Genomic DNA, 72089 nt, shown 5'->3' with positions numbered 1-72089 from the left:
TGCACTCACAGGGAAAAATGCAGAGTCATGTAACAAAATAAACTAATTTAACAAATAAAGTCTTGTGTTACGAAATTAACTATGAATTTCAAAAAAAATACAGTTTCAACAAAGCTGACAAAATGAAATATTACAGAAGGCCTAATTCACATCATAAATATGTTTGAATTTATAAGAAAACAGAAAGCAGATATATGAGATTGAGATGGTAGACTTTCATCCCTGAGCTCAGCTACAGAAACTAACTACCACAGGATCTGACCAACTCTCATTATATACCTGCATTGAAATAGCCCAGCCAATCACATGTGAGAAGACTGACAGGTAAGATGACTCACCACAGCAAAAATAACTCACAATGACAAAAGCATAGTGTTCTGAGAGACTTTCCATTGGGAAACAAATACAATACAAGGATATCAGATAAGGTGCTGAATTGGAAGACTAATGAGAAGCATTCCAAATGTCTTTGTCAAACAAACTGAAACATTAATCTTATCAAAGCAAAGCATTCAAATCCCAAACTAGACAGTCATCATTCCATCTCTTTATTTGAAGCAGGATGTTCACGTGAGAGCTCCCTGATGGGAGGGTTGTGTGTTGAGAGAGTGAGGCACCATGTTTAGTGACTAATATCTCAGCAAAGTACTGAGGGCTCGAAGACTGATGACTTAGAGCCTTGGGGCAGGAGCGGCTTTCTGTGGTTAGAGGTGTGAGGCTGTAAGGATCCGACAGCGGTGGGTAATCTGCCTTTACCATCGGTCCTATTAGCCAATGTACAATCATTGGATAATAAAATAGATGAGCTACGAGCACGTATATCCTACCAACGGGACATTAAAAACTGTAATATCTTATGTTTCACCGACTCATCGCTGAACAACGACATGAATAACATACAGCTGGCAGGTTTTACACATTTTCGGCAGGATAGAACAGCAGCCTCTGGTAAGACAAGGGGTGGCGGTCTATGTATATTTGTAAACAATAGCTGCTGCACAAAATCTAAGGAAGCCTTGAGGTTTTCCTCGCCTGAGGTAGAGTATCTCATGATAAGCTGTAGACCACACTATTTACCAAGAGAGTTTTCATCTATATTCTTCGTAGCTGTCTATTTACCACCACAAACCGATGCTGGCACTAAGACCACACTCAATGAGCTGTATACGGCCATAAGCAAACAGGAAAACGTTCATCCAGAGGCGGCACTCCTAGTGGCCGGGAAATTGAATGCAGGGAAACTTAAATTGTTTTACCTCATTTCTACCAGCATGTTAAATGTGCAACCAGAGGGAAAAAACTCTAGACCACCTTTACTCCACACACAGAGCTCTCACAAACTCTCCCTCGCCCTCCATTTGGTAAATCTGACCATAATTCTATCCTCCTGATTCCTGCTTACAAGAAAAAACTAAAGCAGGAAGCACCAGTGACTCGGTCAATGAAAAAGTGGTCAGCAGATGGTAAGCTACAGGCTTGTTTTGCTAACATAGACTGGAATATGTTCCGGGATTCTTCCGATGGCATCTGAGAAGTACACCACATCAGTCACGGGCTTCATCAATAAGTGCATCAATGACGTCATCCCCACAGTGACTGTACGTACATACCCCAACCAGAAGCAATGGATTACAGAACACATCCACACTGAGCTAAAGGGTAGAGCGGCTGTTTTCAAGGAGCGGGATTCTAACCCAGAAGCTTATAATAAATCCCGCTATGCCCTCAGACGAACAATCAAACAGGCAAAGCGTCAATACATGACTAAGATTGAATCATACCACACCGGCTCTGACACTCGTCGAATGTGGCAAGGCTTGTAAACTACAACAGACTACAAAGGGAAGCACAGCCACGAACTGCCCAGTGATACGAGCCTACCAGACGAGCTAAATTACTTCTATACTCGCTTTGAGTCAAGTAACTCTGAAACATGCATGAGAGCATTAGCTGTTCCGGACGACTGTGTGATCACGCTTTCCGTAGCCGACGAGAGTAAGACCTTTAAACAGGTCAACATTCACAAGGCCGCAGGGCCAGACGGATTACCAGGACGTGTACTTCGAGCATGTCCTGACCAACTGGGAAGTTTCTTCACTGACATTTTCAACCTGTCCCTGACTGAGTCTGTAATACCAACATGTTTCAAGCAGACCACCATAGTCCCTGTGACCAAGAGCACTAAGGTAACCTGCCTAAATTTCTACCGACCTGTAGCACTCATGTCTGTAGCCATGAAGTGCATTGAAAGGCTGGTCATTGCTCACATCAACACCATTATCCCAGAAACCCTAGACCCACTCCAATTTGCATACCGCCCCAACAGATCCACAGATGATGCAATAGCCTATTGCACTCCACACTGCTCTTTCCCACCAGGACAAAAGGAATACCTATGTGAGAATGCTATTCATTGACTACAGCTCAGCGTTCAACACTATAGTGCCCTCAAAGCTCATCACTAAGCTAAAGATCCTGGGACTAAACACCTCCCTCTGCAACTGGATCCTGGACTTCCTGACGGGCCGCCCCCCCAGGTAGTAAGGGTGGATAACAACACATCCGCCATGCTGATCCTCAACATGGGGTCCCCTCAGGGGTGCATGCTCAGTCCCCTCCTGTACTCCCTGTTCAATCATGACTGCATGGCCAGGCCTTTAGGGAGGGGGTCAGAGACCTGGTCGTGTGGTGCCAGGACAAAAACCTCTCCCTCAACGTGATCAAGACAAAGGAGATGATTGTGGACTACAGGAAAATGAGGACCGAGCACGCCTCCATTCTCATCAACGGTGCTGTAGTGGAGCAGGTTGAGAGCTTCAAGTTCCTTAGTGTCCACATCACCAACAAACTATCATGGTCCAAACACACCAAGACAGTTGTGAAGAGGGCACGACAAAGCCTATTCCCCCTAAGGAGACTGAAAAGATTTGTCAATGGTCCTCAGATCCTCAAAAAGACAGCTGCACCATCGAGAGCAGCCTGACTGGTTGCAACACTTCCTGGTATGGCAACTGCTCAGCCTCCAACCGCAAGGCACTATAGAGGGTAGTGCGTACGGCCCAGTACATCACTGGAGCCAAGCTCCCTGCCATCCAGGACCTCTATATTAGGTGGTGTCAGAGGAAGGCCCTAAAAATTGTTAAAGACTCCAGCCACCCTAGTCATAGACTGTTCTCGCTGCTACCAAATGGCAAGCGGTACCGGACTGCCAAGTCTAGGTCCAAAAGGCTTCTTGACAGCTTCTACCCCCAAGCCATAAGACTCCTGAACACCAAATCAAATGGCTACCCAGACAATTTGCATTGCCCCCCTCTTTTATGCTGCTGCTACTCTCATTTTATAATATATGCACAGTCACTTTAACTCTACCTACATGTACATATTACATCAATTACATTTACATTACATTTACATTTAAGTCATTTAGCAGACGCTCTTATCCAGAGCGACTTACAAATTAGTGCATTCACCTTATGATATCCAGTGGAACAACCACTTTACAATAGTGCATCTAAATCTTTTAAGGGGGGGGGTTAGAAGGATTACTTTATCCTCCCAGGTTTTCCAAATTTCAAATCAAATCAAATTTATTTTTATATAGCCCTTCGTACATCAGCTGATATTCTCAAAGTGCTTACGAAACCCAGCCTAAAACCCCAAACAGCAAGCAAAGCATTAAGAAGCACGGTGGCTAAAAATCCCCTGGAAAAACTCCCTAGAAAGGCCAAAAACCTAGGAAGAAACCTAGAGAGGAACCAGCCTAAGAAGGGTGGCCAGTCCTCTTCTGGCTGAAGCCTGGATACCAGGATGGTCACCATGTCAAAAAATGTTAAAATGTTCATAAATGACCAGCATGGTCAAATAATAATAATCATAGTAGTTGTCGAGGGTGCAACAAGCACGTCCGGTGAACAGGTCAGGGTTCCATAGCCGCAGGCAGACAGTTGAAACTGGCGCAGAACAGTTGAAACTGAGCCGCCGCAGGTGCGGCGGCACGTGTCCTGAGGCTGGTCCTAGCTCAGGTCCTCCGAGAGAAAGACAGAAAGAGAGAAAGAGAGAATTAGAGAGAGCATATTTAAATACACACAGGACACCGGATAAGACAAGAGAAATACTCCAGATGTAACAGACTGACCCTAGCCCCCGACACATAAACTACTGCAGCATAAATACTGGAGGCTGAGACAGGAGGGATCAGAAGACACTGTGGCCCCATCCGATGATACCCCGGACAGGGCCAAACAGGCAGGATATAACCCCACCCACTTTGCCAAAGCACAGCCCCCACACCACTAGAGGGATGTCTCCAACCACCAACTTACCGTCCTAAGACAAGGCCGAGTATAGCCCACAACGATCTCCGCCATGGCACAACCCAAGGGGGGGCGCCAACCCAGACAGGAAGACCACGTCAGTGACTCAACCCACTCAAGTGACGCACCCCTCCCATGGACGGCATGGAAGAACACCAGTAGGCCAGTGACTCAGCCTCTGTAAAAGGGTTAGAGGCAGAGAATCCCAGTGGAAAGAGGGGAACCGGCAAGGCAGAGACAGCAAGGGCGGTTCGTTGCTCCAGCCTTTCCGTTCACCTTCACACTCCTGGGCCAGACTATACTTAATCATAGGACCTACTGAAGAGATAAGTCTTCAGTAAAGACTTAAAGGTTGAGACTGAGTCTGCGTCTCTCACATTGTTAGGCAGACCATTCCATAAAAATGGAGCTCTATAGGAGAAAGCCCTACCTCCAGCCGTTTGCTTAGAAATTCTAGGGACAATTAGGAGGCCTGCGTCTTGTGACCGTAGCGTACGTGTAGGTATGTACGGCAGGACCAAATCGGAAAGATAGGTAGGAGCAAGCCCATGTAATGCTTTGTAGGTTAGCAGTAAAACCTTGAAATCAGCCCTTGCCTTAACAGGAAGCCAGTGTAGGGAGGCTAACACTGGAGTAATATGATCAAATTTTTGGTTCTAGTCAGGATTCTAGCAGCCGTATTTAGCACTAACTGAAGTTTATTTAGTGCTTTATCCGGTAGCCGGAAAGTAGAGCATTGCAGTAGTCCAGCCTAGAAGTAACAAAAGCATGGATTAATTTTTCGCGTCATTTTTGGACAGAAAATTTCTGATTTTTGCAATGTTACGTAGATGGAAAAAGCTGTCCTTGAAACAGTCTTGATATGTTCTTCAAAAGAGAGATCAGGGTCCAGAGTAACGCCGAGGTCCTTCACAGTTTTATTTGAGACGACTGTACAACCATTCAGATTAATTGTCAGATTCAACAGAAGATCTCTTTGTTTCTTGGGACCTAGAACAAGCATCTCTGTTTTGTCCGAGTTTAAAAGTAGAAAGTTTGCAGCCATCCACTTCTTTATGTCTGAAACACAGGCTTCTAGCGAGGGCAATTTTGGGGCTTCACCATGTTTCATTGAAATGTACAGCTGTGTGTCGTCTGCATAGCAGTGAAATTTAACATTATGTTTTCGAATGACATCCCCAAGAGGTAAAATATATAGTGAAAACAATAGTGGTCCTAAAACGGAACCTTGAGGAACACCGAAATTTACAATTGATTTGTCAGAGGACAAACCATTCACAGAGACAAACTGATATCTTTCCGACAGATAAGATCTAAACCAGGCCAGAACTTGTCCATGTAGACCAATTTGGGTTTCCAATCTCTCCAAAAGAATGTGGTGATCGATGGTATTCCTTAAAGAGGTGGGGTTTCAGGTGTCTCCGGAAGGTGGTGATTGACTCCGCTGTCCTGGCGTCGTGAGGGAGCTTGTTCCACCATTGGGGTGCCAGAGCAGCGAACAGTTTTGACTGGGCTGAGCGAGAACTGTGCTTCCTCAGAGGTAGGGGGGCCAGCAGGCCAGAGGTGGATGAACGCAGTGCCCTTTTTTGGGTGTAGGGCCTGATCAGAGCCTGAAGGTATGGAGGTGCCGTTCCCTTCACGGCTCCGTAGGCAATCACCATGGTCTTGTAGCGGATGCGAGCTTCAACTGGAAGCCAGTGGAGAGAGCGGAGGAGCGGGGTGACGTGAGAGAACTTGGGAAGGTTTGGGAATTACCTCGACTAACCGGTGCCCCTGCACATCGACTCTGTACCAGTACCCCCTGTATATAGCCTCGCTATTCTTATTTTACTGCTGCTCTTTAATAACTTGTTATTTTTAATTTATTTTCTACTTATACATTTTTTACTTAACACTTATTTTTCTTAAAACTGCATTGTTGGTTAAGGGCTTGTAAGTAAGCACTTCACTGTAAGGTGAAACCAGTTGTATTCAGCGCATGTGACAAATACAATTTGATTTGATTTGGACATATCAACAGCTTTAGCAGAGGAGAAGGGTGAGGTTAGGGGCCCTAACGAGAGCTTACTACAATGCCATTGCATGAATGACTTGTCCTGCAGAAATGTTGAAAATCCTGCACGAACATGACAATTCCTGCAGGAATCCTGCAGGACCGAAACCTTCAGGAATTGTCATGTTTGTGCAGACTTTTCAACAGCATCAGGGACTTTTCCTGCAGGATTTTGTCAAGCCTACAGGATTCCTGCCGGACACTTGCACAATTCCTTCACAAAAGGTTGAATTCATGCAGGATTCCTCCAGGACTTTTTTGAAAGGGCATGCTCAACCAAGACAGCAATCTGGAAGTTAAAGTGATTTTGAAGTTGATTAGTTTCCCACATTGCCATGTGAAATAATCTGATTTAAAATGAAATAATATGCTCTGGCAAATATTTGTGTACTTGCCATTGTAACCTACAACGTTATCCCAGTTTGATATGCTGCTTGGAAAAGCACATATCTCGCAGCTGATTTTACCAGTAGCCTGGAATCACTGGTTATTACTTCTAAACAAAATACATTTGGGGGAGGGGGGATTCTAATATGGCTACACTGTTGTTTGGTTTATTGTTTGAACAGTAGCTGAGATTACATTTGTTTATCAATGCAAAAGTAGCTACTTTGATGCATAGCATATAGACTATAGATCAGATCAAGAAACCAAGCAAGCTTCATTGCCTACACCGCACTGCCCCCACGTCTACGGAAGGGACAATAAGACGCATTAAAATGTTAATGTGGCATGGGAGTAGGGAGTATGAGTAGGGAGTATGTTGACTGTCGGAGCGCACTACAAGGAGCCGCCCCTTTTGTGAAGAAAAACAACATTGCTACACTGTGCTCTGTCATGTTGTTTGCATATTCTGTGTAGACCCCATTTATGGGCCAATTCAGGCGTAGGAAATGTATGCCTTCGCTATGCACTTCTCAGTAGTTGATATTCAGACTTACCTTATTCCGTTGCTTAACAGACTTTGTAAGGCGTGGTTCCTTTGCACATGCTGAATACATTTAATTCAACTGCTGAAAACCCTCCAACTTGCTGGCCAACAGATTTCCTCCTGGAGTTTTCATTCAATAGGGGTTTCAGTTTATTTATCTAAAGCCAACCATATAAATTTGGTGTACCTTTAATTGGAAGTTTCTTGACAGACTCACTAGAATATATGGAGAGAACAGTTCAGAATATTAGTGATACATTTTTAAAAAAACATGTAAATACATGCATACTCGTCTCCTTTTCAGCACCAATTGGTAGATAAAAAGAATACTCTGATCTTCTATATTATTTAGGGTTAGGAAAGTATTTGTGAATAAAAAAAAACGGGTTTGGAGAGCCTTTACACATCAAAATACAGTGCCTTCAGAAGGTTTCACACCCCTTGACTTTTTTCACATTTGGTTGTGTTCCAGTTTGAATTTAAAATGGATTTTAATGGATTTTTGGTCACTGGCCTACACACAATTCCCTATAATGTCAAAGTGGAATTATGCTTTTCAATTTTATTTCTAATTAATACAAAATTAGAAGCTGGGTATGCCATCTGTAAATACAAATAAAATAGTTAAATTACAAGCCTTGTTGGTTAAGCCACAGAAAATGTCAGCAACCTTCCCACTAGCCATGATTGGCTGAGATAATGAGTGGGCTGGACATGCTGAGAGATGGGTTCGGATTGGTCTGCCATATAGAAGGCTTCTGTCTATTTGAGCTCATCAGTCTGTGTTGGTAATCCTATCAAACGTGGATAAAAAAATGGATTGTGTAGTGGAGCTGCATAAGTGTTGCTCTCCATTTTGTGGAGGATGAAGTTTTGAAATCAGTGGAATTTGAGTATGCTAAAGAGATGGAGAAAACACCTGTCTCTGGATTACATTTTCAAACTAAGGGCAACCGTGGTATGGCATTCCAGACAGGGAGGCGTGTTCATCGTGCATGATGATGAATCCAGGTAAGATAGTCTAGCGTTAGCTAGCTGCATTTTCAGATATTACACGTTTCTAATTTTGACAAAGTTTTTTATTTTCAAGCTAAAGTGTACTGTTAGCTCGTGGCTCTCCAGCTGACGTTATTAGTCGTATCCCAGAGCCGTATTCATGCAGGGCAGTAATGACATGATTTGGCACTGTGCTCATTGCTGTTTAACTAGCTGGCTGGCTCGTTAGCTAACGTTATGTTAGTTTCACACCCATTTTACTTGTTTGTGCACCCCTCCACTTCTTGCAACATTTTATCACTAAACACTTATCTGACAGGATTCTTACAACATGGCATCAACAGTTATTTTTTTCTGTCCAATTTATTTATATATTTTTATTTATTTATTTAATTTAACCTTTATTTAATTAGGTAAGTCAGTTAAGTTTCAATAATTATTTACAATGACAGCCTACACTGGCCAATTGTCTGCCACCCTATGGGACTCCCAATCACAGCCAGTTGTAATACAGCCTGTAATTGAACCAGGGTGTCTGTAGTGATGCCTCTTGCACTGAGATGCAGTGCTTTAGACCACTGCGCCACTCAGACTAAATAAGGACTGAAAATGCATTTTGGTTTCTGCAGTTGCCTAAATAAAACGGTTCAACTAAAACCATTAAACTAAAAATATTTATCATTATCAAAACTCGAATCTTAACTCTAATCCTAATCCTAACCCTAGGGCAAGCTGTTTCATTTTTGTTGGTTTGTTGATAGTATGCATCTATTGACAATCTGTAGGGGACTATCTAATTAAAATGAGACCAAAAAGCTTTCTTTTTTTAATTCAACCCACCTCTGCTGTTTTCGGACTTGTACAACTCGATATGCAGACTAGACCAGACAGTATTTATTTGTCATCTCTCACAACGTGACACACAGTTTCCATGACCCTCCAGATGTGGTTGTCCTCCTTGGTCACACTGCGAAGAGCTCAGAGTCGTGCCAAAGCCCCTTTCCTGGAAACAGCTGCTATCAGAGAAAAGGGCAAGGCAATAAAAGAGCGAGGTGCATGTAAGTATTTGTTCTAGGTCAGTATTACCAGAAGCGCATGGTTTCTCTTCCTCATCTCCTGGGACATGGGGATTCTTCAACCTGAGTCACTGACACTCACAGCCTGTGGTGTCTGTCTTTCTTATCGGCTCACTTTACAGTTTTTGTCTGGTGATTTTTCATTTAATACAGTATCAGTCACACAGTGTGTTAAATACAGCCCATTCCACATCTCCATGGTTTAGGTTTAGGTTAATTTGAAGATCTTGGTACATATGGGGGCAGCAGGTAGCCTAGTGGTTAGAGTGTTGGGCCAGTAACCAAAAGGTTGCTAGATTGAATCCCTGAGCTGACAAGGTCAAAATCTGTTGCTCTGCCCCTGAACAAGGCAGTTAACCCCCTGTTCCTAGGCCGTCATTGTAAATAAGAATTTGTTCTTAACTGACTTGCCTAGTTAAATAAAGTAAAAAATATGCAGAAACATACATAAAATGCAATGTCATACAATATATACTGAACAAAAATATAAACTCAACATGCAACAATTTATAAGATTTTACTGAGTTACAGTTCAAATAAAGAAAAGGCCCTAGTCTATAGATTTCACATTACAGATACCTTAAAAAAAGGTAGGGGCGTGGACTAGAAATCCAGTCAGTATCTGGTGTGACCTTATGCAGCGCGACATGTCTCCTTTGCATAGAGTTGGCTGTTGATTGTGGCCTGTGGAATGTTGTCCAATTCCTCTTCAATGGCTTTAGGAAGTTGCTGGATATTGGCGGGAACTGAAACACGCTGTCGTACACGTCAATCCAGAGCATCCCAAACATGCTCAAGGGGTGACATGTCTGATGAGTATGCAGGCCATGAAAGAACTTGAACATTCTCATCTTCCAGGAATTGTGTACAGGTCCTTGCGACATGGGGCCGTGCATTATCATGCTGAAACATGGATCTCGTCAGCGTATCTCTGAGCATTCAATTTGCCGTCGATAAAATGCAATTGTGTTCGTTGTCTGTAGCTTATGCCTCCTGCCCATAGCATAACCCCACCCCCACCATGGGGCACTTTGTTCACAACGTTGACATCAGCAGATTGCTCGCCCACACCACCCCATGTACGTGGTCTGCGGTTGTGAGGCCGGTTGGATGTACTGCTACATTTTCTAAAACAATGTTGGAGGCGGTTTATGGTAGAAAAATTGACATTACATTTTCTGGCAACAGCTCTGGTGGACATTCCTACAGTCAGCACGCCAATTGCACTCTCCCTCACAACTTCAGACATCTGTGGCATTAAAGGCAATGCCACCAAATACTAGTTGAGTTTATGTAAACTTCTGACCCACTGGGAATTTGATGAAAGAAGTAAAAGCTGAAATAAATCACTCTCTACTATTATTCTGACATTTCACATTCTTAAAATAAAGTGGTGATCCTAACTGACCTAAGACGGGGATTTTTTACTAGGATTAAATGTCAGGAATTGTGAAAAACTGATTTTAAACATATTTGGCAAAGGTGTATGTAGACTTCTGATTTCAACTGTAGGTAGTAGATCCTGGTTTGAACCTTTTTTAGAATGTACCTGATGTGTTCATCCCAGGTCAGGCCAGTTGACACCATTACACCCAGTCGACTGAAGGACTCCACACGCTCAACTGGATGGGCGTTTAGAGTAACCGCTGCTGGAAAGGCCTTGTCAGTAGACCTGAAGCAGATAACCATATCCTTGGTCTTCTTTTCCTTCATTTACAGGCAGTTGTTTTTTCCTCACAAGTTCAAGTTTGTTTATTCGTCATATACACATTATATACATTGGGTAAACAGTGCAATGAAATGCTTACTTGGCGTTTCACCTCTCGACAATGCAACAACAATACGAAAAGTAAGTAAGCGAATAAAAGAGTAATACAAACATAAAAAGCTCAATGAATAAACATTTGATAAAAATATAAGAAAAAGGAAATACAAGAAGGCACTCAAACAAATTGAAGTAGGATATTTAATACATGTGCCAGGTATTGTCACTGCATTGACTGCTGCTTGTGTTTGGCCAGGTAGCTTGCCATTGCACAACTCAGTGAATGTAAGGTCATCAGCGTACATAACAGGGTGAATGCTGCCTTAGGAGGCTGGAGTCTAGGGTGTTCGTGCATAGCACAAACAGTAGGGGAGAGAGCCCTCCACCATGGGGAACTCCAGCTGGGACTGGCTGTGGGTTAGAAAGTTATGTTTTCCACCTCACCCTTCACTTGCGGTTTTCTAGGTTGCTCTTGATAGTAAGCCATTGTGAGCGGGACACCTCATGCTCTTGATAGTACACCATTGTGAGCGGGACACTTCATGCTCTTGATAGTAACCCATTGTGAGCGGGACACCTCATGCTCTTGATAGTAAACCATTGTGAGCGGGAGACCTCATGCTCTTGATAGTAACCCATTGTGAGCGGGACACCTCATGCTCTTGATAGTAAACAATTGTGTCCGGGACACCTCATGCTCTTGATAGTAAACCATTGTGTCCGGGACACCTCATGCTCTGCTAGATTGAGTAGGAGCTAGCCATGGTCTAGTGTCAAATGCTCTGGTAAAGTCTGTAAAGGTTACATGAACATCCTGCTTTTGCACTTTGTTTGTTGTAAGGTTTGGTTCAGTTCGGTTCACCTTAGGTCAAAAGTTCAGGAGGATTTAAGATGGGATTTTAGTTGCCTAATGTAAGTAACATTTGATGTATTTGTTTTGAAGATGCACTTCGATTCCAAAACCTGTGGTGTAAATTACTGCAATAACCACAGATGTTATAATCTTAGGTTTAAACAAACCCTTAGTGCACTCTATGCAGATTACCAATGTTTCAGTACTTGTTTCTCTGGTAGTGATTCAAGGTCTGGTGAAACATAGCACGAGGGGAATACTGACAGGGTAACCACTCATAGTGAATCACTGAGAATCACAACCTGTTTGTTCAGTCACAGAACACAACTCAGGATTATAGTGAGGAACAACCTATCATTACCGCATGACACTAGTGGTACATACATAGTATAAAATGGAAATTAAATTACATTTTGGTGTGTTCTCTCTGTTGAGCTGTTATTTCATTGAAAGCGTTCTACTACATTTACTGTATAATTAAATACTCTGTAGTTTTAAGTGTCACTGAGCTCTTGACCACCGGATGTGGTTGCAGTGGGTCCTACTCATCTGGATTCTACACAACTTAACACAAAATGGATCCAAACCTGTCAAATGCATTGTGCCACAAAAAAAGATTTATTTTACTGTACGCTTTTGTTGAGTGTAATGGATACAGAACCGGTTACTTATGCACAGTTACATGCACACAATAATATGATTATTGTGAATAGTAAGATTAATATAATAGCTTGTTTAAAATGCTTACATGCTTTGCAAGAATAATGAGTTCCCTAATAGGGTCTTTCTATGAACTAGGGTACCAGTGAGCATTTATTGTAGTGGACTTTTTTTATGTGAATACATTAAGATATAAAGGGGGGACATAGATACATTCAACATAATTCATGAGTTGAATCAATACCTATGTTTAAACCCTTTCACTTTCTTGGAGTCTTCACAGATTTGGCAAAAATTGTGTGACATAAAACACTACAATTCTTTTCTTACATTCATGATACTCTTGTTTGTTGTTAGATCATATATTAAGCATTTAATAATTGAATTACACATTGACCTTGAGCCTGTGACATTCCTGGATATTGCTGTTGGATTCTTTTTTGTATGGCGATCTCAGAAGTGTACTGTAACCTTGTAACATTTCGTATCTCCCATTCAGTACCCATTATGAGGTAGCTACAACCTAGCCTATGAATGAAAGTTTACAACAGGTCGAGAAAAAAATTGAGTTATCAAGGAGACAGACAGTGACACATTCAATACCGCCTTGTACACTCTTGTCTGCATCTAGCTGATCAAGGGTGTTATCATTTGTCCATCAGTTGCAAACTAGAGTTTCTATTGGACAATTCAGGTATGTTTATCCCTGTTCCATTTGCTTCCGTTTAAGAAACATTTTTCAACGGAATTGGCGGAATGAATACACCCCTGATCACACGCAAACAGAGTTCACTTTCATAGCAGCCACATACAAACAGAATGATCAATTTGCTCGTTGTATAATTCCTTATCGCATCTATGTGCTCTTCCTCTCACCTTTTCCCTTCGCTTGTGGACTTCAGCTGTCCGTGACATGGCTAAAAAAACTTTCCAAGCCAAACCTTCATATCATAACCACTAACCGCTACAAACAGCCTACATCGTTGTCACCATATTAGCTAACGTCCTAGTCAACATAGCTACTAGAAGTAATGCATTATTAAACCTGCTACAATCATGCAGTACAGTGTACAGTCAGCAAGCAGTTTGGCAGTTACACCGGCAGGCTCCGGTGGCAATACATTTATAAAACCAAAGCTTACCTTGACTTGGAAGAGTTCCAGTGTTGGATAGCCATAGACAGCTAGCTAATATAGCATCCCTCTCAGTTTGAGCTGGTTGTTTGAGTAGGCTAAACTAGCTAGCTGCATTCGCTAGTCAAGTGAAAGTGAAAAACAATACAACAAAACATAGCTCTCTCTCTCTCTCTGTCACGTCCTGACTCTTGTAAGAGGTCATTTTCCATAGTAGAGTGGTCAGGGCGTGACAGGTGGGTGGTTTTGGTTTTCTGTTTCTATGTGGGGTTTTCTAGATTTCTATTTCTATGTTTTGTTTTCTATGTTTTGGCCAGGTATGGTTTCCAATCAGAGGCAGCTGTCTATTGTTGTCTCTGATTGGAAGCCATACTTAGGCAGCCTGTTTTTCATGTGTGGGTGTGGGTAGTTGTTTTCTGTTTTGTCAAGTGTACCTTACGGAACTGTTGTCGGTCATTTGTTGTTTTGTTGAAGTGTTTTTTCATTAAAGAAAAGAATGAGCACTATACACGCTGCGCCTTGGTCTCCTTTAGACGACCCATGTTACACTCTCTCTCTCTCTCTCGCTCTTGGTCTCTTGTTTCTCCTTCATTTTTAAAGAAATAATTTGTTCAAACTGTTCAACTTTTGCCTTTCTCTCTCTTTGAGTCAACTTCTCACCACATTTTATGCACTGCAGGGCTAGCTAGCTGTAGCTTATGCTTTCAATACTAGATTCATTCTCTGACCTTTTGATTGGGCGGATAACATCTCAGTTCATGCTGCAAGAGCTCTGATAGGTTGGAGGACGTCTTCCGGAAGTTGTCATAATTACTGTGTAAGTCTATGGAAGGGGGTGAGAAGCATGAGCCTCCTAGATTTTGTATTGAAGTCACTATACCCAGAGGAGGACGGAAACTAGCTGTCCTCCAGCTACACCATGGTGCTACTCTACAGAGTGCTGTTGAGGCTACTGTAGACCTTCATTGCAAAACAGTGTCTTTTTATCAATTATTTAGTGACATGAAATATTTAGTATAGTTTTATTTTTATGAAATTCACTGAGGAGGATGGTCCCCCCCTCCTTCTCTGAGGAGCCTCCACTGCTCCCTATGTTACGGTGTGAAAAGAGTTTTCATGCACCCACATATCCAAAATAATGTATGTGATTGCAAAATCCAATGCTTCAAACAGAAAGAGTAACTTTAATATGATTAATCAAACAAAATTTGATACTGTCATTAACCGGGTCCTTCAATAATTACTCATAATAGTTGTTTGATATGCATTTGATGTCTAGCTGTTTAGTTCATTGTGGACATTATCGCGCAACATCAGCTGATTCAGGAAAGGATTTTCAGAATGACTGTCAAGTGATAAAGAGGTTGTGTGATACTGCACGCGATTTAACAACAGCTAAAGTGCGGGAATTAATGTTTATCTTGAGGATTGACAGAACATTTTGGTGTCTATGTTGTTAAGGTGGTCTAAATAATTAGCCTACTTCTTCGACAACATATCAAGATTCGGTAAGATTGAGGGAAGATTATGGCTCGTATGTTTTGATCGTTTGTTTTCTGAGTTAAAACGGAGCAACGTGAAAACACCCTGTTTATTCATTTTTGAATTGCTTTTTGAATTTGTTATGCATACGATTTAGTGTATATTGACTTATTAAAATATTGATATATCCTAGATACCTAGCTAACCATTGGTAATCTTATTGAATGATGCTATACAGCCAAAACAACAGTATCTATTGCTAGACTAGAGATATGCACTATCTATAGTTAGTCAGTGGTTGCACATCTAACTAGCTGGAATGAAGCAAGGCTGTGAACAGTAGACATGTAAATATATCCTTTCACTGTTTACAGCAGGTCTTCAGCTACCCAGACCTGTCTGATCAGCCTGGTACGGTGCCGTGGGTGTGTCCAGTTCACGCCTGTGCAAATCTGTGTGTGTATAGCAATAGAAGTAAATATCCAATGCCTCAAATGTCATGCTGTAGGTTCACCACACACCCGAAGGGTTGTGGGGTCCTGTCTAGAAACAACCCCTAGCCCTTACCCCTTACCCCTAGTGGAGATCTGAGAGAATTGGTCTGGTGTAAGCAATACTGCCAAAATTCCACCATGCCTATCAGAGGGTAAGGTGGAGCTCTCAGCATGTCACCACCCATCAATCCCTCTCAGATCTCCACAAGTGTCTAGAATCTGGGCAGTAGGGGCAAGGGGTTGTTTCTGGAAAGGCCATGAATATTATGGTAGCTCAGTCAGTCAGTCTGGCACTGTCAAAAAATGGGAATAGCTGTCAAATACTTGCTTCCTCTGCCCTTGGGAGAATGTCAATTACATTTCCTTGATTTGTTGAATCCTCTTTCCTCATCTCCTTCTCAAAACCCATTGGATGAGAAGGTCAGAGGTCCCTCCCCTCTCACCTTCTTATTCAATGGGCTTTGAGGAGGCGAGGAGAGAGGAAGTGAGGAATGAAGGAAATGCAATTAAATTCTCTTCTTGTTTCCTCCATTCCTCACCTCCTCAAAGCTCATTGGGGAGAGGAGGGAAGGACAGAGGAAGCAAGAAAGTGATAGTTTACACACACACACACACACACACACACACTGCTTGAAGAGTTTACTGATCATAGTAAATTAAATATTGGTTATTAATGATTTTGTTGACAGGACCCATTGTATTATTTGATTGTATTCAATTATTATATCAACTATTTTTTTTCAATTGTATCTTTTTCATTCTTCTGGAATGTTTAGCATGGCAAAAATGATAGAGAAGTTGACCAATGCACAAACAGACCTGGCTGCTAAGCATGATATTTAATATTTTGAATGACATGTAGAGGTTTTGTTGTTGCTAGGAGTTATGGTCTTGTTGTGCCTATCTAGAATCGTATTACTATAATTACACATGTGAAGCTGCTAGAAAATCATATTTAAATGTACACTACCGGTAAAGAGTTTTAGAACACCTACTCATTCATTTTACATTTACATTTAAGTCATTTAGCAGACACTTTTATCCAGAGCGACTTACAAATTGGTGCATTCACCTTATGATATCCAGTAGAACAACCACTTTACAATAGTGCATCTAAATCTTTTAGGGGGGGTTAGAAGGATTACTTTATCCTATCCTAGGTATTCCTTAAAGAGGTGGGGTTTCAGGTGTCTCCGGAAGGTGGTGATTGACTCCGCTGTCCTGGCGTCGTGAGGGAGCTTGTTCCACCATTGGGGTGCCAGAGCAGCGAACAGTTTTGACTGGGCTGTGCGGGAACTGTGCTTCCTCAGAGGTAGGGAGGCGAGCAGGCCAGAGGTGGATGAACGCAGTGCCCTTGTTTGGGTGTAGGGCCTGATCAGAGCCTGAAGGTACGGAGGTGCCGTTCCCCTCACAGCTCCGTAGGCAAGTACCATGGTCTTGTAGCGGATGCGAGCTTCAACTGGAAGCCAGTGGAGAGAGTGGAGGAGCGGGGTGACGTGAGAGAACTTGGGAAGGTTGAACACCAGACAGGCTGCGGCAAACTGGATGAGTTGTAGGGGTTTAATGGCACAGGCAGGGAGCCCAGCCAACAGCGAGTTGCAGTAATCCAGACGGGAGATGACAAGTGCCTGGATTAGGACCTGCGCCGCTTCCTGTGTGAGGCAGGGTCGTACTCTGCGAATGTTGTAGAGCATGAACCTACAGGATCGGGTCACCACCTTGATGTTAGTGGAGAACGACAGGGTGTTGTCCAGGGTCACGCCAAGGTTCTTAGCACTCTGGGAGGAGGACACAATGGAGTTGTCAACCGTGATGCGAGATCATGGAACAGGCAGTCCTTCCCCGGGAGGAAGAGCAGCTCCGTCTTGCCGAGGTTCAGCTTGAGGTGGTGATCCGTCATCCACACTGATATGTCTGCCAGACATGCAGAGATGCGATTCGCCACCTGGTTATCAGAAGGGGGAAAGGAGAAGATTAATTGTGTGTCGTCTGCATAGCAATGATAGGAGAGACCATGTGAGGATATGACAGAGCCAAGTGACTTGGTGTATAGCGAGAATAGGAGAGGGCCTAGAACAGAGCCCTGGGGGACACCAGTGGTGAGAGCACGTGGTGCGGAGACAGATTCTCACCACGCCACCTGGTAGGAGCGACCTGTCAGGTAGGACGCAATCCAAGCGTGGCCCGCGCCGGAGATGCCCAACTCGGAGAGGGTGGAGAGGAGGATCTGACGGTTCACAGTATCAAAGGCAGCAGATAGGTCTAGAAGGATGAGAGCAGAGGAGAGAGAGTTAGCTTTAGCAGTGCGGAGAGCCTCCGTGACACAGAGAAGAGCAGTCTCAGTTGAATGACCAGTCTTGAAACCTGACTGATTTGGATCAAGAAGGTCATTCTGAGAGAGATAGCAGGAGAGCTGGCCAAGGACGGCACGTTCAAGAGTTTTGGAGAGAAAAGAAAGAAGGGATACTGGTCTGTAGTTGTTGACATCGGAGGGATCGAGTGTAGGTTTTTTCAGAAAGGGTGCAACTCTCGCTCTCTTGAAGACGGAAGGGGCATAGCCAGCGGTGAAGGATGAGTTGATGAGCGAGGTGAGGTAAGGGAGGTCTCCGGAAATGGTCTGGAGAAGAGAGGAGGGGATAGGGTCAAGCGGGCAGGTTGTTGGGCGGCCGGCCATCACAAGACGCGAGATTTCATCTGGAGAGAGAGGGGAGAAAGAGGTCAAAGCACAGGGTAGGGCAATGTGAGCAGGACCAGCGGTGTCGTTTGACTTAGCAAACGAGGATCGGATGTTGTCGACCTTCTTTTCAAAATGGTTGACGAAGTCATCCGCAGAGAGGGAGGAGGGGGGGGGGAGGGGGAGGAGGATTCAGGAGGGAGGAGAAGGTGGCAAAGAGCTTCCTAGGGTTAGAGGCAGATGCTTGGAATTTAGAGTGGTAGAAAGTGGCTTTAGCAGCAGAGACAGAAGAGGAAAATGTAGAGAGGAGGGAGTGAAAGGATGCCAGGTCCGCAGGGAGGCGAGTTTTCCTTCATTTCCGCTCGGCTGCCCTGAGCCCTGTTCTGTGAGCTCGCAATGAGTCGTCGAGCCACGGAGCAGGAGGGGAGGACCGAGCTGGCCTGGAGGATAGGGGACATAGAGAGTCAAAGGATGCAGAAAGGGAGGAGAGGAGGGTTGAGGAGGCAGAATCAGGAGATAGGTTGGAGAAGGTTTGAGCAGAGGGAAGAGATGATAGGATGGAAGAGGAGAGAGTAGCGGGAGAGAGAGAGCGGAGGTTGGGACAGCGCAATACCATCCGAGTAGGGGCAGAGTGAGAAGTGTTGGATGAGAGCGAGAGGGAAAAGGATACAAGGTAGTGGTCGGAGACTTGGAGGGGAGTTGCAATGAGATTAGTGGGTTTTTCTTTGTTTTACTATTTTCTACATTGTAGAATAATAGTGAAGACATCCAAACTATTAAATAACACATATGGAAACATGTAGTAACCAAAAAATATATTTATATTTGAGATTCTTCAAATAGCCACCCTTTGCCTTGATGACAGCTTTGCACACTCTTGGCATTCTCTCAACGAACTTCACAAGGTAGTCACCTGGAATGCATTTCAATTAAGATGTGTGCCTTCTTAAAAGTTAATTTGTGTAATTTCTTTCCTTAATGTGTTTGAGCCACCTGACAAGGTAGGGGTGGCATACAGAAGATAGCCCTATTTGGTAAGAGACAAAGTCTATATTATGGAAAGAACAGCTCAAATAAGCAAAGAGAAATGACAGTCCATCATTACTTTACGACATGAAGGTCAGTCAATACGGAAAATGTCAAGAACTTTGAACGTTTCTTCAAGTGCAGTTGCAAAAACCTTCAAGCGCTATGATGAAACTGGCTCTCATGAGGACAGCCACGGGAATGGTAGACCCAGAGTTACCTCTGCTGCAGAGGTTCATTAGAATTACCAGCCTCATTAGAGTTACCAGCCTCAGAAATTACAACCCAAATAAATGCTTCACAGAGTGCAAATAACAGACACATCTCAACATCAACTGTTCAGAGGAGAATGTGTGAATTTAACAAAAAATAAAAAATATTTCACCTTTACAATTGCGCATTTACAATTGCGACCTGGCCAAGATAAAGCAAAGCAGTTCGACAACATACAACAACACAGAGCTACACATGGAGTAAAACAAACATACAGTCAATAATACAGTAGAAAAATAAGTCTATATACAATGTGAGCAAATGAGGTGAGATAAGGGAGGTAAAGGCAAAAAAGGCCATGGTGGCAAAGTAAATACAATATAGCAAGTAAAACACTGGAATGGTAGATTTGTAGTAGAGGAAAGTGCAAAGTAGAAATAAATAATGGGGTGCAAAGGAGCAAAATAAATAAAATAAATAAATACAGTAGGGGAAGATGTAGTTTACCTTTGACTCATTCCTCTCTGCCTCCTTCTTTCCACTCCTCTCCTCTTTTGACCTCACCCTCTCACCTTCCCCCCCTACTCACAAGGCAGGCAATACGCTTGACCTCATCTTTACTAGATGCTGTTCTTCCACTAATCTCATTGCAACTCCCCTCCAAATCTCCGACCACTACCTTGTATCCTTTTCCCTCTTGCTCTCATCCAACACTTCTCACTCTGCCCCTACTCGGATGGTATTGCGCCGTCCCAACCTTCGCTCTCTCTCTCCCGCTACTCTCTCCTCTTCCATCCTATCATCTCTTCCCTCTGCTCAATCCTTCTCCAACCTATCTCCTGATTCTGCCTCCTCAACCCTCCTCTCCTCCCTTTCTGCATCCTTTGATTTTCTCTGTCCCCTATCCTCCAGGCCGGCTCGGTCCTCCCCTCCTGCTCCGTGGCTCGACGACTCACTACGAGCTCACAGAACAAGGCTCCGGGCAGCCGAGCGGAAATGGAGGAAAACTCGCCTCCCTGCGGACCTGGCATCCTTTCACTCACTCCTCTCTACATTCTCCTCTTCTGTCTCTGCTGCTAAAGCCACTTTCTACCACTCTAAATTCCAAGCATCTGCCTCTAACCCTAGGAAGCTCTTTGCTACCTTCTCATCCCTCCTGAATCCTCCTCCCCCTCCCCCCCCCCTCCTCCCTCTCTGCGGATGACTTCGTCAACCATTTTGAAAAGAAGGTTGACGATATCCGATCCTCGTTTGCTAAGTCAAACGACACAGCTGGTCCTGCTCACACTGCCCTACCCTGTGCTTTGACCTCTTTCTCCCCTCTCTCTCCAGATGAAATCTCGCGTCTTGTGACGGCCGGCCGCCCAACAACCTGCCCACTTGACCCTATCCCCTCCTCTCTTCTCCAGACCATTTCCGGAGACCTTCTCCCCTTCCTCACCTCGCTCATCAACTCATCCTTGACCGCTGGCTACGTCCCTTCCGTCTTCAAGAGAGCGAGAGTTGCACCCCTTCTGAAAAAAACCTACACTCGATCCCTCCGATGTCAACAACTACAGACCAGTATCCCTTCTTTCTTTTCTCTCCAAAACTCTTGAACGTGCCGTCCTTGGCCAGCTCTCCTGCTATCTCTCTCAGAATGACCTTCTTGATCCTAATCAGTCAGGTTTCAAGACTGGGCATTCAACTGAGACTGCTCTTCTCTGTGTCACGGAGGCTCTCCGCACTGCTAAAGCTAACTCTCTCTCCTCTGCTCTCATCCTTCTAGACCTATCTGCTGCCTTTGATACTGTGAACCGTCAGATCCTCCTCTCCACCCTCTCCGAGTTGGGCATCTCCGGCGCGGCCCACGCTTGGATTGCGTCCTACCTGACAGGTCGCTCCTACCAGGTGGCGTGGCGAGAATCTGTCTCCGCACCATGCGCTCTCACCACTGGTGTCCCCCAGGGCTCTGTTCTAGGCCCTCTCCTATTCTCGCTATACACCAAGTCACTTGGCTCTGTCATATCCTCACATGGTCTCTCCTATCATTGCTATGCAGACGACACACAATTCAAATTCTCCTTTCCCCCTTCTGATAACCAGGCGGCGAATCGCATCTCTGCATGTCTGTCAGACATATCAGTGTGGATGACGGATCACCAGCTCAAGCTGAACCTCGGCAAGACGGAGCTGCTCTTCCTCCCGGGGAAGGACTGCCCGTTCCATGATCTCGCCATCACGGTTGACAACTCCCTTGTGTCCTCCTCCCAGAGTGCTAAGAACCTTGGCGTGATCCTGGACAACACCCTGTCGTTCTCCACTAACATCAAGGCGGTGACCCGATCCTGTAGGTTCATGCGCTACAACATTCGCAGAGTACGACCCTGCCTCACACATGAAGCGGCGCAGGTCCTAATCCAGGCACTTGTCATCTCCCGTCTGGATTACTGCAACTCACTGTTGGCTGGGCTCCCTGCCTGTGCCATTAAACCCCTACAACTCATCCAGAACGCCGCAGCCCGTCTGGTGTTCAACCTTCCCAAGTTCTCTCACGTCACCCCGCTCCTCCGCTCTCTCCACTGGCTTCCAGTTGAAGCTCGCATCCGCTACAAGACCATGGTGATTGCCTACGGAGCTGTGAAGGGAACGGCACCTCCATACCTTCAGGCTCTGATCAGGCCCTACACCCAAACAAGGGCACTGCGTTCATCCACCACTGGCCTGCTGGCCCCCCTACCTCTGAGGAAGCACAGTTCCCGCTCAGCCCAGTCAAAACTGTTCGCTGCTCTGGCACCCCAATGGTGGAACAAGCTCCCTCATGACGCCAGGACAGCGGAGTCAATCACCACCTTCCGGAGACACCTGAAACCCCACCTCTTTAAGGAATACCTAGGATAGGATAAAGTAATCCTTCTAACCCCCCCCCCTTAAAAGATTTAGATGCACTATTGTAAAGTGGTTGTTCCACTGGATATCATAAGGTGAATGCACCATTTTGTAAGTCGCTCTGGATAAGAGCGTCTGCTAAATGACTTAAATGTAATGTAATGTAATGTAGTTGTTTGGGCAAAATTATTTATGGGCTATGTACAGGTGCAGTGATCTGTGAGCTGCTCTGACAGCTGGTGCTTAAAGCTAGTGAGGGAGATAAGTGTTTCCAGTTTCAGATTTTTGTAGTTCGTTCCAGTCATTGGCAGCAGAGAACTGGAAGGAGAGGCGGCCGAAAGGAGGAATTGGCTTTGGGGGTGACCAGAGAGATATACCTGCTGGAGCGTGTGCTACAGGTGGGTGCTGCTATGGTGACCAGTGAGCGGAGATAAGGGGGGACTTTACCTAGCAGGGTCTTGTATATGACCTGGAGCCAGTGGGTTTGGCGACAATTATGAAGCGAATCAGGCCTTCATGGTTGAATTACTACAAAGAAACCACTACTAAAGGACACCAATAATAAGAAGAGACTTGCTTGGTCCAAGAAACACGAGCAATGGACATTAGACTGGTGGAAATGTGTCCTTTGGTCTGGAGTCCAAATTGGAGATTTATGGTTGTCTATTTGACCAAGAAGGAGAGTGATGGAGTGCTGCATCAGATGACCTGGCCTCCACAATCCCCAGACCTCAACCAAATTGAGATGGTTTGAGATGAGTCGGACCGCAGAGTGAAGGAAAAGCAGCCAACAAGTGCTCAGCATATGTGGGAACTCCTTCAAGACTGTTGGAAAAGCATTCCAGGTGAAGCTGGTAGAGAGAATGTCAAGAGTGTGGAAAGCTGTCATTAAGACAACGGGTGGCTACTTTGAAGATTCTCAAATATAAAATATATTTTGATTTGTTTAAGACTTTTTTGGTTACTACATGATTCCATATGTGTTATTTCATCATTTTGATGTTTTCCCTATTATTCTACAACGTAGAAAATTGTAAAAAAATAATAAAAAAATTGAATGAGTAAGGGTTCGAAAACTTTTGACAGGTAGTGTATATCAAACCATTTTGACATTTTGACCCTGACCCCTTTATTTATAGAAGGACCCAATAATCTTGTTGGATACATCTGAAATCAGGCTATCCTGATGGGACTTTTGATGAATGCAGAAAATCGGCAATCAAAATAAACTTTCTAACACAGTGACCATGTACTTTTGCAGAGACTATTTGATTCTGATTTCGGACATATAAAGTTTATGTGAAAACAATTACTAAGATGCATACTTTTTCTAAGCATTACAGCCTATTAAAAGTCAATTTATGCTTGATCCAGTAATGTGGGTCACACACTCCTTACAGAGGGTGTGACGCAGCCTCCGGAGGCTTGCGGAGGCCAAATAAAGCTCTGTATGGTAATGCCGTGCGCCTCCCATATTTTGTAACAATGCAGAGGGCTCCGCATAGCTCCGTATATGATTGCATGACAGTCGGTGGGGGCGGTGCATCCTGTATAAACACAAACTCACTTCCTTGACAACAAACATAAAGAACTTTGACAAAATGCTATTAGAACAAGTTCCCAAATAAAAAAACATCGTAATGATACCTCGTGTAGGGATTTCAAAGACACGAAAATGGGTTTGAACTGCTGGAAAGAGATCAGGGAGGTAATGGTGATAGATTCAGTAAAGAGGTCAGTGGAATGCAGACCGTGGGGAAGGGATAGAAGTACGCTGGATAGGCGCACATTCATCAAATCTGATCTAACAATTGATGTATTGTAACAGGCCCACAATGTGGTTACTAAAACCTGATTTGGATATATTTTACAGTTTTTTCACTGCACAACATTTAGAAGTTGTCCCTTTTCAGGTTTAGAAAAAGTGCCGGCTGAATGCTAACTCCAGTTCATATAAGCTGGTAGCATAGCTAGCATACAGAAATAGGTGGTGGTTGTCAGTCGTTTTTAACTGTAATGCAGTTGACTGATGACGATGACATGAACATGTATTAGGGTTGACATCCATACAAGCATTATACTAAAATTTTTACCTCAACATGTGAGAAATACACATAAACAATAGCCTAAATGTAGGCACATTTTGGGGAGATTCGGGATGGATTGCAGGTGGGAAAACGGTGCAGTCTTAACTCATTACATTACATTACATTTAAGTAATTTAGCAGACGCTCTTATCCAGAGCGACTTACAAATTGGTGCATTCACCTTATGATATCTAGTGGAACAACCACTTTACAATAGTGCATCAAATCTTTTAAGGGGGGGGTTAGAAGGATTACTTTATCCTATCCTAGGTATTCCTTAAAGAGGTGGGGTTTCAGGTGTCTCCGGAAGGTGGTGACTGACTCCGCTGTCCTGGCGTCGTGAGGGAGCTTGTTCCACCATTGGGGTGCCAGAGCAGCGAACAGTTTTGACTGGGCTGAGCGGGAACTGTGCTTCCTCAGAGGTAGGGGGGCCAGCAGGCCAGAGGTGGATGAACGCAGTGCCCTTGTTTGGGTGTAGGGCCTGATCAGAGCCTGAAGGTATGGAGGTGCCGTTCCCTTCACAGCTCCGTAGGCAATCACCATGGTCTTGTAGTGGATGCGAGCTTCAACTGGAAGCCAGTGGAGAAAGCGGAGGAGCGGGGTGACGTGAGAGAACTTGGGAAGGTTGAACACCAGACGGGCTGCGGCGTTCTGGATAACTCCTGTCAAGCCTGCTCCCGTTCTTCCCCCCAGGCCCTCGAGGGCGCCAGGCTCCCCATCATTACGCACACCTGCCTTTCCCCGTCACGCGCATCAGCGTATTATTGGACTCACCTGGACTCAATCACCTGTTTATTATCTCCCCTATATTTGTCAGTTCCCCATCTCTGTTCCCCACTTCTGCATTGATTGTCGAATGTCGTTTTGCCCGTGTGCGGACGCTGTGCCTGTCTCGTTTCATGTCGGTTCTTTATTAAATGTTGACTTCCCGTATTTGCTTCTCATCTCCGGTGTCGGTCCTTACAGAATGCAGCAGCCACCAAACAAAGCATCAAGGGGGGGCTGGCTTTCTGGTTGGTGGTGACGTCAGGTCCGGGGGCCACCACTGATGAAACCTGGGGTGCCTAAGCCAGCTCGTCGGGCTGTCACTCCCTAGCTGGCTCTAGAGGTTTCTTGCCCCGGTTGACTCGGAAGGTGCTCATCCCACATCAGGCCTCAGCCGGCTCGTCAGGCTGCTACACCTCCGCCGGATCATCGGGCTCCCACACCTCAGCTGGATCGACAGGCCTTCATGCCTCAGCCAGATCGTCAGGCTCCTATGCCTCAGCCAGCTTGCCAGGCTCTCACGCCTCTGCCGGTTCATTGGGGTTTCACGCTTAGCCGGCTTGTCCAGCGCCTGTGCCTCGGCCGGCCCATCAGGCTTGCCCAAGAGGGGTGTGGGGGGTACTGTCACCAGGTTCCCCATCATTACGCACACACGCCTTCCCTGTTATGCACATCAGCGTATTATTGGACTCACCTGTTAATTACCTCCCCTATATTTGTCAGTTCCCCATCTCTGTTCCCCGCTGCTGCATTGATTGTCGAATATCGTTGTTTTGCCCGTGTGCTGATGCTGTGCCTGTCTTGTTTCATGTCTGTTTTTCATTAATAGACATGGCGTCGGCCCTTACAACTCCAACATCTCAGAAGAGGTAAGGTCGTATCTTTTCATATAGCCAGTTGCTTGTAATTAGCTGGATGGCTATAGCGATGAGTGGTGTGGTGCAGACCAATTTATTGGAATGTGCATGACAGCTCCCCGAAGCGTATGAATACTCTGACTTCTGTGGAGGCCACATCACAGTAAATGCTGTATTGCCACAGCAGATTTCGTATTGACGATGCAGAGTGTTTTATGCTTGATTCGCATTGCGGTCTGGAGGTTGTGACGCAATTGCCGAGCTGGAGGCCAGCCTCCCAAATGTTGTAACAACGCGGAGGGCTCTGTATAGCTCTGCATTGACATCAAATCAAACTTTATTTGTCACGTGCAGAATACAAGTGTAGACCTTACCATGAAATGCCTACTTACAAGCCCTTAACCAACGTGCAGTTCAAGAAGAGTTAAGAGCATATTTACCAAATAAACTAAAGTAAAAAATAATAAAAAGTAACACAATAAAATAACAATAACGAGGCTATATACAGGGTGCCGAGTTAATACAGATTAGTCGAGGTAATTTGTACATGTAGGTAGGGGTGATGTCACGCCCTGACCTGAGGGAGATGTTTTATTTCTCTATTTTGTTAGGTCAGAGTGTGGGGTGGGCATTCTATGTATTATATTTCTATGTTATTTTTTCCCTTTGCTTGGCCTAGTATGGTTTCCAATCAGAGGCAGCTGTCTATCGTTGTCTCTGATTGGGAATCATACTTAGGCAGCCCTTTTCCCCTTCTTCAGTGTGGGATCTTGTTTTTGTACAGCTCAGTAAGCCTGCAGAACGTGACGTTCGTTTTTCCTTGGTTTGTTATTTTGTTTGAATGTTCTGAGTTACAATAAATATAAATATGAGCACTTTCCACGCTGCACCTTGGTCTACTCATTTTGATGATCGTCACAGGTGAAGTGACTATGCATAGATAATAAACAGCGAGAAGCAGCAGTGTACAAAACAAATGGAGGGGGTGGGGGGGTATCAATGTAAATAGTCCGGTGGCCATTTGATTAATTGTTCAGCAGTCTTATGTCTTGGGGGTAGAGGCTGTTAAGGAGCCTTTTGGTCCTAGACTTGGCGCTCCGATACCGCTTGCCGTGCGGTAGCAGAGAAAACATTCTATGACTTTGGTGACTGGAGTTTCTGACAATTTTTTGGGGCTTTCCTCTGACACTGCCTGTTATATAGGTCCTGGATGGCAGGACTCTTGACCCCAGTGATGTATTGGGCCGTATACACTACCCTCTGTAGTGCCTTATGGTCAGATGCCAAGCAGCTGCCATACCAGGTGGTGATGCTACCGGTCAGGACGCTCTCGATGGTGCAGCTGTAGAACTTTTTGAGGAACTTTTTGGGGATCTTTTTGAGGATCTATGCAAATCTTATAGTTTATTTTTGTTGTGCCCTCTTCACGACTGTCTTGGTGTGTTTGGACCATGATCGTTTTTTGGTGATGAGGACAACAAGGAACTTGAAACTCTGGACCCGCTCCACTACAGCCCCGTCGATGAGAATGGGGGCTTGTTCGGCCCACCAGCTCCTTTGTCTTGCTCACATTAAGGGAGAGGTTGTTGTCCTGGCACCACACTGCCGGTCTCTGACCTCCTCCCTATAGACTGTCTCATCATTGTCGTTGATCAAGCCTACCACTGTTGTGTCATCAGCAAGCTTAATGATGATGTTGGAGTCGTGTTTGGTCACGCAGTCGTGGGTGAACAGGGAGTACAGGAGGGGATTAAGTACACACCCCTGAGAGGACCTATTGTTAAGGATCAGCATGGCAGATGTGTTGTTGTCTACCCTTACCACCTGGGGGTGGCCTGTCAGGAAGTCCAGGATCAAGTTGTAGATGGAGGTGCTTAGTGCCAGGGTCCTTAGCTTAGTGATGAGCTTTCATGGGCACTATGGTGTTGAATGCTGAGCTGTAGTCAATGAACAGCATTCTCACATAGGTGTTCCTTTTGTCCAGGTGGGAAAGGGCAGTGTGGAGTGCGATTGAGATTGCGTCATCTGTGGATCTGTTGGGGCGGTATGCGAATTGGAGTGAGTCTAGGGTATCCGGGAGGATGCTGTTGATGTGAGCCATGACCAGCCTTTCAAAACATTTCATGGCTACCGACGTGAGTGCTACGGGGCGGCAATCATTTAGGCAAGTTATCTTCGCTTCCTTGGGCAGAGGGACTATGGTGGTCTGCTTGAAACATGTAGGTATTACAGACTCGGTCAGGGAGAGGTTGAAAATATCAGTGAAGACACTTGCCATTTGATCCGCGCATGCTTTGAGTACACGTCCTGGTAATCCGTCTGGCCCTGCGGCTTTGTGAATACTCACATCGGCTACCGAGAGGGTTATCACACAGTTGTCTAGAACAGCTGGTGCTCTCATGCATGCTTCAGTGTTGCTTGCCTCGAAGCGAGCATAAAAGGCATTTAGCCTGTCTGGTAGGCTCGCGTCACTGGGCAGCTCGCATGTGGGTTTCCATTTTTTGTCTTTAATAGTTTGCAAGCCCTGCCACATCAGACGAGCGTCAGAGCCGGTGTAGTATGATTCAATCTTAATCCTGTATTGATGCATTGCTTGTTTGATGGTTCGTCTGAGGACATAGCGGGATTTCTTATAAGCATCCGGATTAGTGTCCCGCTCCTTAACAGCGGCAGCTCTATCCTTTAGCTCAATGTGGATGTTGCCTGTAATCCATGGCTTCTGGTTGGGATATGTACGTACAGTCACTGTGGGACGACGTCGTCGATGCACTTGTTGATGAAACAGGTTACTGAGGTGGTATACTCCTCTATGCCATTGGATGAATCCCGGAACATATTCCAGTCTGTGCTACCATAACAGTCCTGTAGCGTAACATCCGCGTCATCTGACCACTTCTGTATCGAGCGAGTCACTGGTACTTCCTGCTTTAGTTTTTGCTTGAAAGCAGGAATCAGGAGGATAGAATTATGGTCAGATTTGCCAAATGGAAGGTGGGTGAGAGCTTTGTATGCATCTCTGTGTGTGGAGTAAAGGTGGTCTAGAATTGTTTTTCCTTTGGTTGCACATGTGACATGCTGGTAGAAATAAGGTAAAACAGATTTAAGTTTGCCTGCATTAAAGTCCCCGGCCACTAGGAGCATTGCTTCTGGATGAACATTTTCTTGTTTGCTTATGGCCTTATAGAGTTGGTTGAGTGTGGTCTTAGTGCCAGCATCGGTCTGTGGTGGTAAATAGACGGCTACGAATAATATAGATGAGAACTTTCTTGGTAGATAGTGTGGTCTACAGGCGAGCAATACCTCGAGATTTCTTTAATATTAGACATCTCGCACCAGCTGTTATTGACAAATAGGCATCTCTGTTCTGCCGGTGCATGGAAAATCCTGCCAGCCCTTTATTATCCATGTCGTCGTTCAGCCACGACTCAGTGAAACATAAGATATTACAGTTTTTGATGTCCCATTGGTAGGATAATCTTGACCATAGGTCATCGATTTTATTTTCCAATGATTGCAATAGAACGGGAACAGAGTAGAACGAGTTGGCCAATAGAACGAGTTGGCCAATAGAACGGATAGCAGTGGGAGTTTACTCGTTCGCCTATGAATTCTCAGCCTGACCTCTGCCCCCTTTTTCTCCATATTTTCTTTACGCAAATGACGGGGATTTGGGCCTGTTCCTGGGAGAGCAGTATATCCTTCTCGTCGGACTCGTTAAAGGAAAAAGCTTCTTCCAGTTCGAGGTGAGTAATCGCTGATGTCCCGAAGTTATTTTCAGTCATAAGAGACGGTATCAGCAACATTATGTACAAAATAAGTAAAAAAATAAGTTATAAACAATGCAAAAAAACCTAACAAAATAGCATAGTTGGTTAGGAGCATGTAAAACGTCAGCCATCCTCTCCTGGCCATTTTCTACAATGACATGATTGGTTGACGGTAAGTGGGGCCGGTAGGTCCTGTATAAACACAAACTCACTTCCTTGACAACTTCCTTCACGACAGCTCTGCTCCCCGAAGCGCAAAATGTATGAATTCCCTGACTTCTGCTGAGGCCTTATGTCACGTCCTGACCATTAAAGGGGTTATTTGTTATTGTAGTTTGGTCAGGACGTGGCAGGGGGGTGTTTGTTTTATGTGGTTCGGGGTTTGTTGGGATATGTGTTTATGTAGAGGGGTGTTTGTTTAGAGTATTCCGTGGTTTTTGGTTATGTTCTATGTTTTGTATTTCTATGCTCTGTCTATGTTGTGTATTTCTTTGTGTTGGCCTGGTATGGCTCTCAATCAGGAACAGCTGTACATTGTTGTTGCTGATTGGGAGTCATACTTAGGTAGCCCTGTTTTCACCTGTCCTTTGTGGGAAGTTGTTTTTGTACTGCTGTGTTTATCCTGTAATACTGTGGGTTCATTCGTTTTCTTGTTTTGTTGTTACGTGTCCCAAATAAAGTTTAAAATGAGCACTCAACCCGCTGTGCCTTGGTCCACTATATACGACGGCCGTTACACCTTATCCCCGTAAAGGCTGTATGACCAATGCAGATGCCGGATTGACCATGCAGAGCCTTTGGTGGCTTGCACTACTGGTTCTGATATACCACAGGAACACCGATTTAAGCTGTTTACATGTCCTATTAATATGAAAGATTGCGTAGAAAACCATGTGTTTTTATCGGTGTATGCTTACTTCGATTTTGACCTTACGTCTATTAAAAGGTAAGAAGAGTAAGGTGTTTACATGACTATTGCCATAATCAGTTTAATATCTAATTATTAGTGTTCATGTAAACATAATGCTGTTACTGACATCAAAAAGCTGTATGCGTGGTGGGGTTCATGTAAATGTGATGCAATCTCTGCAAGGTTTAACTGAGATGGGCTAGAGAAACTGTGCTACACACACACACACACACACACACACACACACACACACACACACACACACACACACACACACACACACACACTGATTTGGTTGCTAGAGACGCAATCCAGTTGTACTGTATCTATGGACACTACCCAGTCGTTCATTATAAATGTTCCATTGCCATACTGGCTGGCAACGTTTTTATCCCTTGCTTGCTAGCTAGCCAACTATGGCTAATTTACAGCCACGTCAAAAAGTGCAGCCAGATTTATAGCAAAGTAGCCACATTTGCATTTGTTTAAGCTCTTTTCTAGTGACATTTATTTGGATACATCCATAACAATGAGCTAATGAGGCATTGAAAATGTGCTCACTCATCAGGAGATTGTTGTTCAGAGGAGCTAGCCAACAACACAGCTAACACAATCACTTCTAACTGAAGCTGCAAAGACTGCAAACTTGCTGCACATCGTTTTGTTTTACCTTTTTTCAATTGACATTTCTCTGTATATATCCTTAAAAATTATGCCAGCTGATTCATGATTTTGACTGACTAAGAAACGCTGCCGGACAGTCTGTCTTGTCCCGACTCCTGACATGTTCATTACTATGGGACAGCTGGAGATCGAATTTCAATATTGAAACAATGTTGCAAATGTCAGAGACAGAGAGCAAGGTTTATACAAATCTTTTAGTCTAAAAGAAATGTGAGATAATGTCCAGATGCTTTTTATAGTGGAGATCAAGTTTATAAAGTGCCTGGCTGGGCTGATGAGACAGTGGATTGTGCAGTCAGATGGAACAGAGTAAATAGGCATTTTAATGTCATAGATTTAGCAGGTGATAACTGTGGAATAGACACGGTTTTCACCAATCAGCATTTAGGATTAGGCCCACCCGTTGTATAATCAACCATACATCTTTCAAACAGAATATAGCGAAGAAGATTTAGCGAGTGTGCAAAGCTGTCATCAAGTCAAAGGGTGGCTACTTTGAAGAATCCAAAATATATTTTGAATTGTTTAACAGTTTTTTGATTACTACATGATTCCATATGTGTTATTACATAGTTTTGATGTCTTCACTATTATTTTAACAATGTGGAACATAGTCAAAAATAAAGAAAAATCCTGCAATGAGTAGGTGTGCCCAAACTTTTGACTGGTACTGTACTACTGTGTTAACCTGTTAGGGCTAGGGGGCAGTATTGACACGGCTGGATAAAAAACATACCCGATTTAATCTGGTTACTACTCCTGCCCAGTAACTAGAATATGCATATAATTATTGGCTTTGGATAGAAAACACTCCAAAGTTTCTAAAACTGTTTGAATGGTGTCTGTGAGTATAACAGAACTCAAATGGCAGGTCAAAACCTGAGAGATTCCTTTACAGGAAGTGGCCTGTCTGACCATTTATTGTCTTTCTTTGACATCTCATTCCATTACAAAGGATCTCTGCGGTAACGTGACACTTCCCACGGCTCCAATAGACTCTCAGAGCCCGGGAAAAACCTGAATGTCGTCATTTCAGCCCCAGGCTGAAACACATTATCGCCTTTCTCAAGTGGCCGATCAAGGGACTGTGGGCTTAGGCGCGTGCAGTGGTCGCCCCCGTCTTTGTGTTTTTTCCTCTGTTTGCCGAAAAGGAGATTCCCGGTCGGAATATTATCGCTTTTTTACGAGATAAATTGCATAAAAATTGATTTTAAACAGCGGTTGACATGCTTCGAAGTACGGTAATGGAATATTTAGACATTTTTTGTCACGAATTGCGCCATGCGCACGACCCTGATTTACCATTTCGGATAGTGTCTGGGACGCACGAACAAAACGCCGCTATTCGGATATAACGATGGATTATTTTGGACCAAACCAACATTTGTTATTGAAGTAGCAGTCCTGGGAGTGCATTCTGACGAAGACAACAAAAGGTAATCAAACTTTTATAATAGTAAATCTGATTTTGGTGAAGGCTAAACTTGCCGGGTGTCTAAATAGCTAGCCCGTGATGGCTGGGCTATGTACTTAGAATATTGCAAAATGTGCTTTCACCAAAAAGCTATTTTAAAATCGGACATATCGAGTGCGTAGAGGAGTTCTGTATCTATAATTCTTAAAATAATTGTTATGCTTTTTGGGAACGTTTATCGTGAGTAATTTAGCAAATTGTTAGTAAATTCCCCGGAAGTTTGCGGGGGGTATGCTAGTTCTGAACGTCACATGCTAATGTAAAAAGCTGTTTTTTTATATAAATATGAACTTGATTGAACAAAACATGCATGTATTGTATAACATAATGTCCTAGGTGTGTCATCTGATGAAGATCATCAAAGGTTAGTGCTGCATTTAGCTGTCTTCTGGGTTTTTGTGACATTATATGCTAGCTTGAAAAATGGGTGTCTGATTATTTCTGGCTTGGTACTCTGCTGACATAATCTAATGTTTTGCTTTCGTTGTAAAGCCTTTTTGAAATCGGACAGTGTGGTTAGATTAACGAGAGTCTTGTCTTTAAATAGCTGTAAAATAGTGATATGTTTGAGAAATTGAAGTAATAGGATTTTTAAGGTATTTGAAAATCGCGCCACAGGATTCAACTGGCTGTTACGTAGGTGGGACGAATTCGTCCCGCCTGCCCTAGAGAGGTTAAAGTGGGGGGAAATCGAAGGGGAAAAGATCTGTTTGCTAACTTAGCAAGGTAGCTAGCTAGCTAGGTAGTTAAGTTAGCTTAACCTCCCTGGGGTATGTGGGACGCTAGCGTCCCACCCGCGGGACACACTATTCAACAGCCAGTGAAATAGCAGGGCGGCAAATTCAAAACAACAAAAATCGCATAATTCAAATTTCTCAAACATACAACTATTATATCCCATTTTAAAGATACACTTCTCGTTAATCCAATCACATTGTCCGATTTCAAAAAGGCTTTACGGCAAGAGCATAACATTAGATTATGTTAGGACAGCGCTGAGACAAGAAAAACCACACAGCCATTTTCCAAGCAAGTAGAGGCGTCACAAAAACCAGAAATAAAGCTAAAATGAATCACTAACTTTTGACGATCTTCATCAGATGACACTCCCAGGACTCAATAGTACTGTGACCGGCCACTATCCAAATGCGCTACTGTTTTTCAACCAGGGCCTGCAAAGCCACGATTCAGCTTTTTGCCACCTTCTGAGAGCCCATGGGAGCCGTAGGAAGTGTCACGTAACAGCAGAGATCCCCTGTTTTGGATAGAGATAATCAAGAAGGCCAAGAAATGGTCAGACAGGGTACTTCCTGTACAGAATCTCTCAGGTTTTGACCTGCCATTTGAGTTCTGTTATACTCACAGACACCATTCAAACAGTTTTAGAAACTTTGGAGTGTTTTCTATCCAAAGCTAATAATTATATGCATATTCTAGTTTCTGGGCAGGAGTAATAATCAGATTAAATCGGGTACGTTTTTTATCCGGCCATGAAAATACTGCCCCCTAGCCATAACAGGTTAATGCAACCGCTGTGTCAGATTTAAAAATAGCTTTACGGCGAAAGCACATTGTTCAATATTCTGAGTACAGAGCTCAGCCATCAAAGCAAGCTATACAGTTACCCGCCAAGTTCTGGAGTCAACAAAACTCAGAAATAGTATTATAAATCTTCACTTACCTTTGTTGATCTTCGTTGGAATACACTCCCAGGACTCCCACTTCCACAAGAAATGTTTGTTTTGTTCGATAAACTCCATATTTATGTCCAAATTCCTCCATTTTGTTCACGCGTTCAGATCACTATTCCAAAGGCACAATGCGCGAGCGCAAAACCCTAGACGAAAAGTCAAAAAGTTCCATTACTGTTCGTAGAAACATGTCAAACGATGTTTACAATCAAACCTTAGGGTCTTTTTATCATAAATATTAGATAATATTCCAACTGGACAATAGCGTATTCATTACAGAGGAAAAAGAAGGAATGGTGCGCCTGCGTGACCGTGCGCCTGCGTGACCGCGCAGTAAACAACTCATTGGCCTCAGGCAGTCCACTTGTTGAGTCAGCTCTTATACTCTCCCCAGTCACATTAGTGCATGAAACAACGTTCCAAAGACTGTTGACATCTAGTGGAATCCCTAGGAAGTGCAAAATGAACCCTAAGTCACTGTATACTGTATAGACAATCACTTGAAAAACTACAAACCTCAGATTTCCACACTTCCTGGTTGGATTTTTCTCAGGTGTTTGCCTGCCATATGAGTTCTGTTATACTCACAGACATCATTCAAACAGTTTTAGAAACTTCAGAGTGTTTTCTATCCACATACTAATAATATGCATATCCTACCTTCTGAGCCTGAGTAGCAGGCAGTTTACTACGGCACGCCTTTCATCCGGACGTCAAAATACTGCCCCCTACCCTAGAGAAGTTAACAACTACCGGTAGCCATATCTATGACAAAAAAATAGAAGATGTTTTACAATCAGAGATCTTTTGTTTCTTGATTGCAAGCTACAATATTACAACTACAGATAGGTTTACCAGCAAATGTTAGCAGATGACTGAAGTTGGCAAGCTAGTTAGCCTGGCGCCTGTTAACTATTTATGCGCCACACCTTGCATTTGTAACTTGTTAGCAAACATGTAACATCAGCAAATGTAAATAATTTTACTAGCTAGCTAAGTAACTTAATTGACGAGAGTTGACATTGATTATGATTATGACCGTGGAGGCATTTCAATCTCACAAAATTATAGGCATGACACAAAATAGGATTCCTAACAGATGTAAATAACAAGTATTGTATATCCAGCAAGATAGCTAGCTAAGTTTATTAGCAAAAAATGTGGAGAACCACTAATACAACAATTTTCTGTTGTAAATCTCTAAAACTGAAGCTGGTTTTACTAAAAACATATTTGCCTCTGCATGCCTGATAGACATGGATGTAGGTAGACACTGTCTGCCTACCTACCTAGGTACATTTGTACGGTCTGGTCACGGTGCAAAGGTTGAGGGTTATGCTATATTTCTTTCTATTAGGCTAGATATGGTGGGAAATGTAATCTCTGTGCCTGTTCACATGTATGCATGTTCAACTAGTCTACCCTAATGTTGATACTGGCACAGTTCAACTGTCGTTCCAACTACAATAGAGTATAATTGATTACATTGTTTTGTTTTACAGACAATACCGGGTGCCTGGGCTTCTTCCTGGAGTGAATTCTAGATACAGAAACAGAATTCCTTTGCCTGCGTGTGTCATTGTCACAGAACTGTATCCCGTGATCTGTATCCCTCTCGAGGGATCATACATTATGCTGAATTTCAAGCAGATGACTCATGAGGAGCTGAATAGCAGTTTGATCATGACAACACTCCTCCCACAGCTTTACAAGTATTCCCTGAACCTTACTACACTGATCTTATTGTATTTTTGTACTGTATGTTTCTTTGTGAATGGCAATTTCATCAAGACCACCAGTTCTCTTAGCTACAGATCGTTACACCAGATAATGTGATTTAACCAAAGATTTTTGGTATCCATTACTGGGAGTTACAGGATAGTTAGTTTGGTGTAGCACAGAGAATTACCTACCTTCCCCACCTGGGACGGCCCGTCAGGAAGTCCAGGACCCAATTGCACAGGGCGGGGTTCAGACCCAGGGCCTCAAGCTGATGAGCTTGGAGGGTACAATGGTGTTGAATGCTGAGATATAGTCGGAACTAGAAGCACAAGCATTTTGCTACACTCGCAATAACAACTGCTTACCATTTGTATGTGTCCAATAACATTTGATTTGATTTGAGCCTTTAAGACTCTTCAAGAAAGTGGTGTAGGGATTCTTAACTACCAACTGTTTTGTCCTGGTACTGCATGTCTCCTGCAAAGACATGGTTGTGGTGTTAGCATTTTACACTTTTTGTGGAAGGGACGTAGAGCAACATGCATTTGTTGGTAAAGGTGTCAACCGAATGGGACGACTAGCATATTGTTTAGGGACAATGAGGGGATATTGGGAGCTGCTTTTGAGAGGAAAGATCAGTCAACAAAGTGAATGGGCTGGGGGGCCAAAAAAGGTGTGAAATGTTTTAGGAGGGCAGTTCTTACACAGTATGAATTGTTGTGTATGGGAGACTGAGGAGAATTGACACCTCAATCGCTCTCATACAGAACAATACATTTACTGTCTAACCACAACACTGCACAACCAAAACCCCCTTCCTCATCTCAAAGTACTGTCTGTAAACTTCCCCCAGCCCATTGACTTTCACAGATCATTCTTGTCAATAGTAGCCCTTTGCAGGGGATTTTTGTAGGCATGTTTTTGCATTATGTTTTAAGAATCTGCAGAGAGAAGAATGAGGTGGTTGTGTCATTACTGTTGGAGTCTTGATTTTATAGATTTTAGTGTCCCTTGCTGGTTTCTGTCCCACAATCTTGTTGTGCTCCATGACCGCAAGCTGTTTCTGCTCCCTCATGCTTGTGTACCCACAAATGCCACCGCTTTGAGGTATTTTTCAGCAGGGCACTGTATAATGACTCCAGATAACCTGAGTTTTACAAAGACAAAAGGTAAAAAGAGAAGAGGGGTAGACTACAGGAATTACATGTTCTGGAAGATTCTCAGGCTACCTCTAACCATCTGTAACCAATATTCCCTCTAAGCAGCTCTCCCTGGACTGAACTTCACACAACTTTCTAGTTTTCCGCTTTAGTTAATACTATCAACATTTCCCTCTACTGTGTGAATTGTGATCGAATCAATGCAATATTAGCCACTTTCAATGCAACATACCAAAACAAAACAAACTATGCAAGATATTTTCTTGTAGGCAGAGCGCATTGGGGTAGGATTCAATTGCATTGACAGACTGTGAACTGGACTGTGTTTACAGCATAAGTGGTCGCAAGTAGATGCGCTTATTTTGAGATCAAAGCAAGAGCTGCATGTAGCAATATTAGCCCAGTTATAGGTAATTTCTAGTCACCAATGGGGGATTGGTTTCTTCCTACAAGAGCACAAAACATGTGCATTTCTAGCCGTCTTTGAAAAGCAAGTCAGTTAAAGAGCTTTTTTTTCTGTAAGGGGCAGTGTTGTATTTCGAGACAGGCTTGAATAAGCTAAGTCGCCAATAGGCAGAAGGTAGCATAATTTGTCTGATTCTCTGTAATAATGGTATGGCAAAAATAATGAATGGTATTTTGTAAAGTGGTTTCTTGCATCAAATAGCACAACATGTTCAGTCACCTCCTTGTCTGAAGGACAAGTGGATAAACAGGTTAATGTCAATCATGGAATGTAGGCCTATATTGAACACCACACATTGACTGCTACTGTAGGCTGAAAGATAGAACAGCTATTTCCATTCTAAAATGTTATGGGATGCATTTTCTCCATTTTTTTTCTCAATATTGTGTAGTTGTTGTTAGCTAACTAGCCTCACTAAATTGGAAGCAAGATTGCTATTCAGCTGAGACTGTCTGAGAGCCAACTAACCAACCATTTATACACATTCATTATTGCTAACGTTACCAGCACACAAACAGAGTGAGTTAGCTATATCGACAATTCTATTTTTAGTAACAGTGTTTTCCAGACAAGGGTGAATTAGATGTTTATCCAGATTGAGCTACTCTTATTTGCTAACATTAGCTAGCTAATGTTAGCAAAATAGAAATAGCAGACATAGAACAGATCTACCGCTTCTTAAACTTGCTTTCAAGTAGAATGATATATCAATACTCATATTTCTATGTGAATTTGGTTGGATCACCGTTACATATTGCAACTTTAAATCAAATCAAATCAAATTGTGTTGGTCATATACACATGGTTAGCAGATGTTATTGCGAGTGTAGCCAAATGCTTGTGCTTCTAGTTCCGTCAGTGCAGCACTATCTAACGTAATCTAACAATTCCACAACAACTTCCTAATATATACAAATCTAAGTAAGGGATGGATTAATAATATATATATATATATAAATATAAGGATGAGCAATGCCCAAGCGGCATAGGCAAGATGCAATAGATGGTATAAAATACAGTATATACATATGGGATGAGTAATGCAAGATATATAAACATTATTAACGTGGCATTAGTAAAGTGACTAGTGATCCATTTATTAAAGTGGCCAATAATTTCAAGTCTGTATGTAGGCAGCAGCCTCTCTGTGTTCGTGATGGCTGTTTAACAGTCTGAGGGCCTTGAGATAGAAGCTATTTTTCAATCTCTCGGTCCCAGCTTTGATGCACCTGTACTGACCTCACCTTCTGGATGGTAGCGGGGTGAACAGGCAGTGGCTCGGGTGGTTGTTGTCCTTGATGATCTTTTTGGCCTTCCTGTGACATCGGGTGCTGTAGGTGTCCTGGAGTGCAGGTAGTTTGCCCCCGGTGATGCATTGTGCAGACTGCACCACCCTCTGGAGAGCCTTGCAGTTGTAGGCGGTGCAGTTGATACAGCCCGACATGATGCCCTCAATTATGCATCTGTAAAAGTTTGTGAGGGTTTTAGGTGACAAGCCAAATTTCTTCAGCCTCTTGAGGTTGGAGGCACTGTTGCGCCTTCTTCACCACACTTTCTGTGGGTGGACCATTTCAGTTTATCCGTGATGTGTACGCCAAGGATCTTAAAACTTTCCACCTTCTCCACTGCTGTCCCATCGATGTGGATAGGGGGGGTTCTCCCTCTGCTGTTCATTGAAGTCCACGATTATCTCCTTTGTTGACGTTGAGTGAGAGGTTGCTTTCCTGACACCACACTCCGAGTGCCCTCACCTCCTCTCTGTAGGCTGTCTCATCATTGTTGGTAATCAAGCCTACTACTGTTGTGTCGTCTGCAAACTTGATGATTGAGTTGGAGGCGTGCATGGTCACACAGTCATGGGTGAACAGGGAGTACAGGAGGGGGCTGAGCACGCACCCTTGTGGGGCCCCAGTGTTGAGGGTCAGCGAAGTGGAGGTGTTGTTACCTACCTTCACCCCCTGGGGGCGGCCCGTCAGGAAGTCTAGGACCCAATTGCACAGGGCGGGGTTGAGACCCAGGGCCTCAAGCTTAATGATGATCTTAGAGGGTACTATGGTGCTGAATGTTGCGCTATAGCCAATGAACAGCATTCGTATATAGGTATTCCTCTTGTTAAGTATATTTATAACTTTGACTTTCACTTTTACTTGAGTCATTTTCTATTAAGGTATCTTTACTTTCAGTCAAGTACGACAATTGGGTACTTTTTACACCACTGTTTATGTGAGTATTGGAAGCCATGGCCTCTTAGCATTCCTTAGAGAGTAGATAATAAGAGAGGGTTAACGCCTAGCCAGAACAGTCTGTACAATTATTAGACTGAGGATGAGTTGAAAACACATAAACACATGCACAAGCGAAAAAAACTCACACTAGATTAACCAGGACCGGTAAAGATGCCCTTGTTCTGTGTTGGATCTTCTTTTATGTGTCTGAGCCATACGAATCTCATGTATGCACAACACACACACACACACACACACACACACACACACACACACACACACACACACACACACACACACACACACACACACACACACACACACACACACACACACACACACACACATCCCCTCTCAGGAGGTCAACTCCAGCTGCTGACGTTTGAAGAAGAAAGGAGAGAAGAAAAAAAACGGTTTAATCTTGTGATTATCAAAGGGACGAGTGATGAGCTCAAAGAAACTACTCAACATTTCTAAAATTCATTACATTTTCAAAAGGGGGGGGGCATAAAGGGAAGACACTAAAGTTAAGTTCAACATGAGTCTCACATGAAGTATTTCAAAGCACTCAACAGAGGAAGAGATTTGACTGGGGTCTCTGACCACAGTATCCTAAGCACGTTGCCTCTTGGCTTTAGCGCAGAGAGGTAAAAACAGACTCTGATTAGATACAGAAAGAATGGATTTTCACTGTGCATTTCAAGCTGTAGAGGCTGTCATTGAAAATCAACCATCTCTAAAAGCCTATGACTGTGAAATAGCACCAGTGTGCTATACCAATACACTACAAATGGCATGGCTTCTAGTAATCTCAAATTCAATGAATTAGCATTTCAATTTCTAATCCTGTAGACATTCTCATTCTGTATTAGATCAAAATCCCATGTGCTATGAGTTCTTCCACCTGAGGTGAAATGAAGAGAATATGCCATTGAGCCAGTATCACTGTCACAAGAGAAACACCGAAAGTGTTGAGGGATGACCTGAACAGATAATGGATTCTAATTAATTTGCTCTTCCTAGAGATTACACAGTGCTATGTCCTATGTACACCACTGAATCCAGCAAGTGAAGAACTGAATAAGAAATAAAATAGTATTGTATATAAGTGTGCTATGCACTTGTTTGATTTATCATAGGGCTGATATAGTTGGGTCTTCAGTGATCCTTCAGGTAGTAGTCCACCACTTTGGGTATTCCACTGAGTCAGTGGTGAAGAGGGTGGGATTCAGGGCTCAGTTTGGATCTCTACAAAGCTCAATTAGTCAGCTAGTCTGTTTTGGATAAAGACAATGGCTGTGTGTGTCTGCTGTTAGGCTGTGAAACTCAAGTTCATGTAAACTCTCACCAAGCAGCTGAACTTTAATAATACTTAGCTGAAATATATTGTGGGGTCATCATGCTCGAATTCAGACACATGCTCAAGTGTGTGTGTGTATGATAGAGAGGAGTTCAGATCGTTCTTGATTCATTTGACTCATCTTACATTTCGTACGCAAGTTTCAACCGAATGTTTACACCTCAGGCTGAATAAATACCTACCCACCGTACTGTCCTCTCAATAGTTTACCTTGCCACTAAGTGGATAAAAGGTTTTCTCTATACGGATACTGGAATTCACCCTGGACTGTGCACAGTCACATGGAGCTTAGTGTAGCAGCCACTGACTGGCTGAATATGGGATGTATAATTATCTCAGGCTGTTTGTGCCAAGCTAGGGAAGGTACCGTACTTTCCATGTCCTGCAGATGATCAGAGATAAGCGTGGCCGCCACACAGAGGAAGAAAGTCCTCTTTTTACAGACACACAAATGAATAGTCTTTTCTATTTTCACCTGAACCCAAATAGTCATTTTTGAGAATGTACATACTGTATGACACTTACAAAAATGTAGACATGTGTTAATGAGAGTTTGCACTAAAGATATTTCGCCACACATTTTTCTTTGGTCAAACTTTCTATGAACTGCCTGTGATTAATTCCATTATGACTGCAATATGAGTGGTCCTAGTTATAGAACAATGACAGGGGCTTACTAACTTATCATTAAAAAGAATGTGGTTTAATCAACAATGAAAGAAGATTCCAGAAACACATTTTTAAAAAGATGAAAAAAGGCTTTATACAGGCACAGCATTATGCACAATTTAAATCACAACCTTAAAACATTTCAGTGCAAAAAAAAAGAACTGAAAAAAATTGACATTTTGCTACAAATGTACTGGGTCCTGTGAGTCAGATAAATCAGTTTATGTCTGTCTGCGCTCAGTGCAAAAGGGTCCTGAACAGACAGAATTCTGGGACAGTAATCATAGTGCAAGAGGGACACACCTGTACTTCCTCCACCAAGATGACACTGGTTGAAATTCATGGCTCTTGCTAACTTGGGAATGTTGCGGATCAAAATGAAGTTATTGTATGTGTCTGGGAAAAATGCTATTTCTATCTATGGTCTGGTCTCTACCCATTAAGAAGTATGGACAGTATGGACTATGCTGTCACTCAATGGATTGATATCTAGAGTACATGGAACCATTGGCTGACTGTCTGAGAAGTTTCCATATCAGTTTCAGAAGGTGAAAATTCAGCTTTCAGTTGTTCTCTTGGAAAGCCTCTACACTCGACAACACCCTTCTGAGATACACAACTTTGAAATTAGGTCTTTGGTTTCATTTGACAACACCAAAAAAGAAAAGACAGTCATACAATATATAAAAGACAATTTTGGTACAAAGAAAAACATGACGGAATGATACGCTTCTCAATAAAAATTGGGTTTGCAAATAATTTCATCAACTAATACCTTACATTTCATCTACATGGCCAGCAAAAAATGTTTAAAAAAAAATACATCTAAAAGGCAGATGTTTGGCAATTAAAACCTCTAATGAGCTGTAAGTGCTATGTTATTTTAAAGATAGGCTTTTATCAGCACATTTCATACTGTTAACATTTCATTTCATGGATAACATTTATTGAACTGTGGGTGTGAAATGAATTTTCAAATCAAATACTGGCAGACTGACAAATATGAGGCAATGGAATCAAAAGGGTGGCCAAGACAATTGGACTGAACCACGCCTATACTGTACTATACAATAAGATCTAACCATCAAAATTACAGTGTAATCAATCTTTGGCTCACACAAGAGGACACATACAATTTCAAACCAACCCATGGTGCACAATGTGGTAGCATGTAACATTCAAAGTAACCCTACTTAAATTTTTGTTTATCGTTAAAGGCCCAATGCATCTGTTTTTATCTCAATATCAAATAATTTCTGGGTAACAATTAAGCAAGTGCCTTACTGTAATAGTTTTCCATTTAAACTGTAAAAAAGAAACAAAAATAGCTTTTTAGTAAAAAACTATTTCTCTAGCATTAATTTTGTTAGGACTGTCGGAGTGGTCTGAGTATGTCATCTGAAAACTAACTGTTATTGGCAAAGAGGTTTGGAACTCTTTGTTATTGGCATATATTAACTTATACTGCCTGAAATTCCTTCACACTTTTAAAGTGATATTTTCATCAAAACACAGGAAAAACAGGATTTTGACTGCACTGGGCCTTAAAAAACCCATTCATACTACCACAGATCAGAACTAAAACAATTTTTAAAGAATTTGAATATAGATCCTTCAAGGTTGTTGGGTGGTTTTTATCCCTGTCTATCGACCTAAGTTCTCAAGCACTGCAAGTCATCCCACCCATTAAAACCTGTATTGAACCCATTGGCTCTCTCTGCCTGTTCCTCTGGCAAATGTTAGCTCATGGCTCTCCATTGACAAAGCCCTGCTCCCCTGGTGCTCAGAGTTTGGTTCTCTTCCAGCAAAGCTTCTATGAGCATTTAATGACCTGGCAGCGCCGCACAGGACTTGGCCGGGCCAACATGAGTGTCAGCTGGGCTAAGAAAGCCCTGACAACAGCCCGTCCGAGCTAAATGCTAAATGATAACAGCAATTATGTTTGACATCTGAAAAGGGGCAGGGTTAAACAAGTGAGACAACAGAATAAGGTGTTTCAAGAACTTACATTATTTGCCCTAATTCATGTACTTTTATTTAATTAAATATTATTATTTTAGGTATTGTATTTGCTATCACTGTTTTTAGCTGTTGTTGTTCTTACAATTATTACTAACATCCTTGCTATTGTACTGAATATGTTTGGAAAGAAAATACATTTAAAAATGGTGCGTACAAATAATTTAATATTTAATATTAAGATTTAAATGTCTGGGTCAATGGAACCGACCATGGAACTGGTTGCATCAAATTAGAATTGCAGATGATGTTTGGATGAGGAAAGGAAACAGTGAGAAGCCATGAGGACCAGACACAGCGCAGACTTGACACATCTGACCATGAGTAAACTCACAAACAAATTAAATACATAGGTGAAAAATAAATAGCTGCAAGAAAAAGAAAACAGCTTAGTAAAAAAGCCAGAAACTGTACAAGGCACATGTAACATCCACAAAGCATTATCCACATGGCATTATCCCTGTGAGTGCTCTGCAACAGGACACTCCATCTTTGGTGGTTTGATTAGGCCAACTTTCCAAATCTGAGCAAGAAACATAGGTGCAAAATTCCAGTTGTTGTAGAATTCCCAAAGAAAGTATTCTCCAAAGCTGTACAAATTCCCTATTCCAACTTATCCTGGATCAGGGAATCTTGAGGCCATTCAAAGTTAAAAACCATCAAGACAAATTTGAATAGGTCCACATATGCAGGAGGAGAATTTCAATCTGAAAATGTAGCATTTTATATAATCACATATGTACAGGGTCTTTTGACAGAATTCTCCCAGGTGCTACAGTATGTGTCTGCTGGGTGCTGCAGGAATGGGATTGAGGCTTCTGTCTGCCCATCATCTTCTCTGCAGGATGATCTGTAATAGTCGTCCAATCAGGAGCCCCATCCACAGTAGGAAGGCGGGCTCTTGGTGCATCTGCTGCAGGTTTTCCTGGGCAACCTGACCGTTTCCGTCAACAAGGCGCTGTGGAGGACACAGCGAAAGGAGCCCTGTTACATACACATACTCCTGTATACATAATCACTAAACATATACACAAACATACAGGATAAAGCATTCAACATTATTTCCATAACACATGGCGTAATAATGCCATTCACCTGACAACCATAATGACCCGTGCTGTGTGTGGAACGCAGACAGCTGAGGTTTGCTGATAATACTGGCTATGGACATGGCTGAATTCAACTGTGGTCAGTCCTTTCATGAGGGGTAAATTCTCCTCATCACGTACATGCAGCCCTACAAACACAGAAATCAGGCCAACACAACTCGTTCCTGACATCCCGGTCCACTTCAACCCAAACCCTTGGTCCCTCTCCAGGTGTTAGGACCAGTGGGTTCACTCCACACTCAGACAAGAGGCCCAGACAAATACATATAATGTTCTTACATGCGTTTGTGCTCCTGTGATACAGTACCATGATTTGTTTGTGCTCCTGTGATACAGTACCATGATGTGTTTGTGCTCCTGTGATACAGTACCATGATGTGTTTGTGCTCCTGTGATACAGTACCATGATTTGTTTGTGCTCCTGTGATACAGTACCATGATGTGTTTGTATACGAATGAGTTTGGTAATGATGTGTACACAGCATTGAATTATAGAAGCACAATTGAGCATTAAAGTCTGGAACCAACAGGACCCTGAACAGCTTCAACCCCCAAGCCATAAAACTGCTAATTAACCAAATAACTACACGGACTATCTGCATTGACCCTTTTTGCACTAACTCTTTTCACTCATCACGTATGCTGCTGCCACTGCTTATTATCTATCCTGTTACCTAGTCACTTTACCCCTACCTATATGTACATATCTACCTCAATTAACTCATACCTCTGCACATCGACTCGGTACTGTTACCCCATGTCTATAGCCAAGTTATCATTACTCATTGTGCATTTATTCCTCGTATTATTATCTTTCAATTATTTTTATATTTTTCTCTCTGCATTGTTGTGAAGGGCCCATAAGTAAGTATTTCACTGTTAGTGTACACCTGTTGTTTACCAAGCATGTGACAAATACAATTTGATTTTATTTAACCTGTTAGGGCTAGGGGGCAGTATTTACACGGCCGGATAAAAAACGTACCCTATTTAATCTGGTTATTACTACTGCCCAGAAACTAGAATATGCATATAATTATTGGCTTTGGATAGAAAACATCCTAAAGTTTCTAAAAATGTTTGAATGGTGTCTGTGAGTATAACAGAACTCATATGGCAGGCAAAAACCTGAGAAGATTCTGTACAGGAAGTGCCCTCTCTGACCATTCCTTGGGCTTCTTGACTCTTTTTATTGAAAACTTAGGATCTTTGCTGTAACGTGACACTTCCTACGGCTCCCATAGGCTCTCAGAACCCGGGAAAAAGCTGAATGACGTCTTTGCAGCCCCTGGCTGAAAAACATTAGCGCCTTTGGTAAGTGGTCTATCAGAGGACAATGAGACTGAGGCGCGTGCACGAGGCGACCCCATGTTTTTATTTTCTCTCTCTTTGTACTAAAACACGGTTTCCCGGTCGGAATATTATCGCTTTTTTACGAGAAAAATGGCATAAAAATTGATTTTAAACAGCGGTTGACATGCTTCGAAGTACGGTAATGGAATATTTAGAATTTTTTGTCACGAAACGCGTCGGGCGCGTATCCCTTCATAACCCTTTCGGATAGTGTCTTGAACGCACGAACAAAACGCCGCTATTTGGATATAACTATGGATTATTTTGAACCAAACCAACATTTGTTATTGAAGTAGAAGTCCTGGGAGTGCATTCTGACGAAGAACAGCAAAGGTAACATTTTTCTTATAGTAAATCTGACTTTGGTGAGGGCTAAACTTGGTGGGTGTCTAAATAGCTAGCCCTGTGATGCCGGGCTATCGACTCAGAATATTGCAAAATGTGCTTTCACCGAAAAGCTATTTTAAAAATCGGACATAGCGAGTGCATAAAGGAGTTCTGTATCTATAATTCTTAAAATAATTGATATGTTTTTTGTGAACGTTTATCGTGAGTAATTGAGTAAATTCACCGGAAGTTTGCTAGTTCTGAACGTCACATGCTAATGTAAAAAGCTGTTTTTTGATATAAATATGAACTTGATTGAACAAAACATGCATGTATTGTATAACATAATGTCCTAGGATTGTCATCTGATGAAGATCATCAAAGGTTAGTGCTGCATTTAGCTGTGGTTTGGGTTTATGTGACATTATATGCTAGCTTGAAAAATGGGTGTCTGATTATTTCTGGCTGGGTACTCTGCTGACATAATCTAATGTTTTGCTTTTGTTGTAAAGCCTTTTTGAAATCGGACAGTGTGGTTAGATTAACGAGAGTCTTGTCTTTAAAATGGTGTAAAATAGTCATATGTTTGAGAAATTGAAGTAATAGCATTTCTAAGGTATTTGAATATCACGCCACGGGATTACACTGGCTGTTGCGTAGGTGGGACGATTTCGTCCCACCGAGCCCAGAGAGGTTAAATGAGCAACCATGTTAACTGTATTTACCGTCTCAATTGAGGGTTAATGTTCTGCTCTTTGTGTCAACATTGCAATGTTGGTCAGAGGCCCTGCAAACGACCACACTAGTCCTACAGCCTTGGGCTGAAGAGAACCCCAACATACCAGGTTTACGACATGAGTCATATCTCTTAATGAGCAATACAATGCAGCAGCAGTCATAAAGGCCATTATATTAGGGCAGCTACTTCAGCTCCAATGGAAAGGGCACTTCATGAACTAAACACAAATAGGGACATTTTTACTGTGAGGTGAATGGAGAGATTAGGGAAGAGATTGAGCCATTCTATTAGGTCTTCAGTGGTGCACTTGGACATGGCCAGGTCATGGTATCCTAATAATGAGGGATGGATGGACTACTCCCCTCACAGACAATTACCTCTGCAGACTTGGCATAGTGGAGGTGAAAACAGGTGGCTGTCTTGGCCAGGCCAGCACTTTGGCCTGAGGCCACTAGTTTGGCAGGGCTTTTGCGATAAGCGCTGAGCATTTCCCCCGTGGCCCTTTGGCAGAGGGGACGGAGGAAGCGTGATTCATTTTACAAGTATAAAATGAAGACAAAACACCAAGTCTGAGTTACACTTTTCCCTTAGTGCTTCGAGGTGAAAGAAACAACTGTTTCGTACAGGAACTGTGCTGAAGTATGACTTGGGCATCGCTCCATTAGTAAATCACTGCAGGTGTGTGGATTCAGAGCAGCTTGGCAGGTAACCATACAGGGCAGACATTATAAACCAGCCCTGTGCCTCAGGTATTCTGCTCTCAACAAAAGGATTTTAGCAACAAATGCAAGAGGAATATCAATGCTTGGTTTTATGCTAAATGAGTCATGCCAAGAACCACAGAAACCTGGAGTGACTGTGAATAGTGTCTGAGGAAACAGGTGATGAGGAAGTGAACTTAAATTGAGGTGCATTAACTACTCTGTGAGATAGACTTAGAGCAGGACTGGCAACCTTGTAAGACCCCATTCTCATTCAGGCCAAACATGATGAGTTCATTACAGAATTGACAGATCGAAGGTTTGGCTAGATGTAAATGATGGTTCTGAAAGACTTAACAATAACTTAAAACAAGCTGTTGAAAGGTTGTTTGATTTGAACATATCCTCATTCGAAGTTTAGGACTATTTAACAATGTGTGAAACAAATAGTGTATGTTCCTATGGTAAAGAGATTTTAATGGAATGAGATGGAAAGAGGAATGACTTCTATACTTACTGTAAGCTCTACAAATTAAACACATGCTGCCATTCCAGGCAGTGGTTTCAACACAGTGTAAACACATAGACTTGTATGCTGAGATTTGGCCATTGAGGCTGAGGGTAAAAGTTCTCTGGTGTGTATTATAGTATCATGACTACATGTTGCATTTTGTATGGCATTATATAGTACACACAGTATGTAATCACATGCCACTTCACACCCCGATGCATGCAACATGAGAGGTTGGCATAAGGCAAATCAACAGGTGAATGATCCCTTTAATAATATGTTATTAGCCGGGGGGAGGGTACAGTAGAAAACCTATTCCAATATTACTTTCAAAGACTTTCGCTATTTCACACTTAGCTGAAATGGAGTTAGTGTGTATTGTACTTGTTAGTTTCCTTAAAATGGGATCAAATTCCCTTTTTCCTTTTAAGAATCATGTTTTTGTTTGCTTAAAAGTTGGATCAATTTCTCTTTCCCTTTAGGAATAATGTTAATACCCAAATTCACTAAATACACACACTGAACGTTTTACACCCATAACCAGCAAATTGGTACAATGTTGCAAACCATTAACACTTAAACCATGTCTCAAGTATAATGGATCAGAGCCTGAGTATTCAGCTGTTTCTGTGCCCAAAATGTGTTGTGGCATGCCGGCATCACACACAGACTGACTAATCTCTCTCTGACAATTGATCTGGTGTGAGAGAACGCAGAATGCTGCACCACATGCAAGCAAAACAAAGAAGCCATGACTTACAAGACCAGAAGAACACTGAAAAACAATTCGACCAAATTGGGAGAGCAGACAGAATTTGGAATAGACAACATGAAATTAAAGTGACTCGCTAATACGTTCGCAGATGTCTGCCTGCAATTGCTGCCTGAGGAAAAACAAAGTTGTCACTGAAACACTCAATGCTACTCAGCTTGTGCTTTTATTTGATCAAAACAAGGTATTACACAGCTGCTTAAAATAGTTTCCAAACAGACAATCTTCTCTCTCCCTCTTTCTACAAGAGAAAGACTGCTGGTCCTAAGCCAAAATAACCTTGCATCACATATAAGGTGGGATGTCACCACTTTATAAGGAAAATCCCTGAGTAACAAACCCCATTTAAAAACAGAATAGAAACTCAAAAAATAAGTCAGCTGCCATGTAAATGCTCAGATAATTTGGGTGGCAAAATGCAGACATTAGTTCTCTTAGAATACAACATGTTTCTGTGGCCAGACATCTGCTTTGCATTAGCTGGGTGCTTGTCCTTTTGCTTCACGCTACTATCTGCCATATCTACCACTGGAGAGACGTCTCACCAGAACTGGGCTCAAATAGTACTTGGATTTCTTTCAAATATTTTAGCTGCACTTTATTGAGCAGGCCTGGTGCAATGGAACTGATGGAATAGTACCCAAAAATGAAAACCCTGCACATCTGTCAGTCTGGGAAGGTTCAGTTAAATGCTCAAAGTATCAGAGGAGTGCCCTGAATTAAAGGCCTCCTTTTTCAGTACAGGACAGAGCACCTTCACATGCAAAGTTAACTTCACAGCATTGCCACCACTAAACACACACGCAAGCAACGCAGAACCAGATGAAGAGAGTATGGAGACACCCAAACCCACAACACACTCAAAGACTTAACAGTGGACCAACTCCACTTAGAAGATCTTTCCAGTGCCTCTCACAAAGCATGACAACCGCTGGAGCCCTGGGTCCAAACTGACCCTGGGAGAAAGAGCCGGTCAAAGAGCAGGTCCGGAGGGCCAGGCCGTGGCTGGACTGAGTGGGTCTCCATGGTGCTGGGTGAATGAGGCCTGTAAAGGCGGACCTGTGCATAATTAGAGACCACAGTGGGCTCTCTGAGAGCCTTAACCACAGGGTAGGAATAATGAAGCTGAGCAGTCACGTAGCCCTGCCATGCTGAAACACAACCACTCACTCACTAACCATCTGCCCAGTCACTATAACCTGACCCTTCCTCCTCTGAGCTCTCTAACCCCAAAACTTGATCTTGATTGCGCACTCAGACAGCCAGAGTATTTTCCATAATGGCTATTAGGCAGAGAAGGAGGGGTGTGTGTGTGTCTGAGTTTGTGTGTGTGTGTGTGTGTGTGTGTGTGTGTGTGTGTGTGTGTGTGTGTGTGTGTGTGTGTGTGTGTGTGTGTGTGTGATAGCAAAACAAAATCAGGTCATCCTGAGAGTAATGTAGGTCAGTGGTCAGTTGCATGGGTGGCCAGAGGCCATGGAGACAATCCGAAGTGAGGACTGGGAAGTCTGACAAATGACAGATATGCAGATCAGTGAACATACTGCACAGGAGTTGTTTCTATTCACCTTAGGTGACACCTGAAAACACACAAACGCTTTGTTTACAAGGAAATAACTCACTAGCCAGGAGATACTACCTCTGATCCAGATACAAGCATTATGACAGTTATGGGCAGTTGAAAACGTATACATAAAGCCAGATGAAACACCTGCATTTGTCAGTAACACACAATGTAATAACCTGTATATAGAGTTCCTTCAGAAAATATTCAGACCCCTTGACTTTTCCATATTTTGTTACGTTACAGCTGTATTCCAAAATGGATTAAAGAAATAAAATCCTCAGCAATCTACACACAATACCCCATAACAACAAAGTGAAAACAGGTTTTTAGAAAATAAACAGAAATACCTTATTTACATAAGTATTTAGACCCTAAATTGAGGTCAGGTGCATCCTGTTTCCATTGATCATCCTTGAAATGTTTCTACAACTTGATTGGAGCCCACCTCTGGTAAATTCAATTGATTGGACATGATTTGGAAAGGCACACACCTGTCTATATAAGCTCCCACAGTTGACAGTGCATGTCAGAGCAAAAACCAAGCCATGAGGTCAAAAGAATTGTCCGTAGAGCTCCGTGACAGGATTGTGTCAAGGCACAGATCTGGGGAAGTGTACCAAAAAGATTCTGCTGCATTGAAGGTCACCAAGAACGCAGTGGCCTCCATCAATCTTAAATTGAAGAAGTTTGGAACCACCAAGACTCTTCCTAGAGCTGGCCACCCGGCCAAACTGAGCAATCAGGGGAGAAGGGCCTTGGTCAGGGAGGTGACCAAGAACCTGCTGGTCACTCTGACAGAGCTCTCGAGTTCCTCTATGGAGATGGGAGAACCTTCTAGAAGGACAACCATCTCTGCAGCACTCCACCAATCAGGCCTTTATGGTCGAGTGGCCAAAAGGCACCTAAAGACTCTCTGACCATGGGAAACAAGATTCTCCGATCTGGGGAAACCAAGATTGAACTCTTGGCCAAGCGTCACGTCAGGAGGAAAGTCACTCACGTCAGCACCATCCCTACGGTGAAACATGGTGGTGGCAGCATCATGCTGTGGGGATGTTTTCCAGAGGCAGGTACTGGGAGACTAGTCAGGATCGAGGCCAAGATGAATGGAGCAAAGTACAGAGAGATCTTGATGACAACCTACTCCAGAGCGCTCAGGACCTCAGACTGGGGCGAAGGTTCACCTTCCAACAGGACAACGACCCTAAGCACACAGCCAAGGCAATGAAGGAGTGGCTTCGGGACAAGTCTTTGAATGTCCTTGAGTGGCCCAGCCAGAGCCCAGACCTGAACCCGATCAAAGATCTCAGAAGACCTGAAAATAGTTGTGCAGCAACGCTCCCCATCCAACCTGACAGAGCTTGAGAGGATCTGCAGAGAACAATGGGAGAATACTCCCCAAATAAAAATGCTAAGCTTGTCGAGTCATACCCAAGAAGACTCGAGGCTGAAATCGCTGCCAAAGGTGCTTCAAAAAAGTACTGAGTAAAGGGTCTGTGATATTTCATTTTTAGATTTTTCATAAATTTGCAACAATTTCTAAAAACCTGTTTTTGCTTTGTCATTATGGGGTATTGTGTGTAGTTTGATTCAATAGTTTTTTTCCCTTATCAATTTTAGAATAAGGCTGTAACCTAACAAAATGTGGAAAAAGTCAAGGGATCTGAATACTTTCCGAAGGCAGTGTAGTTATTTAATAGACATTTGAGACAGATAGGAGACATATGTGACCCGTTTCAGGAAACTAGGCCTATGTTGCGGGTCACTACTTCACAGGAGAGCCATTTGAACGTACAAAAAAGGTTTTAATCAAAATGAGTTTTTTGGAAGAAATACCTTCTCGAACATGTGAGCCTTAATATCAAACTTGTATGCCATCTGTAAATATGCATAAAATTGTTAAATTATGAGCTTAGTTGGTTTAGCCACAGAAAAAGCCAGCAACCTTCCCGCTAGCCATGATTAACTGAGATAATGACTGGGCTGGACATGCCGAGAGATGAATTTGGATTGGTTTGCCATATAGCATGCTTCTGTCTATTTGAGCTGGTCTGTATGTGTAGGTAATCCTGTCTAACGCTGCTTTTTAAAAAATATATTGCGTAGTAAAACTGCATTAGGGGCATTTGAGTATGATAGCTAAGGAGATGGAGAAAACACCTGTCTCCGGATTACAACTTCAAACTAAGGGAAACCATGGCATCCGTGACATCTATGATGTCTACGGGTAAGATAGTCTAGCTAGCTACATTTTCAGATATAACACATTTCTAATTTTGACATAAAGAATTTTCATTTCAAGTTAAAGTGTACTGTTAGCTAACATTGAACCTGGTTGGTTAGTTACCTGCAGATTCATGCAGGTTAGTAACGTCATGAGTTGGAATTATGGTTCATTGTTTAGCAAGCTAGCTAGCTACATGTCTTAACAAAATACTCCACTATGCAAGTATACATTTCAATAGAATGTCATTGCAAGAACTGTTGATAGATGTAACTTTATCTGGTAAATTCGCTCTGGCTATCTACTCCGATTTCAGACCACAGTTAAGATTGTCTAGCGAGCTACATTTTCAGATATTACACATGTCTAATTTTGACATAAAGTATTTTCATTTGAAGTTAAAGTGTACTGTTAGCTAGCTAGCTAACATTAGTTGACTGGCTCGTTAGCTAACATTACGTGTATGATCTTATTATTCGTACCTCAGAATACTTTTCTTGGCTAGTTATAACCTAATGTTAGCTAGCTAACATTGAACCTGGTTGGTTAGTTACCTGCAGATTCATGCAGGCTAGTAACGTCATGAGTTGGGATTGTGGTTCATTGTTTAGTTAGCTAGCTAACAACATCTCTTAACAAGACTCCACTATGCAAGTAACCATTTCAGATGCGTTCATAAATTCAGTCTGGCCATCTACACTCTTGTCTGAGTGTGCCAGAGCGCAGAATAACTGATGAATTACCGAACGCTCAAAACCCATTGAATATGGCCGATGTCAGTAAACGTCTGTAAAAAAACGTAATTAAATTGTTGCCAGCAGCACAGTTACAGTCACCAACGCTCTGGATAACATGAAAACAGCATAACCAGCTCTGCTAGGGTGAGTAAAATGGTCAGAGTTTGGGTGGGGGCTAAAGCTTAAGAGGGTGTGAACGATGCTGAATGGGTGCAGACAAAGAAGAGCTCTCCAGTAGATAACAAAATATTCAAACACCATTTTCTCAAAAGTGAGGTTTCAAGTTCATTAACTTTCAAAGCAGAATTATTTTCCCGTTGTTCCTCAAATGCAGTGTATGATATACCATCTTGTAGCTCTGTGTCTCTGCTTTTATCCAACGTAAAAAACACAATTTCAAATTTTGCTACATAAGACCGAATCAAGGCGGTCGGTCACATATGAGACAGCTCTAGATTCTAGACAGAGACAGTCTTGCAGAATTCCTCACTCTGATATCAACCAAACACCTGAGACCAAAACACGGAACATAGAACACAACATGTTCTGCTTTTTATTGGGCTCATTGTTCTCAAAATACATACACCTCCCTCTAGCCAATACAGTACCACACACACACAAACAAGCCTGTTCTGTTCTACAATGTGTGTTAAGTCTGAATCACAGCCTCATTTGTTGAAAGGTGTATAAAATATTTATTTCTCCTCAGACATTCAGAGGCCATTAGTAACACAACATTTACCTCACGGCAAATCCTCACACACTCATTTGAAAGAAAAGTATGTGTCTTCAGTTAATCTTTTTGGTTATACAGACAAACTGTCCGCCTTTATGGGTACCAGGCAGTGACTCTTGGGGATGGTGATGAAGAAAACGCATCATAACATTCTCAGATGCAAAGATACACAATGTCCACGACAAGAAAATCCCGGTGTTATGAGCGGGCAAGAAAAACGTATTTCATTTCAGCCAATTCAAGTCTGCTCAGATGGAGAGTGACAAGAAAGGAACATGGGAGAAAACTCCATAGAGTGTAAACAAAATATTTTCTCCAAAAATGAACACAACAAGCCTTGAGTATTAGTGTTGAAGTGTAAGAGTTACAAAATGAACCAGGAAACTGATAACCCAGGATAAGATGAATCACCAACTCACAGATATTGTTTAAGGTACAAAGACATGACAATATACTGTAGATGAACAGCTGGCTGATTAATCGCCATGCTCACATACAAGCTACTGTACAATGTTGCAATAGCAGGTTCACAGATTTCCCTTTATCTTGCCTTCTGCACTATGCACCACAATTTCAATGTGGCTATTGGATCTGTCCTGTATCTATTATAAATAATGTTATCAAACCGGAGAGCACTCAGTACATAAGAAATTACAGCACAGAATGTGTCTATGCTAGGTCAAGGACACAAAGAAAGTATGGAAGTGTGAAATAATTTAGAATGGCACATGTTAAGCTGAGCACTTTATCAGCTCCATTTGATACAGTGCAGTCCTTGATATGGTTTGTAAATAAGGTGATGCAACCTCCAGAAATGTACTGTGCAAGTAGCAAGAGAAGAAAAAAAACATATGGCAGCACAGGCATTTTGTTCACCAGTGCTGCCATGACTTTGGCAGCAGCTCTGAGACAACACTTAAATTATTGACAATATCTAATGGGAAGATTAACTTTCCCCTGCCCTGCAGTGACACCTGTGATTATCAAGACCATGATATAATAATTTTTGCAGTGCCTATGTAGCATATTTGTACCCCCTGGATATTGAAGCTACCCATTCCCTGAAGAGGGTCCTTTAATTAAATGCTAACACCCCCAAAATGATGCATCTTCTGGATATATGGGGCATTATCATCCTCATCATCACTTATCTGTGGCTCCTCCAAACCTGTATGTGTATATACAGTAGTAGGTTACAAGACTCAGTGCTGGTGTGGTGTACCTACTCACATGCATGACGAGATCGTTAAACTCATCTCCAATGCGCTGAAGCTCCTGACCGATCAGTGTCTCTGGCCACATGTCCCCTGCAGTTGGCGGTGGCCGTGGTCTATAGGGGTGGAGGGGGTTGGGCCACGCGTCTGGTGGACAAAGAGCAAATGGCTGTCAGAACTCATTGGAACACAATCTAGTAACAAAGACCAAGCTACAGCATTACTAAGAAAAGGCCAGTATGACACTTCACAGACATGCCAAGTGGTTCCTATAGTGTGGTTAAGTTGTCAATATGAATGTGTTCTGATCTCTTTCTATGACTCACAGGTGTCATGAAACATATGTCTAATATTTCTCATATCCCTCAGGGGCCCTGTAATATCAGTGGAACCCTATGTTAATGTGGAAACACTTTACTTACTTTACTGCAAGTGGCCTGGTATAATGTTGTTATAACACTGTCATAAAAGAGACATAACAATAACACAGCACAGTGACAATTCATGACATGCATCATGTCAACATTTCCCAAGATAAGTGTAGGACTGGTATTATGAAATGTGGCATTCTGTTATATTATGACAACCTTATGACTGAGTTATAAAGGATATTTGTCAAGAATCCTCAAGTAAAGTTGTCAAAATCAAAATGCCATTTAGGTCACCAAAAGCATTATGCCTGAGAAGATATAAAACCACAGCTGTGGTGTTCTACATGTGCGCTAGGATAACTCATATCTGATAGTCAGAAAATAATTCCTCCACAGTGTCTGTCTCCCTCAGGCAAGAACAGACATACGGTAGAAATAAAACTGGAGAACATCTGTTATTCTCCACAAACATACTATTCAGACTTTATCTAAAGAAATGGATTTGAGTTGGAGCCAGTTCACTAACTTCCCAAGATCAGAGATAGAACAGTTGTTGTTCTCTACCCCATTAAGAGTGGCCTCTGGGATTAGAGATGTGGAGAAACACTACAGATAGAGATTTATCTGTCCCTTATATCATCCGGCTCCTAAAGAGAATGAAAGGAGAGGAATCCTTGTCTGCTGCTGACAAAAGACACAGAGGTCTATTTTGACTGGCTTATACTCAAACTCGCTACATGTTTGTAGCGAGTGCAAATAAAAGGACACAAATGAATCAGGCTGCTCAATCACATCTATTATGCACTGTGCCTGTTTGTCCGTGTATTTCCTTTAACTTGTCTTATATGACCATTAGCTTTGTCAGGGAATGTTATTGAGGTTGAGCGTAAATCTGTGTGCACGTACAGGTGCCTTTAACACTCATATGCACGCGCATGTTTTGCTATGACGTGCACACACACACCCTGTCTGAGCCCAGGTGGATCCTTGGTGGCTTATGACACAACTCAGTAAACAGAGGGCAGATACTGTTCTTTAGAAACTTCCTGCTGAGGATGAATCCAACTGTTGGCTCATGGTCACGTAATTATGTTGGCTGGACACATGCAGATATGGTAAAGACTACGATACTGAAGTAAATATAACAATAGACATTACAAACCGCCCAAGGAACAATAGCATGCAATAAACGAAGACGCAGCCGTGCGTAATAGCCCCCAATCCTCCCCCCATATCAGTGAACACGCTACAAAACCAATGGTCCTTAATACGTTGGAAGACTGAGAATGTCGTCAACTGGTGTGTGTTAAGAGTTCAAAACAAAGTGCACCTTCCGATTGACACAGGGGCATGGCACATATCATTATTTGCGCGTCAAGGATTTATCATGTACGCCATGGCATGCAGCTGCCCAACGCGGGCTGGATAGTGAGTAACAACATTTATTTGTGCGACACAAGTAAGGGTGTGCCTTACCATAATCTCGATTGGTCTCCTGTGCTTGAGACATGCGCTGCAGTGCGTGAGTCATGACTTGGCTAGATGGGCTCGGAGTCTGTGTCGACTTGTTATCTTTCAATACCGGGGAGCTTGGAATAGAATCGCTGTCGAACGAAAAATATCCACTGGATGACCTGGACAGTGTTCTGAACAACGGCGACCTCGACTGGAAACCAAGCAGACTATTCGGCATCATTATTCCTCCCCGTGACTGCTGGTCCCTTTCGCTGAACTGGGGGTTGTCAGTCGGTTCGGCACCGGAGGCTGCTCCGCCACCGGGATTCAATTCTCCGTATTTCCCTCTCTCAATTAGGATGGTCGAGCCATTGGACTGATTTTGTTGTCTGTAGGATAGATCAAGTATCAGAGTTAGGCTATTTTTATTATTTAGTCGGTGCAATGTTATTATTTGTTGGAGATTTGCTCTTGTGGACTCAAAGTCTAAACAGTCATACTTTATAGAATGTGTAGGCTAATAAAACAGAGCGCGCATGACTAAATATCCCGCCGGGTCGAGTCAAGTTGTTGACTCGGCTGTTATTTCTTCCTCTCTACGTAGGCCTATATCCATTATTTGTTTGGACAGAAGTGCTGATTCCAGCATTTTTAGCAGGGGGAAACAGTTGGCATGAAGTTACGAGCCGTAGTAACTGCGTCACAACCCCATCTCCAAGCCAAGTTAACTTATTCTATCTGAAATGAAAGTTGTGAATAGCATAGTGTGCATCCCCAAGACAAATCTAGTTATAGTCTTGTTTTCGAAATTAATCTGATCGTTACTTGGAAAAATGTATTGCATACTCGAATTGGTTCCAAATTACGCATGGAGGATCTCTTGCGCATGACGGATCGCAGGCAGCGCACATTCTTTCTCTATTAGGCCTATAGTCTACCTGTCGGCTTTATAATACTATAATACTTCATAATACTTTCAGTAGCCTATTATATCATAAATACTTACTCATATCAAATAAATTCAGAGTTAAATCGAAAGCCATATTTGAGAGACAACGAAAACGCAGTCAGACGACGAACAATAGAGTCACGCAATTTGTTGCTTGAGTGTCGGCAGACTCGGCACACATTCTACCAACATGTGTTGAAAGCAGACCTGATTGGATTAATGCCTCTGTGACTGACGGGCGAATAAACGGCATCCAAAATCATAGGCTAGCGGCCAACTGGTCCATTATCGCCACCCACAGGTTGCAGTAGTAGCCTATCTCTTTTTACTTTGTCTTGAAATTGGAAACACAATTCGGTCCCTCGCCTTCACTGAATCACCCGAGAACAGGAGCCCCATTGTCGTGCAACTTCAACAGGTAGCACATTTACTGCTGGATAGACTGAGAAGAGCGAAGAAAGGTTCATGTGGAAAACAAAAGAAAACAAAACAATCAGGTGCCTGCATTTCTGTCATTCCTATCCCCCCAAAACTGCCCTATAGGCATATTATAGACAACATCGCATTGTAACCAACAGGGCTACACAACATAGGCTAAATCCAGGCAGTCGTGGGGGAAAAAGTATATATATGGTATTTTTATTATATTCAATACCAATCACACTAGGCACAGCCGTCAATTCAATTTATATTCCACGTTGGTTCACTGTCATATCATTGAAATTATGTGGAAATAACGTTGTTCCAACCAGTGTGTGCCCAGTGGGAATGCGTAGGCTAGTGTTTCAAGCTTTTCTATAATGGAAATAATAGGCTACTAAAGATAATCAGGAACGACGGACATCTGTTAAAACATAACTCGCCCACGCTAAACCGTTGTGCAGACACAGGAGGGACTTAATCAAAACAAGAAGTTTCTCCAATTAATGTTACATCGCACGCGTCTAGGCGTACGCTGTGAGCCGAATACAACACTTTTGTTTCATTACGTAAACACATGAATAGCCTATTTGATATGGTAGCCTACAAAATAAATGCATTTACACCAGACTGCATAATGATCTAAAAACGATTAATTAGGCCTATGTTGGTTAGTGAAGTCCAAGTTGGGAGAGCGGCGGTGCGATTTTCTGTTATATTGTTTATTCTTAGTCTTCTGAAATTATAGCTATCAAAAACATCAAAGCATGCTATTTCCTCATGTTTATTTTGCACTCACCTGGACGAATCGGACATGTCCTAAACCGTTTCAGTAGCGCGACATAACAGTTGTTAATAACGGTAAAATATCTGAAAATACGGTTTTGAACTTCTTACATACGCGTAAAACGCAAAAGTTTAGAGCCCAGTGCCTTTTTGATCAGAAAACTACGATGTCAGCATCGAAAGAATAGTGGTTCCGCCTTGTAAAAACAGATCCCCTACAAAATATACGTTGCTTGAAGGAGGGGGAAAAGCGTTCGACTCTTTTGTCTCCGGTGTGGATATCAGCTCAGCTGAGGATACTTCCTTGCTGTAGCAGTTCACTCGCGATTGATATAAAAAGTTCAAGCCTCTGGTCTGAGTCGAGAGTGGGATGACGCCTGTGTGCCATCCTCCGCCTCTGACCCGCCTACTCTTTCACTGGGTGGGATCTAAGCCTCGTTTCAAAGCATCCCTTCAAGAGTCCAGATAAACCTCTCTCTCCCCCCTCTCTCTCTGTAGGCGAACCGTTTACAATACTGTAGTAGTAGTACACCAGCCTACCAAATTCAGAGGGGCAACTTCAGCTATCAAGATCCTATACCTAGCAACATTTCAGTTGTGTCAGAGAAATTATGAGGAGGATATTTTTCTATTAAAATAACAACCTCCAGTAGATGATAATACATTTCAGTTAAACATTGTTTTATAGATGATCTACTTTAACAATGGGCTTTTTCTAGAGTCATTTAGTACACATATTTGAGCCCCTAAACTATTTATTGCATTGGTTCATCACACTTTTCCCCACACATTCTCAGTTAGAAGAAAGGCTATATCAAAAGACAGTGTTAAAAAGTCAGCTGCACCTTCTCACAATCATCCATGTGTTGATCATTTGCACAATATAACACTATTATATAAATGGTTCGCAACCAATTAAAACACAGCATGGAATTTATCTTTGTGAATAATGTATGAGCAGACAACTTTAACTTCTCCTTGGTTCAACTGTTGACTGCAAGTCTATCACACAATTATAAAGGGAAAACATGAAGGAAACAAGATATACTATACAGTACATTTATTAAGAGCATTGATAATTGATCGTCAGATTATGACAAAGATACAGTACAAAACGGATTTCACTGTCATGGAAAAGTTTAAGTTTCTATGCAAGCGCAAACAATGTTTGTTTATTAAGAGTCGATCAACATTATAGGCCTACATGTAATGCAGACATCTGATCAGTGAATTGAGGGATATAAAGTACTACATTTCCCACATGTATTCTGTCACAAACCATTTTCTATGACTTTGCTCATATTAATAAAATATATTCTAAACATATCTTGTGTGGTTACAATTTTTGTATCTCGCTGAATCAAAAAGCTGGCATAATGGCCTATTCGGTCTTGATGGGAGAAAGTGGCTGGCAGAGAGATTCACAGTAAAAGTGTGTCCCCCACTGGGCAGAGACGTCAATTCAATGTCTATTCCACGTTGGTTCAACGTCATTTTAGTGAAATTCCGTGTAAACCTCTTTGATTCAACCAGTGTGTGCCCAGTGGGTCTCTGTATATACTGGCGATTGTATTTGTTGGGTGACTGCACATAGCTCACTGGTCCACTTTGTGAAGCTACCACATGCTGTTAGCAGTGCAGTCCATGTGTCTACTGAGACAGTCTGCTTCCATTCACCTATGGTCTGGTGCACTGTCTCAGGCCAAGGCTAGGTCTCAGCTCATGAGGGAAACTAATTACAAATGTTAGATTACATTAGTCTTAAGACTTGTTGTTAAAATGTAGTTCTGTTGCACTACTATCATGAATACATTTAATTTCAGAGCTTTTTTTTTGTATAAACAAAATTAGCATATTCATTAAGCAACACTGAGTGTAGACAACACCTGGGCCTGTAGTCTGCAAACCTGGTACAGATTAGGCAAAATACCATGGGCTCTGTGTTCTAATATCCACACTACGCGACTTAGAATGCATGCCCAATATGTTGCATTATTCTTAGTGGTATGCTAGTATGGACATTGGAACGTAGCTCATGGCTTTTCACTGAGAACTATGTGATGAGTCAAGCAGTGAGCTGGTGTGAGCTGATACACTGAGATCGGCCCCAGCATACTGCACAGTGGGGCTCATAACATGGAGGCTCTGATGGGGTACTCTGGGGGGAATAGAAGGCCCACTCAGCCCGAGGGGTGGCCACCCCAGCAATGGGGACCTGGTGCTCCCGAGTGGCGCAGCGGTGGTCTAAGGCACTGCATCTCAGTGCTAGAGGCGTCACTACAGACACACTGGTTCGAATCCAGGCTGTATCACAACCGACTGTGATTGGGAGTCCCATAGGGTGGCGCACAATTGGCCAAGCTTTGTCTGGGTTTGGCCGGGGTAGGCCCATCATTGTAAATAAGAATTTGTTCTTAACTGACTTGCCAAGTTAAATTAAGGTTAAATAAAAAATGAATTAAAAAAAGATGCCGCAGGAGGGAACATTGAAGTCAGACTCCATTTTCAGGGCCTCATATCCTTCACTGATCTACACAGCTGCAACAGCTGGAGGACAAACACAACAGGAGTCAGAGACACCACATTTGCATAAATCAATGCAATCAATGAACGAGACTGTGGGAAAATGGTAATGGAGAAGACTGGTATGAATAGCCTTGTAAGTGAGTCAATGGCTGAATTTTTGTTTTTTTATAATGGAGGTTATGTCTTGAAATGTTTAACATTGAAGGACAGGGTATAGACAAAGATAGCAAATTAATCTGATCTGATTTGTGATGACCTTCAAGGCAAAGTTCTGTACAATCTTCTAATTGGCCATCATGAATTGGCGGTACATTCAGATACAGACAACTCTGGGCAGACAGATGGCAGGTGTTTTATTCCACTGAGGATCTACAGTAAGTGTTCCAGGAGCAGCAGACAAAGTCCAGACTGACTTAAGGAGCCACAGTGGCAAGAAAACGTATGTGAACCCTTTGGAATTACCTGGATTTCTGAATAAATTGGTCATAAAATTTGATCTGATCTTCATCCAAGTCACAACAATAGGCAAAAATAGTGTGCTTAAACTAATAACACAGAAATGATTGTGTTTTTCTTGTCTATATTGAATACATAATTTAAAAATTCACAGTGTAGGTTTGAAAAAGTATGTGAACCCCTAGGCTAATGACTTCTCCAAAAGCTAATTGGAGTCAGGAGTCAGCTAACCTGGAGTCCAATCAATGAGACGAGATTGGAGATGTTGGTTAGAGCTGCCTTGCCCTATAAAAAACACTCACAAAATTCACAAGAAGCATTGCCTGATGTGAACCATGCCTCGAACAAAAGAGATCTCAGAAGACATAAGATTAAGAATTGTTGACTTGCATAAAGCTGGAAAGGGGTATTAATTTAAGAAATTTTAAATGATTCGTACTTTTACTTTTGATACTTAAGTATATTTTAGCAACTATATTTACTTTTGATACTGAAGTATATTTAAAACCAAATACTTTTAGACTTTTACTCAAGTATTTTACTGGGTGACTTTTACTTGAGTCATTTTCTATTCATGTATCTTAACTTTTACTCAAGTATGAGATTTGAGTACTTTTTCCACCACTGCCATTATCTTTACAGGGCTCAGACTGGCATCAGATTGAACTGCCTATGAACGAAGTGTATTTGCAACCTTGGGGGCTTTATGCAAGTTTGAAAATATTACAATGGGACTTAATAGTGCCGACTGATATTGTGTTCCTAACTGCAATAACAATCGCTCTGACTTTCTTGCTTTGACACACAAAATCTCTTGTTCTAAGAAAATGCTGGAACCAACACCCAATCTGAGATATCCGTATTGACTGTGCAACTAAACAGGAAGGTATCTACACAGCAACAGGCAAACCTAATTATAGCAATAAACATTGAGATGAGCTATTCTGACAAATTTCAGTTGACCCCAGGTCTCTCTGTCATAGGTGCAGGCAGCCTCCCTCATTAGCCGACCAGTTCCCCATGGCTGTTGTGTGGACAGTCATATTAATCATAAACTCAGGAGGGCCTATGATGTAATTGTTCCCAATCAGTAGGACGGTAAACTTAACAGCCATGGTTTCCATGGGAGAAGAATTACCTGTGGATCATTCAGAAACTCATTAAAACTAATGGGGTGGAGAGGGTGAGTAATGCCAGCCAACCCCACATATCACTGAGACAGTGTGAACAAATACATATTTCTTAAGACTAGAAAAATATGTTATTCCCTTATATGCTGTAATACATTTATTGAATGTTTTTCAGCTAAATACTTAGTAAGAAATTCAGTTTATGAAGTGAGGCATTATCAAGCATAATTGTTTAAAAAAAGGCTTATATATCAGCTCATAATATGCCTGACTAAATGTATATCCTTAATTCTGAATTCATGAAGTTTATCTAGTAACATGTCATTGTTCATACAGGTCTCCAATTGTGTGGAGAATATTCATTTCATAAACAGATTGTTCCCTAAGATTCACAGCTTGTGTGGTGCTAAAACCCACTTTAATACCACCTAGTGGCTCCTAACCAGAAAAGCACTAGCGCGTCATTTGGCTTCATAATGTCAGCTATGAGGCAATCTAGCTACTGTGCATTCAAACATAAAAGTATTTACCTGTCCAACTGTTATTTGTTCCAGTACATTTGTGCTTTTTTTTCACCCCTGGACAAGGGGAAGCTTATAGAGAGTTTGTAGATACTGCACTACAACTTGGATATAATTAAGTTATTTAAAGTAACTCACTGATTGAAAGAACAAAATAGACCAGGACTGTGATAAAGTGTTCCATTCAACCAATCCTTCAGTGTTTTATTTGTGTAGCCCCATCTTATCTGAGGTCTATTAGGCACTAAAAGATGCTTGGGCATGTTTGACCTGGTGTCTGCACCTTTTTAAAGAGCCCTCCGCCACTATAAAGGTTCTCAGGGTGTCAACCTGTCACTTGTTTTAACCTAATCCCTCTTCACTCCCTCTCTCTCTGAAGCCTCATTCCCTCCTTTCCTCCCTACTTGTCAAAGATGAAAGGAGAACAGCACCCAGACAGGTGAAAGGAAGAGGAGCGCCAGGTTTAAACAAACAGAGAGAGGAAGAGAAGCCAAAGGAAAGGTCACTGTCGCCACATCGCCACAGCAGCAGACTGAGGGAGAAAGTCAGAGATAGAGGGATTGTTATCTGTAATAGACTATGTTCCAGCTAGTGAGCAGTGACTATAAGGTTAAGAATGTGTGTGTGTGTTTGGTTTTACTATCCTTGTGGGGACATTTCGTCAGTCCCCACAAGGAAAAAGGCTATTTTACGCTTTGGGTTTAGGTTCAAGATTAGGGTTACAATTAGGGTTAGTATTATGGTTAGAATTAGGGGTTAGGTTTAAGAGTTAGGTTTAGGGGTTTGGGGTTAAGGTTAAGATTAGGTTAAGGGTTAGTGGTTAGGGGTTAAGGAAAATAGGATTTTGAATGGGAATCAATTGTTTGGTCCCCACAACGATAGTAAAACAAAGGTGTGTGTGTGTGTGTGTGTGTGTATGTGTCTGTGTAAGTGAGTGGGAGTTTGGGGTTATTGACAGCTACAGCAGGAGCTGGCAGAGCCCAGGTTCCCATGCAGTGAACCATATCACTCCCCACGGCCCAATATTGACCAGTGTAATACGAGAGCTCTGTTCACAATGGCATTGTGACTCTGAAGGGCTGGACTCATGTTGAGAAAATGTCATCTATGTGTTACAACTGTGATTTGTCTCCTCGGCAAACAACAGAAAAAAACTCCCCCATGTGCCTGCTATATTCCTCAGGGACACACACCCAATCACACACAGATTTTCTTAGTGAGCCTTAAGCAAGATCACATGGAGCCACCATGCTAACAAACTGTAATCAGATACAGTATGTAATGTATGTGTAATTAATTTGTGTAATAAAATAACTACAATCACACTAACTCACAGTCAATTATTTCACAACGACAACAGACATCCGTAGACCATCTTCCTTCATTAACGTTCATTAGACAGTCATTGTAAAGTAGAGGAAGAGGGGGCTAGATTAGAGATTGTTTTTTAAATGACCTGACCTGTGTCTGTTTATACAATCAATTTGACTTTGCTTTTACCAATCTACCTACATAATAACAATGGTTTACAATACAGGCATTATCAGTGTGTGCATGCATTGAGTTACTAAACTTGTTTTGGCTGATTTCATTGTGCTACAGATGAAAAATAAAAAGCAATTTGGGACTTATTTTATTGTACTACTGATCAACATTTGCATAGGGGAAGCAATCTCTTATTTTATAAAAGTGTACGCTGTCTCATTTAGACCTAATGACGTCATTCACACACAGTGAGAGCATTGAGTGAGAGAGACAGAAGAGGCGTGAGGCAAGGGAGATGAAGTGAATTAATCAAGTTCTTGTCAATGACTATGGTTTCTGGCGACAATCAGTTTTGAAATCAGTATATTTTGCGTTATAGTTTGCATATTATCACAAACAAAGTACTAGGATAGTGAACTGATGTTAGCTTCAGCTGTAAGCTAGGACAGTTAGCCTACACAGCTGGATGCCAATGGTTTCTTCTTGCATTGTAAAGTGTTCTAGCTTGTATAATGGATAATGTTTTGCGAACAGTAATTAACATTTGCAACACTTCCACATGCCTTGTTGAATTAATTTCTGTGCAGCATGAGTGGAGAGCTAACATGATCCCGCCCAGACTCCCAGTGCAATGGTTCTTCTGACAGGCTAGAGCTAGCAATGAGTAAGTGGAGCAGGCACGGAGACATAGACGGACTTAATCCTCTCTCAATCAGTAGATGACGTGAGACACATTTGACACAAGTACTGAAAGTAACAATTTTTTTGTACCAAACTATTTTTCATGTTTCAGCACCAACGTTTCAGTATACTATACAACACTAAACTTACGTGACCAGTCACATTGTTTTTCACTGGAACCCTATCGACCAATAAACAATTGGTGTCACACTTCAAAGTCAAAGGGTCGCAAATGCGAGTGTTTTGGTCGCAGTCTCGAACCCTGCTCTCACTCAAGCAGGCTGTTACTATATGGTATCAAAACAAAATACAAAGACAGTCAGGAACAGTCCCAATATTGAACTGACAAGAACAGCAACAGCAAACAGCAGTGTGTGGGTGTGTGGGCACACATTAAGAGCAGGTGTGTGCATAGAGATCAATCTGGAGAGATGATCATCACGCACCCAGACTAGCGTATAGGAGCCTGTCTCTGTCCAGGCTCACACAGTACAGTCACGTGGGCAGGTTGATTTGCATGGCCTGTTTCATACTACTGCCTATGTGGTGATAAGCAAAGACAGTCACTCTTATCTGCTCTGTTTTTCAGTGACTCTCACTCTACCTTCAGAGGAACTCACCTTTGAGAGATGAGGAGATGAGGCTTAGATATGCAGGAAATGGAAGGTACAGCAGATCGGCTCATTACATAAAACAATACTTAAATATAGCTTACCTGACATGAGGAGTGTGGGAACCAAGCCTGTGTAAACAGTTGAATACAGCCTTATACTTCTATTCTGACCTCAATATTTTTCTTGCTACTTACACTCTTCATACCACTTCGTTCTGGGTCTACAAGGGATACCCCAATGATCTAGTTAATCACCGTTAAATAACTGTCTCCTCTCATATGACTGTACCCAGTGGGGGGGGGGATCTCAATCAAATCAAATCAAATCACATTGTATTTGTCACATGCGCTGAATACAACAGGTGCAGACCTTACAGTGAAATGCTTACTAACAAGCCCTTAACCAACAACGCAGTTTTAAGAAAATACCCCTAAAAAAGTAAAAGATAAGAATTACAAATAATTAAAGAGCAGCAGTAAATAACAATAGCGGGGCTATATACAGGGGGTACTGGTACAGAGTCGATGTGCGGGGGCACCGGTGTCGAGGTAATTGAGGTAATATGTAAATTAAGGAAGAGTTATTAAAGTGACTATGCATAGATAATAACAGAGAGTAGCAGCAGCGTAGAAGGGGGGGGCAATGCAAATAGTCTGGGTAGCCATTTAATTAGATGTTCAGGAGTCTTATGGCTTGAGGGTAGAAGCTGTTTAGAAGCCTCTTTGACCTAGACTTGGCGCTCCGGTCCGCTTGCCGTGTGGTAGCAGAGAGAACAGTCTAAGACTTGGGTGGCTGGAGTCTTTGAACATTTTTAGGGCCTTCCTCTGACACCGCCTGGTATAGAGGTCCTGGATAGCAGGAAGCTTGGCCCTGGTGATGTACTACACACTACCCTCTGTAGTGCCTTGCGGTCGGAGGCTGAGCAGTTGCCATACCAGGCAGTGATGCAACCCGTCAGGATTGGTGCAGCTGTAAAACCTTTTGAGGATCTGAGGACCCATGCCAAATCTTTTTAGTCTCCTGAGGGGGAATAGGTTATGTCATGCCCTCTTCACGACTGTCTTGGTTTTGTTGGACCATGTTAGTTTGTTGGTGATGTGGACGCCAAGGAACTTGAAGCTCTCAACCTGCTCCACTACAGCACCGTTGATCCTCCTTTTCCTGTAGTCCACAATCATCTCCTTTGTCTTGATCACGTTGAGGGAGAAGTTGTTGTCCTTGCACTACACGGTCAGGTCTCTTACCTCCTCCCTATAGGCTATCTCATCATTGTCGGGGATCAGGCCAACCATTGTTGTGTCATCAGAAAACTTAATGATGGTGTTGGAGTCGTTCCTGGCCGTGCAGTCATGAGTGAACAGGGAGTACAGGAGGGGACTGAGCACTCACCCCTGAGGGGCACCCGTGTTGAGGATCAGCGTGATGGATGTGTTTTTACCTACTCTTACCACCTGGGGCGGCCTGTCAGGAAGTCCAGGATCCAGTTGCAGAGGGAGGTGTTTAGTCCCAGGGTCCTTAGCTTAGTGATGAGCTTTGAGGGCACTATGATGTTTAACACTGAGCTGTAGTCAATGAATAGCATAAGCTGGACTTCTAAAGCTTCTCTACTAGGCTAAACCTGACAAAAGAAAATCTTGCTCAACCAAGAGTATTCTTTTAACTTGTATTTTTCCATATATATATATATATATATATATATATATATATATATATATATAGTTAGATATAGATAGCATTGCAGTGTTACTGTAATTCCAAAAGTGTACATTCAGATTCTATTTTTTATTTTTTTAGGCTGCTGGTTTTGAGATTTTTTGTTGTTGACTAAATACAAGTTAAAAGAATACTCTTGGTTGAGCAAGATTTTTTAAAATATATATATACATATATGTGTTATTTCATCGTTTTGATGTCTTCACTATTATTCTACAATGTAGACAATAGCAAAAATAAATAGTAGGTGTCCAAAATTTTGACTGGTACTGTATAGTTGATTTTATTAAAACACATAGGGTATGTGGTAGTCACCTGGAAAGCATTTCAATTAACAGGTGTGTCTTCTTAAAAGTTAATTTGTGGAATTTCTTTCCTTCTTAGTGCGTTTGAGCCAATCAGTTGGGTTGTGACAAGGTAGGGGTGGTATACAGAAGATAGCCCCATTTGGTAAGAGACCAAGTCCATATTATGGAAAGAACAGCTCAAATAAGCAAAGAGAAACGACAATCCATCCTTACTTTAAGACATGAAGGTCAGTCAATCCGGAAAATTTAATGTGCAGTTGCAAAAACCATCAAGCACTATGACGAAACTGGCTCTCATGAGGACCACCACAGGAAAGGAAAATCCAAGCTGTGTTCGAATACCCATAATAACATATTGTATACTACATACTTAATGAGTATATACTACATACGATATACTATTAGTTCATTTTAGTATATTGTAAACAAACTGTATCTTTCAGTTGAGCGTACTAGCGCTTTGCCTGTCTACCCGAAGTTTATGCTGTTGCTATGCAACCTCTTGCTAGCTTTTTAGCATAACAAATTACTAGCTAGATTTCGTTTGTGTTCATAAATTCAATCTGGAGTGCCAGAGTGCGCGTTCTGGGCATTTGTAAATTCAGGGTCTTGTCAGAGTTGTTCGTAAATTCAGAGCGTTTCGCTCTCGGGCTTGATCCTGAGCATTCTGACCTCACAACGGTAGTCAAGCACGCAAGCTAACTGGCTAACCTTCTAGCTACTTTCAGACATAAATGAGAGAACACCTCACTGACCATTTTACCCGCCCTAGCAGAGCTGGTTAGGCTGTTTTCATGTTATCCAGAACATTGGTGACTGTAAAAGTGCTGTTGGCAACAATTTTAAAAAATAAATATTTTTTTATTTCACCTTTATTTAACCAGGTAGGCCAGTTGAGAACAAGTTCTCATTTACATCTGCGACCTGGCCAAGATAAAGCAAAGCATTGTGACAAAAACAACAACACGGAGTTACACATGGGATAAATAAACGTACAGTCAATAACACAATATAAAAATATATATACAGTGTGTGCAAATGTGGTAAGATTAGGGAGGTAAGGCAATAAATAGGCCATAGTGGCGAAATACTTACAATTTAGCATTAACTCTGGAGTGATAGATGTACAGATGATGTTGTGCAAGTAGAGATACTGGAGTGCAAAGGAGCAAAAATAAAAATAATATATGGGGATGAGGGAGTTGGGTGGGCTATTTACAGATAGGCTGTGTACAGGTGCAGTGATCGGTAAGCTGCTGAGAAGATGGAGCGAGATGTATTTTGATCAACATTCTGCTAAATTTCTCATCAATGAAACATTTGATCTCAATACAGTTTTCTGTTTACAAAACTACAATCTGTTACGAAAAGAGTGGACTAAGTTTTGTAGACTTTACCCTTTTGCCAAATTTTTCTAAAATTGCATTGTTTAGGAGTGCCAGCGCGAATTTAGTTATTGCACACTCTCTCTTCACAGTAGCCGTTCCCCAATGGAAATATGCAAATGAGTTCTAGAACACACAAATAATATTTCACCAACTCGTGCTTAGCTCTGCCTACCTTCTTGCTTGTTCTGCAAACTATGGCTCATTTGTTCCTATTTGAAACAACAGGCTGTGTTCTGTCTTGGTTTAGTTATAAAAAATATTTCATATTGCTGCCTGCTCTCTGGTGTTGACCCTGTCCACCCGGTCTTAAATCCAGCAAATGAAACTGCCAAAAGCCCTACCCAACCACTCTGAGATGTCCGCATGGTCCTAAAGCACACCGATACCGCTTTTTAAATCACATTGAAATGATAAAACTGTCCCCCCAGTCCTCAGCAAAAGGACTGGTTGTGTATATTACTGTTTTATTTGATTACTTTATTATTTCATTCCAAGTCATCATCTCATCTCTATACACTGACTGTACAAAACATTAAGAACATCTTTCTAATAATGACTGGCACCCCCCTCTTCTTTTGCCCTCAGAGCAGCCTTTGTCAGGGCATGGACTTTATGACGTGTCAAAAGTATTCCGCATGGATGCTGTTCACTACAAAGCTTCCCACAGTGGTGACAAGTTGGCTGGATGTCTTTTGGGTGGTGGACCATTCTTGATAGACACGGGAAACTGTCAAAAACTCAATAGCGGTGCACTTCTTTACACAAACCTGTGCATCTGTCCTGGCACTTAATCCCATACCCCATTCAAAGGCACTTGAATATTTTGTCTTCCCATTCACCCTCTGAATGGCACACATACACAAGCCATGTCTCAACTGTCTCAAGGCTTAAAAATCCTTCTTTAAC

The 72089-nt window shown here is 42.4% G+C and overlaps 1 protein-coding gene across 1 annotated transcript; it reads right to left on the bottom strand.

Moving 5' to 3' along the window:
* Positions 1-42386: 42386 nt before the first annotated feature.
* LOC106608126 (bcl-2-like protein 11) lies at positions 42387-60723 on the bottom strand. The gene is made up of 4 exons (XM_014205872.2): positions 60375-60723; positions 58228-58595; positions 56397-56527; positions 42387-45351 (listed from the first exon to the last, which is right to left on the bottom strand). The coding sequence occupies exons 1-4, from the start codon at positions 60389-60391 to the stop codon at positions 45223-45225; spliced, it is 645 nt and encodes a 214-aa protein (XP_014061347.1). The 5' UTR covers positions 60392-60723; the 3' UTR covers positions 42387-45222.
* Positions 60724-72089: the final 11366 nt, after the last annotated feature.

Source organism: Salmo salar, chromosome ssa01 (genome assembly GCF_905237065.1).
Source record: "Salmo salar chromosome ssa01, Ssal_v3.1, whole genome shotgun sequence".
NCBI classification, from domain to species: Eukaryota; Metazoa; Chordata; class Actinopteri; order Salmoniformes; family Salmonidae; genus Salmo; species Salmo salar.
Note: the sequence above shows the minus strand (reverse complement) of the source record. Positions and strands in the feature narration are given on the sequence as shown.

Bases quoted from the DNA above. Each gene is read 5' to 3' on its own strand.
- LOC106608126 (XM_014205872.2), bottom strand. The intron at 56,528-58,227 runs GTAAGGCACACC...TTTGTCCACCAG, and splicing joins GGAGACCAATCGAGATTATG to ACGCGTGGCCCAACCCCCTC. The intron at 45,352-56,396 runs GTGAGTAGGTAC...TGTCCTCCACAG, and splicing joins TTAACGATCTCGTCATGCAT to CGCCTTGTTGACGGAAACGG.